The following is a 72,089-nucleotide window of genomic DNA, read 5'->3' as shown; positions in this document are numbered from 1 at the left end:
TCTGAAACTGCCAGTTACCCTGAAGCTTAACCTGAGGTGTTCCATTTGGTTGCACAGGGGGCATCAGGAATGCGGCCTCGCGAGTGCCGTGAAGGCCGCAGCGCGCCCGGACTCGCCCTCTCGGCACGCTCCCACGGGGCCCAGTCACACCCCGATTTTATTGCTTTTTGGTTAAATCCGTGGCGACTTTATGGCACAAATCTGCCACTCAAACCGCCATCATCGCATTCAGACTCAACATTAAATTATAAAGATTCTAAACAATGAGGATATATGTGTTTAAAACAGTTATCTACCCTTGTTTAAAACATTGCACAATTGTAAAAGCAAGTTGTCGCTGTAAGTTAGTTGTATGCAAGTGCAAATAGATTAGTTGTACTGTAGCTATGTAAGGACTTCTTTCGCACCGTATGTAGCCAACCATGCTAATTGGAGGCGTGCGGGACAAACAAGAAACTGAACCCACAAAGCAGTTCTAAAGAAACGAGCTTTACATTTATATTTAAAGGTGCATAGCTTCAGTGGCTTCCGAATATTGGAAAGAAGAGCGAACGGGGATTGATAAAATAAATTAAATCACAACGTTTTCGATTGCAACACAAGCAATCATCATCAGGTGGGAAAACCACAGCAAGAAAATGTTTTTCCCACTTCAGCAAAACAATGTCTGTGGTTTTCCCACCTGATGATTGCTTGTATTGCAATCAAATCGTCGTGATTTAATTTATTTTCTACTTACGTGACTTTACCGAAATAACCAAAGAGTATGGATCCCTGCAGTCACGAAAACTTCAAATCTAGAGGGGATTGATAAGTACACTGGTGATCCTGCTCCATCTCCTTACAATCCCATCACCAGCCCACAATGACCAGCGTGGTGAAGTATGGTCAAGCACAAAAAAAGAGGCAAATTGTGATGACACCGGACCAGTGATTCCCAACTCTCCCCGCTGATCAAGTCAAAACGTTCGTCACAGTCATGGCTGGGAATTGAACTCGGGTTGCCGGGTCCGTCGCGTGGCGCACTCACAAATCAGCCACCGCTCAACCAAAGAAATCAAAAGCATCAGTGCCATGACGTGTTGTAATAAAACTGAAACTGCCTTTACCTAACCTTGTGACCACACGCCGAGAGTCAATGTGTTCTTTCTAAGAGAGGCCTGGCAAGGCGCCCGGCATGTTCACGCCGATTACCAAATGTGGGATGCGCGGTGCGAGCGTGCGTCTCCGATAAGGGTGGCGGCCGGGGCTGCAAGGTGGTGCAGAGGTCTCGGCGCTGGGCCCGCAACGGCTGAGAGCCAGGGTTCGAATCCATATCCTCAAGGTCTCCTGCCGGGTCACAGCCCGAAGCTGCCACTGGACCGTACCCCAAAGCCACATTGGACACTAAATATAAATGTTGCACTGCTGGCGTTCCAATACAGCAGTCGAGCAGTAGAGCACTCGCGAAATGTTCCGCACTCGGATTTTTCCCACAGCTCACGACTTGTTTTTGTTGTACGTATGTTGAACTTCTTTTGCACCGTGCATAGCCAACCGTGCTAATCGGAGGTTTAGGGGAAAGACACCAAATAAAACACAAAAAGCAGTTCTAAAAAAATTAGTTCTCAATCTAGATTGAGAGTGTTCCAGACGGGGCCGCTGAAGCGCATCTGAAACCTCCGCGTGATGCGTTGTCTGTGCTCCATGGTTAGCCAAAATCTGCTGCTGCTGCGAGGATGACCAGAATTTGCGTGATGATGGTTTATGCATCTTGACGAGATCAGCGAGCTATTGTGGTCCATTATTGGCAAGCACTTTGTGTGTAACGAGCACGACCTTATCAAGGTGCCAACGTCGGAATTGATTCCCGAGCGAGGTTGGCTGTCCCTGGAGAGCCGCGCCGACTCAGTTCGCGCCCCTGCGCTGGTGAGGAAACTCCCCGCTCTCCCCGACAGCTTGTGCTCGACCCGGCGCGCCAGCGGTGGTGCATTCACCGTTCACCGCATCCCTTCTCCATTCGCCATTCACTGTTCTCCGTTTACCGTTCACTGTTCGCCGTTCTCTATTCGACATTCACCACAGAGCCTCCCGGCTCGAATCCCGCGGCCGCCCCGTTGAACACTGTGTACCACGGCATTCACCGTACACAATACTACGCTTCACGATGGACGCTGAACATGCCGTGACGCCGTCTGCGTGCCTGCGTCATGGTCCACATTTTGCCAAATTATAAAAAATTGCACACCGCAAATTGCTCAATTGGGATTATGCAGCAGAATTCTCCGCTCCACCCGCTTCCTCAAACGTGGCAGGACCCTCCTGAGCGAGGTATTGTGGTGCATTTGTGGCAAGCACTTTGCAAACCTGTCAACCCCTTATCAGTGCCCTACATCTGTGAATAAGAGATGTATAGCTCAACGGATTCCTCCGGTATAAATAAATATTCTGATTCAGAGTCGTGAGACTAGACGAGGCTTTGTTGGATAAACAAGTCTAAATAGAGAAAAAAATCTAACAAAACTTATAGCCGAATAAATTCCTTGTTAAACTAGTGGAATGATAAACAAAAATGCCACCTGGTCTGCCAATCCAACGCCCATGAAACTCCGCAGGCCCACACATAAACTCCCATTGCAGTTCAATCTTGGAAACATTAACCCACGGCTGTACAGCTAGAGGGTGCACAGAGGTCACGGAAACGCGGCAGGCGGAATGCAGTAGCTGCTGCTCACACAGAGGTCTCCCACACACATTGAACAGAGTGCAGAGGGGCCATATTTTTTTTATTTTACCAAGTAAGGATCCACTGAGTCGATGTAGCTCTTTTCAAAGGCGACCTGGCCACAAATTATAGCTCAACGAAGTGGCTTATCTCGTGGAAATTATAGCAGCCAAATACTCGTTTCTAAATGTGGAAGAAAAAACCGGACAACCCGGAGAAAAATCCACGCGACCACGAGGAGAGACACACAAACTCCAAATATACAGCAGCAGGCGTCAGGGTCGGGATCAAACCCACGACCTCCTGTGTACCAGGTGAAGTTGTTAATATCTCGCCACTGAGAGAGAGACACGCAAACTCCAAATATACAGCAGCAGGCGTCAGGTTCGGGATCAAACTCACGACCTCCTGTGTACCAGGTGAAGTTGTTAATATCTCACAACTGAGAGAGAGAGACACGCAAACTCCAAATATACAGCAGCAGGCGTCAGGGTCGGGATCAAACCCACGACCTCCTGTGTACCAGGTGAAGTTGTTAATATCTCCAAGCCACCGTGGCACCCCACCTGAGTCGTGCCACGGTAACCTATGAGCAATGTTAGTCTATGGGAAATGTTAGTCTATGGGCAATGTTAGTCTATGGGCAATGTTCGTCTATGGGCAATGTTAGTCTATGGGCAGTGTTAGTCTATGGGCAATGTTAGTCTATGGGCAATGTTAGTCTATGGGCAATGTTAGTCTATGAGCAATGTTAGTCTATGAGCAATGTTAGTCTATGAGCAATACTAGTCTATGGGCAATGTTAGTATATGGGCAATGTTAGTCTATGGGCAATGTTAGTCTATGAGCAATGTTAGTCTATGATCAATGTTAGTCTATGGGCAATGTTAGTCTATGGGCAATGTTAGTCTATGAGCAATGTTAGTCTATGGGCAATGTTAGTCTATGGGCAATGTTTGCCTATGAGCAATGTTAGTCTATGGGCAATGTTAGTCTATGAGCAATGTTAGTCTATGATCAATGTTAGTCTATGGGCTATGTTAGTCTATGAGCAATGTTTGTCTATGAGCAATGTTAGTCTATGAGCAATGTTGGTCTATGAGCAATGTTGGTCTATGGGCAATGTTACTCTATGGGCAATGTTAGTCTATGGGCAATGTTAGTCTATGAGCAATGTTAGTCTATGGGCAATGTTAGTCTATGAGCAATGTTAGTCTATGGGCAATGTTAGTCTATGGGCAATGTTAGTCTATGGGCAATGTTAGTCTATGAGCAATGTTAGTCTATGAGCAGTGTTAGTCTATGAGCAATGTTAGTCTATGGGCAATGTTAATCTATGAGCAATGTTGGTCTATGGGCAATGTTAGTCTATGGGCAATGTTAGTCTATGGGCAATGTTAGTCTATGAGCAATGTTCGTCTATGAGCAATGTTAGTCTATGGGCAATGTTAGTCTATGAGCAATGTTAGTCTATGGGCAATGTTAGTCTATGGGCAATGTTAGTCTATGGGTAATGTTAGTCTATGAGCAATGTTAGTCTATGGGCAATGTTAGTCTATGGGCAATGTTAGTCTATGAGCAATGTTAGTCTATGGGCAATGTTAGTCTATGGGCAATGTTAGTCTATGGGCAATGTTCGTCTATGGGTAATGTTAGTCTTTGGGCAATGGTAGTCTATGGGCAATGTTAGTCTATGAGCAATGTTAGTCTATGAGCAATGTTAGTCTATGGGCAATGTTAGTCTATGAGCAATGTTAGTCTATGGGCAATGTTAGTCTATGGGCAATGTTAGTCTATGGGTAATGTTAGTCTATGAGCAATGTTAGTCTATGGGCAATGTTAGTCTATGGGCAATGTTAGTCTATGAGCAATGTTAGTCTATGGGCAATGTTAGTCTATGGGCAATGTTAGTCTATGAGCAATGTTAGTCTATGGGCAATGTTAGTCTATGGGCAATGTTAGTCTATGGGCAATGTTCGTCTATGGGCAATGTTAGTCTTTGGGCAATGGTAGTCTATGGGCAATGTTAGTCTATGAGCAATGTTAGTCTATGAGCAATGTTAATCTATGAGCAATGTTAGTCTATGAGCAATGTAAGTCTATGAGCAATGTTAGTCTATGGACAATGTTAGTCTATGAGCAATGTTAGTCTATGGGTAATGTTAGTCTATGGGCAATGTTAGTCTATGGGCAATGTTAGTCTATGGGCAATGTTAGTCTATGAGCAATGTTAGTCTATGGGCAATGTTAGTCTATGAGCAATGTTAGTCTATGGGCAATGTTAGTCTATGGGAAATGTTAGTCTATGAGCAATGTTAGTCTATGGGCAATGTTAGTCTATGGGCAATGTTAGTCTATGAGCAATGTTAGTCTATGGGCAATGTTAGTCTATGGGCAATGTTAGTCTATGAGCAATGTTAGTCTATGGGCAATGTTAGTCTATGGGCAATGTTCGTCTATGGGCAATGTTAGTCTTTGGGCAATGTTAGTCTATGGGCAATGTTAGTCTATGAGCAATGTTAGTCTATGAGCAATGTTAGTCTATGAGCAATGTTAGTCTATGAGCAATGTTAGTCTATAGGCTATGTTAGTATATGGGCAATGTTAGTCTATGAGCAATGTTAGTCTATGAGCAATGTTAGTCTATGAGCAATGTTAGCCTATGGACAATGTTAGTCTATGAGCAATGTTAGTCTATGGGCAATGTTAGTCTATGGGCAATGTTAGTGTATGGGCAATGTTAGTCTATGGGCAATGTTAGTCTATGAGCAATGTTAGTCTATGGGCAATGTTAGTCTATGGACAATGTTAGTTTATGGGCAATGTTAGTCTATGGGCAATGTTAGTCTATGGGCAATGTTAGTCTATGAGCAATGTTAGTCTATGGGCAATGTTAGTCTATGAGCAATGTTAGTCTATGGGCAATGTTAGTCTATGGGAAATGTTGGTCTATGGGCAATGTTAGTCTATGAGCAATGTCGTTGGCTTATCCTGGCCCAGCCCGGCTTAATAACTCCTATAAAATAATAATACTGGTAGGAACGAAGTTGTAAACTGAGTGTACCAGCCTGCAATAGATAATGTGTCCGTCCGTCCGTCCCCTTTCAAAACTTTAACGAAGTGAAATCTCGTGCTCTTGGGTGTACAATCAGCAATAGACAGCGCAGAGACTTGATATGTCTTATTGCACCCAACATTTGGAAGTCACATTATCTCATTTGCGAACTTCTACCAGCCCACCCTGCAGGGACCTGTTATATCTGTTCATATATTACCCTAATGAACCGTGCAGACAGCGTCTCCTCCACTTATAATTATCTCTCTCTCCATGTAAAATATAAATATGTATATTTCCTACACAACCCTTCAGCCGCACCGCCTTTTGAGAGTGTTACATTGACCCTTTGGTTATTTCGGTGAAGTCATGTAGTTAGAAATAAAATAAAATATTTTACTCTATTTCTGGATTCCTGCAGTCACGAAAGCTTCAAATCAAGAGTGCAAAATTTCATCAGGAATGTTTCAATACAAGCAAATGTCTGGACCAGTTTCGACTTGCAGTGTCTCATCATCAGTGGAGTCGGGCTTGTTTGAATCAGTACTGGTGAGCTGCCAATCTTGCATAAAGGAACCTCGCTTGTACGCAATGGACGTAACGATGTCTGGCGTATCAACAACGTCGCCTTAAATTGGTCGTGGCATTTTTTATTTTCAGTTCATTGTTTTTATTCTTTGATGCACTTCAAGTACAAGCTAAGGTTACTTAAAAGTTATTCAACTGCAGCAGAAGTAGCAGCCACTCGGTGAGGAGACGGCGCCAACAATTGCCCAAGCTCTGCGTTCATCTGTAGTTATATTCAGGTGTTGTCGGCCAATTAATGAGTATTTAGATGTGAGAGGAGACCCGAACGCCCGGAGACAACCCCCCAGGCGACAGGGAAACACTCGATCCCGTACAGACAGAACAAGTGGAGTTCACATGTCTTTACCGCCTTCTCCCGGTGGAGGCAGGGTATGGCTCTTCCTTAACGCCCACGGGAAGTTTCACATTCCTGTGATCCACCAACCCTCGCTGCCTCCAGAGTCCAGATTTGCTGTCCACACGGATAATCCATCAGCGCCCAAGTCTTACAGTCGCCGCGACCTCAAAATCCGTAATGCTCATTGCGTTATCAGCATTCGATGTCAGCCCCTTCAAGAACGTCTCCCGGCACGTGGAGCGAAATGTTGGACACTGTGCCGAACAACACGCGGTACAACTCGAAGACACGTCGGGGAGAACCGATCCAATCCTTTTGGTGATGTTCACTCTTTCGTTTATTCCGGGGTAGGTGAAATGAGTACCACTTTGTGGAGAGCCTGCAGTGATTGTCTTATGAGTAAGACCCACACCCGCCATAGAAATGTGGATTTTCTGCCACCGGCTGAGACATGTGAAGGGGAATCGTGCGGTGTCGGACTGCGGTTTGTGTGTGACAACACACACACACGAGAGACGAGAGTGAAGATTCTCCGTGCGCAGCGAATGTGGGGATTAGGGCCATGAGGGCCCTCAGGCTACTGACATTTACAAGGATATTCTCCGTAGATCTGCCTCTCTATTTGTCTGACCTGTTGTTATTCCCATGAGATAATCGTAAAAATCTGCGATGCGCGTCTGATTGTCTGCTAATAGATTTGTATGTTTTCGTTGACAATTTAATGTAGCTGCTGCCACAAAGTGTGTGGAACCACCTAAGTTTCGCCTCTTGGCATCTCCATTCTGTCATCTCTGTCGTAATTTAAACTGACTCTTTAAAATCACTAAAGTTTAAGTGTGAATGTAAGTTTGCAACATTAATTGCCATGTTTTTGTTACATCTGTAATTGTGGAATGCTTTGATCCTGTCTGCCTGCGAGTCCCCCATTAAAAAAGATCATCTCAGCTCATTGGGCTTAACTCGAGAAATCAACTTCTGATGGTGAAGGCTGATTGGACAGAAGGGCTTAAATATGAATCACATTTTGCAAAAAAATTAAATCAATAAACATTTGTGTATGATTAACGCATTTACTCGACTTCAAGCAAATTAATCGAACATAAATTACTCACTAGACTAATTTCTTCAAGCAACATTTTTCCTCCTTAGCTGTGCCTAAGTTATGAATTCAACCATCGCAATTCAGCTGTTACCTGAACGTGGAACGGAGGGGCTACAGGAGGCCCCCCACTCTGAGGGCCCCAGGCCTGGATATCCCCTGGAACGGAGGGCCTACAAGAGGCCCCCACTCCGTGAGGGCCCCAGGCCTGGATATCCCCTGGAACGGAGGGCCTACAAGAGGCCCCCACTCCGTGAGGGCCCCAGGCCTGTTTATCCTGTGCGGCCCCGCGGTACCGTAAGCTGTGCGTGCCGCATCTCCACGGCGTGGTTACTGCTCGTACTGCCGCAGATAGCAGGGGCATCGTTGATAACATCGGAATATTTAAATGAAACGTGTTGTGCGATAAGTCAAGAACTCTGTTGTCAGTCCGCGTCTCTCCGGCGGCACTGGCTGGGTTGTGATGGGGCTGTTTCCGTACTCAATCCTGGCCCAGCCCGGCTCAACAACTCAACACACAACACGTGCAGGGGCAACGTAAGTCTAAGGGCAATGTTCGAGGCTATGGCAGCGTTCTTCATTGCCCGCCTGGTGGTCTGTCGTGCGGCGCCCGACAATACACAAATGTGAAAGACCCCATCATCATCATCATCGTGCTGCTGTCAAACCCAATGTTTTCAAATGTCTGGCGCTTCCCCAATGTACCGTTTGGAATTGATAAAAGCTACCATACTGCCTCTACTTGACTACTGTGACATCGTGTATAAATCAGCCCCAAGTACTGTACTGAAGAAGCTTGATTCCATCTATCACTCGGCCTTAAGATTTACATTCAACTGCCCATATAGGACTCACCACTGTGATCTCTATATTTGGTCAAACTTAACATCTCTTAATGTTCGATGGCTTGTGCACCAGATCTTATTTATTCACGATGTACTTACAAACAAATCCGCAGACTACCTGCTGGATCTCCTCTCTGTTTCAAAGAACAAATTTGACCTAAGGCCTTCGCTCATTTACCAGCTACACATTCCCTATTGCTGTACAAAAACTGGAGGAAGGGCCTTTGCTATTGATGCCCCCAGGGTCTGGAATGCTATTGCCAATAAACTGCAACTTGAATCACTAACCAAGAGATCTTTTCTCAAAACTGCTCTAGAGGAGTTGTACACCCCTAGCTGCCACTGCTATTCATTGGCGTAAAATAAAATAAAATGTTTCGCTCCGGATGACGCTGCAAAGTATTATCTGTATTTTAATTTAGCGTGCTGATCTTAAAGGTGCATTGAAAAATTTGATACTCCGACTGATGCTTCTGTTGTGGAGTAACTCATGCAGCCAGCTATGGCTCTAGGATTTGGTGTTACATGTTATTTATGTAGTTTATTGTAAAAATTCGGTCACAGTCCCTATGATCACTGTTACGTTGTAATTATGGCTTTATTTTTTGGTGATTTCGAAAAAGTTTTTTGGTTTGGACATGTTTGTTTTGTTGTAGTATGGAGTTAGACTGATGGCCTTAATCTAAGTTGTCTTGTGGTTGTTGTTTGACTTGCATCCCACTGGGATTTTTTGCACACAGCGTTGGTGTACGGTGCTATTTTCAGGACTATTTTGCTGTTTTTTTCCATGGATTTTCTTTCTGCACAGTCACACAGTCACTTTAAGATGTTTCTTGTTCGTGTTTTAGTTTTTTGGTTTGTTGTGGTTGCACCCGATTCAAGAGCCGAATGGCTCACAGGGCTATACCAAAATAAATAAACTGAAAAACTGAAACTTCTCACGCGTGAAAAACACAGATCTATAGCCTATGTCCTTACCTAATCCTGGCCCAGCACGACTCAACAACTCAATAAAATTATACTAAAAATAATATATCTCTGTGTTTATAATACCCTAACGACTGAGGAGCCTTTGCTTTAAAGCTTTCGTGACTGCAGGGATTCACATTCTTGGTTCTTTCGGTAAAGTCACCACGTAGAAGGGAAACAATAAAATAATAAAGATATAAAACAATAAAATTCTCACGACGTTTCGACTGCAACACAAGCAATCATCATCAGGTGTGACTTTACCGAAAGAACCAAGAATATGACTGAGGAGCCGTTAAAGAAGTGAAGGTGTGATGATGGTGCGTAAGGAACCACACGAGGCTCGCCAGAAATCAACTTCTGATGGTGAAGGCTGATTGGAGAGAAGGGCTTAAATATTAATCACATTTTAAAAAAAATGTAAATCTTGAAACATGTAAGATTAACGCATTTACGAGACTTCAAGCAAATTAATCGAACATAAATTACTCACGACTCATTTCTTCAAGCAACAGTTTTTCCCCCCTGCTTAGCTGTGCCGAAGTCATGAATTCAGCCATCGCAATCCAGCTGTTACTTTAACGTGGTATGGAGGGCCTACAGGAGGCCCACACTCCGTGAAGGCCCCAGGCCTGGTTATCCTGTGGAACGGAGGGCCTACAGGAGGCCCACACTCCGTGAGGGCCCCAGGCCTGGTTATCATGTGGAACGGAGGGCCCCAGGCCTGGTTATCCTGTGGAACGGAGGGCCTACAGGAGGCCCACACTCCGTGAAGGCCCCAGGCCTGGTTATCATGTGGAACGGAGGGCCCCAGGCCTGGTTATCCTGTGGAACGGAGGGCCTACAGAAGGCCCACACTACGTGAGGTACCCAGGCCTGGTTATCCCGTGGAACGGAGGGCCTACAGGACAAGCGGTGAGTGCAAGTGCTGCTCATCACAATCGCCAGCTTGCTGGCTTTTGGTCGCCTCTAGCGGCAATAATATTAATAATGTTGTTAATAATGTTAATAATAATGTTAATGTTGTTAATAATAATTTTGTTAATAATAATGTTGCTTAGAGCAGCGGAAGCCGTACGAGGTCACGGAGGCCGTTCGATGGCCACGTGCAGATGCGAAATTCTAAGCGCGAGTGCGGGCGAGTGGCGCGCGCGGTGCTTTGTAAATTGTGTGTGTCCACTCCCTCGCTGAGCATGATGATAGCAGCAGCAGTGCGTTCAGAAGCGAGATGCAACAGTCGAGGTGTGCTGCTCGACACGTTCTGTTGTGACGTCCTCCAGGAATGAGTTCGTGAGGCTTTGTGAGCATAAACTGCAGTGCTTTACTATCTGGTCCATTGTTTGGGTTGCATGGCCACAGTCGCACTGCTGCGGCCTGTCTTTAATGTACGGTATCTCTGTATTTTGTCCGTCTCTATGTTTCTACGAGTATATGTATCTCTAGGTGTATCTGGATTTAATCTAAGTGTCGATATATATGAACCTTATGGCGGGCCCTAGGGTAATTAAGTTATTTATTTTTCGCGACTCCGTCCCACCGCGCACATGAACGCCGCGACCCGCCTGGCGCGTGTCATCCTGCTGTCGTGTCGTGTCCAAGCGCAGCAGCGAGGACGAACGCGCAGGAGAAACACAACTTTGATAAGCGCATCGTGTGGAGCTCGTCGAGAGGAAGAGACCGCCGTGTCGTTCGCCTTCAACAGACATCAAATGACGCCGCCACGCAGTTTATGCGAGAGCCGGGGCCTGCTGGGCCCGGGGTCCCGCCATAAGGGTCATGAAGGAGACGTGGGCATCAGCCTGCTGATGTTCTGATGCAGGTGATGGTTACACCTGCGTCTTCAACGTGTGATATCAACCATTCACTATTTTGTTTTTATTTTATCAGGTAACACCCACTGAGCTACGTGGCTCTTTTTCAGAAGCGACCTGGCCACCAATGATAGCGCAACGAAGTGGCTTATCACGTGGAAACTTATAGCAGCCAGTTACTCTAAACGCACATTTCTAATGTGGAGTGAAAACCTGGAGGACCCGGAGAAAAATCCACACGACCACAGGGAGAACACGCAAACTCCAAATATACAGCAGCAGGCGTCAGGGTTGCGATCGAACCCACGACCGACCGTACACCAGGCGAGGCAGATGACATCTCGACACCGGGACACCCCTCACCTCGTTACACAAGCAACATCAACTTGAAAAATTAAACTGTTGCTCTCCAGCCAAGTTATGGAGAACGCTGGGTCCATGAACTTCAGCTAGCAGCACCCCTCCACTGTCTGTGATCTCCACCGTCGTGTCCCTTCCGTCTGCTGCTGAAGTGTCCCTCTCATTGCTCTCCCTTCGCTCATTGCTTTTGTCAGATTCCTGTATGGCGACGAGGCAATACCATAGCAGTGGGCACTCCCCAAGTCCCTCGTTACTACGGCTACGGATAACGCATGGAAGGTGGGGAAATTCCCCCCATAAATAGCACATGTCCACTTCGCTATCACCTCTGATGATGCCGTGCAGCGGCTCACAACATTAAACACAATTGTAGCCTGCTGCCGATTTTTTTCAAACACCATATTACAGGAGGAGGCTAAGGGTGTGCTTTGACTGTATAGAGCCCACACGTAAATGCGAGTTACGTTGCATCTCATCTCAGCAGACCCAATGTCCTGCTGCAGTCTGGCCTAGGGGGACCCCCAGTGGCAGTTCTCCCTGGGCGGCACAACATTTACGCAGCACCGGCCTGTCAACGGGCACTGTGTGCGTGGTTTTCGTCCTTCCAATTTGCGAGTCACTTTTCAGAATGCCGCAAAATTGGCCGATGACCCTGGCGCACATGGCGACTCCGTGTCAAATAATACCACGGGCTCTCTGAACGAGCGACGTGAAGCAGGATTAACCAGGGCGACCGCTGGGCTCACACTGCGAGCTTCTGCCCCGTGTCATTTATTATTGAACTTGGCGTGTATTGGGAGGCTTCTACGGACATGCATTGTATCTCATTACATTACATGCATTGCACTTCCAGTAACAGCTCGATGCTAGTTGAGCAAGGAGAAACCTGTACTTTGATCGGTCACTCGCAGCTCTTTGTCAGAGGCTGCTTGAAGCCAAAGTTTACTTTCTAGCTGTGCCAGGAAGCATCTCGTGACGCAAGTGATTCAGTACATATCGGTACACGTACAATCACCTACATCACAGGTGGAGAGCGCACGTCCACTGGTTAGCGCGCTGTGCTACGGACCAGTGGACCCGAGTTCGATTCCCGCTTACGGCCAGCACCAGTGACGGATATCTGAACCAGTCTTGGGCCTCCCCTAGGTCGACTCAGCCTCATATGAGTAGCTGATGTGTAAACATCGCCACTCGGGAGACAAAGGCGGCCAGGTGTAGACCTGGCCATCCACCCCCTCGTGTGCCGTGCCGGCCTTCGTAGTTGATCGCCAACAGCACTTGCCCCAGCAGTCTGTTAAAGTCTACGTGGGGGATATTTGTCTTTTGTCAATACACATTACACTTATCATGTCAAAGGAGACAATCCACAACTCTTGAACCCCCCACCCGTCTGGAGTATAAATAATTAAATAAAAATCTAACGACCTCATGCTGGGTAACATTATCTTCTGATGAGTAACGAGTGACGCTGCCCTGTTGTTATGTCATCAGCTTGGAGCCCTGTTACCACAATCCATCTCGCATGGTGGTGATCATCGTCCTCTTGGCTATGGTGGTGTCCCCTCTGACTTTATCCATTCATGCCGTGGTGATCCGTGGTATCCTCTCTGACTTTATCCATTCATGCCATCGTGATCCGTGGTGTCCTCTCTGACTTTATCCATTCATGCCATCGTGATCCGTGGTATCCCCTCTGACTTTATCCATTCATGCCATCGTGATCCGTGGTATCCCCTCTTACTTTATCCATTCATGCCGTCGTGATCCGTGGTATCCCCTCTGACTTTATCCATTCATGCCGTCGTGATCCGTGGTATCCCCTCTTACTTTATCCATTCATGCCGTCGTGATCCGTGGTATCCCCTCTGACTTTATCCATTCATGCCATCGTGATCCGTGGTATCCCCTCTGACTTTATCCATTCATGCCGTCGTGATCCGTGGTGTCCCCTCTGACTTTATCCATTCATGCCGTCGTGATCCGTGGTGTCCCCTCTGACTTTATCCATTCATGCCGTCGTGATCCGTGGTATCCCCTCTTACTTTATCCATTCATGCCGTCGTGATCCGTGGTATCCCCTCTGACTTTATCCATTCATGCCATCGTGATCCGTGGTATCCCCTCTGACTTTATCCATTCATGCCGTCGTGATCCGTGGTGTCCCCTCTGACTTTATCCATTCATGCCGTCGTGATCCGTGGCTTCTTCTGGCGATGCGTCCTGCCCATGCCTCTAAGCCACGCGCTTCCTCTCTCCCGAACATTCCCAGCGCGCGTTTCTCCACGCTTCTTTCATCTTCCGTCCCGTCACCTGTCCACACGTTCACGATCCACATTTTCCAATTAACTTTATCACTCAAAGTACATCATTTGCGTCGTTCTGGAGACTACTGTGAATATATAGCGCAATGAAATAAGGCCGAGACGTCGCCTATTTTTGTTTTGTGTGTATTGTAAGGTGGCAGTGTTGTTGACGGCACGTGTTGAGTATTTAAAAATTAAGTTCGACTCCAGGTGTGGGGGTGGGGGAGCGGCGGGGCTGTGGGGTAGCCTGGGGAGTGAGGGGCGGGGCTGTGGGGTAGTCTGGGGAGTGACGGGCGGAGCTGTGGGGGTCTCCTGGGGGGTGAGGGGCGGGGCTGTGGGGTCGCCTGGGGAGTGAGGGGCGGGGCTGTGGGGTAGCCTGGGGAGTGAGGGGCGGGGCTGTGGGGGTAGACTGGGTAGTGAGGGGCGGGGCTGTGGGGGTAGCCTGGGGAGTGAAGGGCGGGGCTGTGGGGGTCTCCTGGGGAGTGAGGGGCGGGGCTGTGGGGGTCTCCTGGGGAGTGAGGGGCGGGGCTGTGGGGGTCTCCTGGGGAGTGAGGGGCGGGGCTGTGGGGTAGCCTAGGGAATGAGGGGCGGGGCTGTGGTCTTCAGGTTGGATGAGGGGCGGGGCTGTGGGGGAGGAGGGGCGACAAGTCCGGGAAGTGAGGGGCGGGGCTGTGAGGGGCGGGGCTGTGACGTCACGACTAACATGGCGAGCGTGGTGGATGTTTGTGTGGTGGTTTAGGTGGCGTGGTGGTGGTGATGGGGTGATGATGGTGGTGGTGTAGTGATGATGGTGGTGGTGTAGTGATGATGGTGGTGGTGTAGTGATGGTGGTGGTGATGTTCGTGTTCGGGCAGTGCTGTTGTGAAATCGCGATGAGAGGGGCAGAGCTGACGGGATGTGGTCCGACGGTTGACGATCATCGCCAGTAGCAGCAGTGGGGACGAGGTAATGTACAGCACTGTACACAGCACTGTACACAGCACTCACACAATATAACACTATCACACAATATAACACTCACACGATATAACACTATCACACAATATAACACTATCACACAATATAACACTATCACACAATATAACACTATCACACAATATAACACTATCATACAATAACACTATCATACAATATAACACTATCACACAATATAACACTATTACACTAACACTATCACACAATAACACTATTACACTAACACTATCACACAATATAACACTATCATACAATAACACTATCATACAATAACACTATCATACAATAACACACAATAACACTATCACACAATACCACTATCACACAATATAACACTATCATACAATAACACTATCATACAATAATACTATTACACAATAACACTATCACACAATAACACTATCACACAATATAACACTATCATACAATAACACTATTACACTAACACTATCACACAATATAACACTATCATACAATATAACACTATCATACAATAACACTATCATACAATAACACTATTACACTAACTCTATCATACAATAACACTATTACACTAACACTATCATACAATAACACTATTACACAATAACACTATCATACAATAACACTATCATACAATAACACTATCATACAATAACACTATTACACAATAACACTATCACACAATAACACTATCGCACAATATAACACTAGCACACAATATAACACTATCATACAATAACACTATTACACTAACACTATCATACAATAACACTATCATACAATAACACTCATACAATAACACTATCACACAATAACACTATCACACAATAACACTATCATACAATAACACTATCATACAATAACACTATCATACAATAACACTTACACTAACACTATCATACAATAACACTATCACACAATAACACTATCATACAATAACACTATCATACAATAACACTCACACAATAACACTATTACACTAACACTATCACACAATATAACACTATCATACAATAACACTCATACAATAACACTATTACACTAACACTGTCACACATTAACACTATCACACAATAACACTCTTACACTAACACTATCATACAATAACACTATCATACAATAACACTATTACACTAACACTATCACACAATAACACTATCATACAATAACACTATCATACAATAACACTATTGCACTAACACTATCACAATAACACTATCACACAATAACACTATCATACAATAACACTATCACACAATAACACTATCACACAATAACACTATCACACAATAAACTATCACACAATAACACTATCACACAATAACACTATCATACAATAACACTCACACAATATAACACTATCATACAATAACACTATTACACTAACACTATCATACAATAACACTATCACACAATAACACTATCATACAATAACACTATCATACAATAACACTATCATACAATATAACACTATCATACAATATAACACTATCATACAATAACACTATTACACTAACACTATCACACAATAACACTATCATGCAATAACACTATCATACAATAACACTATCATACAATAACACTATTACACTAACACTATCACACAATAACACTATCATACAATAACACTATCATACAATAACACTATTACACTAACACTATCACAATAACACTATCACACAATAACACTATCACACAATAACACTATTACACTAACACTATCACACAATAACACTATCACACAATAACACTATCATACAATAACACTATTACACTAACACTATCACACAATAACACTATTACACTATCATACAATAACACTATCACATAATAACACTATCACAATAACACTCATATAATAACACTATCACACAATAACACTATCACACAATAACACTATCACACAATAACACTATCACACAATAAACTATCACACAATAACACTATCACACAATAACACTATCACTCAATAACACTATCACACAATAGCACTATCACACAATAACACTATTACACTAACACTATCACACAATAACACTATCACACAATAACACTATCACACAATAACACTATCACCCAATAACACTACCACACAATAACACTACCACACAATAACACTATCACACAATAACACTATCACACAATAACACTATCACACAATAAACTATCACACAATAACACTATCACCCAATAACACTATCACACAATAACACTATCACACAATAACACTATCATACACTGACACTATCATACAATATAACACTATAATACAATATAACACTATAATACAATATAACACTATCATACAATAACACTATCATACAATAACACTATCACACAATAACACTATCACACAATAACACTATCATACAATAATACTATTACACGTCAAGTTATAATACAATAGCACTCTCACACCCGTATTAAAACGCGTAACAATACAAGCGATGACGTGTTTACACTTTTGTGTATACAACACTGCTGTTTAACATAACGTAAAGCACCAGCCAGTACACACACCACTACATTACAGTACGTACTGTGCTACACGAACACTATTACACGTGGCAACTGTATTACACGCAACACTTACTATAATGTAGTCACGTCACACAATTCATTAGAGAGTAGTGTAGGTTCGTGATGCACTGTTTACCCTGTATAATGTAATATGGTTTATACACACACACCATACCACTCTAGCGATGTTGTGGTTTGACTCTCCAACACACCGGTTAGTGCTGTACTAGTGCTGTACTAGTATACTACACTATACACTAGTGCTGTACTAGTATACTACACTATACACTAGTGCTGTACTAGTATACTACACTATACACTACACACTAGTGCTGTACTAGTATACTACACTATACACTAGTGCTGTACTAGTATACTACACTATACACTACACACTAGTGCTGTACTAGTATACTACACTATACACTAGTGCTGTACTAGTATACTACACTATACACTAGTGCTGTACTAGTATACTACACTATACAGTAGTGCTGTACTAGTGCTGTACTAGTATACTACACTATACACTAGTGCTGTACTAGTATATTACACTATACACTACACACTAGTGCTGTACTAGTATACTACACTATACACTAGTGCTGTACTAGTATACTACACTATACACTACACACTAGTGCTGTACTAGAATACTACACTATACACTACACACTAGTGCTGTAAAAGTATACTACACTATACACTACACTATACACTAGTGCTGTACTAGTATACTACACTATATACTACACACTAGTGCTGTACTAGTGCTGTACTAGTATACTACACTATACACTACACTATACACTAGTGCTGTACTAGTATACTACACTATACACTAGTGCTGTACTAGTATACTACACTATACACTACACTATACACTAGTGGTGTACTAGTATACTACACTATACACTACACACTAGTGCTGTACTAGTGCTGTAGTAGTGCTGTACTAGTATACTACACACTAGTGCTGTACTAGTATACTACACTATACACTGCACACTAGTGCTGTACTAGTATACTACACTATACACTACACTATACACTAGTGCTGTACTAGTATACTGCACTATATACTACACACTAGTGCTGTACTAGTATACTACACTATACACTACACTATACACTAGTGCTGTACTAGTATACTACACTATACACTATACACTAGTGCTGTACTAGTATACACTAAACACTACACACTAGTGCTGTACTAGTGCTGTACTAGAATACTACACTATACACTACACACTAGTGCTGTACTAGTATACTACACTATACACTACACTATATACTAGTGCTGTACTAGTATACTACTCTATACACTACACACTAGTGCTGTACTAGTGCTGTACTAGTATACTACACTATACACTACACTATACACTAGTGCTGTACTAGTACTGTACTAGTATCCTACACTATACACTACATACTAGTGCTGTACTAGTGCTGTACTAGTATGCTACACTATACACTACACACTAGTGTTGTACTAGTGCTGTACTAGTATACTACACTACACTATACACTAGTGCTGTACTAGTATACTACACTATACACTACACACTAGTGCTGTGCTAGTGACGAATTGCCACGTTCTGTGTACGTGACAACCCTCACTAGTTGTCAGTGTCGGGTGGTGGCGGGTTTTAACGACACAACATTTATATATTTACACGATCTAACCCAAAAAACCTGTTTTATGGATGATATTGGTCACGAAAGCCTACGTGTTAAACTTAGCACTCTAGTGAAATTTAAACTGCAGTTTTTATTTAATAAATGTGTTGTCATATACGGGAAAGGAAGTCGATAGTCGGTCACCTATGAAGGCTGGCACGGCACACGAGGGGGCGGGTGACCAGCAGCACCACGCCCGGCCGCCTTTGTCTCCCTAGTGGCGAAGTTTACACACCACACAAAGTAAATCATTTGAGGTTGAGGCTACCTAAGGGAGGCCCCACGACCGGTTCAGATAATCGATACAGGTGTCGGTGGCTGTGAGAGGGAATCGAACTTTGGCCGCGGAGTTCGTTGCGCAACGCGCCAACCACTGCACTACCGCTCCCTCCCCCTTACACTCTAACACACACCATACACTTAACTGTGAACTGCTGTAGTGCACCATCATCATGGGGTGAATCTGCGTATGTGGCCACCCGTCTCGATGCCTGCGATGTAATGATCCAGCCAGAGTAGTCGATGTCACCACCGCTCCATCTCCCCGGTTGACGTCCCTCTCACGTCGTCGGGTCGCATTCCACTTCACTGCCTGGCTGTTCCCTGCTCCCTTCACTCTTCCCCACTCGGCCTGCATTGCTGCGGGCCACGCTCCCGTGTCCAGCCCAAGCCCTCTCGTGTTGCTTGACAGTTTGAGTGGTCACTTTAACTCGTAGGCTTTCGCGACCAATGTTACAATATTCGTAATAAGGTGCTTTTTTTGGGTCGGATCGCGTGAATGCGTAGTGAGTCCAACTGAGTCGCAGACGTCTCTCTTTAAAGGCAACAATTTTATTGTAACAGCAACACGTTAACACAAAGGGGTAACCGCCCCTTCACCAGATACAGGCTAGGGTGGTGACCACCCAGCTAACTACCCTATACGTATGAGTTACAGCTACGAAGGGTCAGACCCTCACTCGGGTCCCCGACCACGTGTTGATGCCTCGTAGGACGCAGAGCTTCCAGCTTGTAGAATGCAGCGACCACGGTCCCTCTCAGGGACCCACCTTATATCCTCCCAGGTCGGGGCCGTTCCGCCCTTGGCCCCGCCCGCCTTCTCGAACGTTCTAGCTCCCTCTCGATCCCCCTCGAGAGCTCTCCCAGGACATGTGATTACCCCCTTGCCTCCCCACCTGGGACCTTCTCTGTGGACACTCCAGATCACGTGTCTACGGGGTCAATCAGAGTGCCATGGCCCGGGGCAACCTTGCCCCTGGGCTGACACTCCCACTCCCCCTTGTGGGAGCCCGCATTACGCGCTATGCGTGGTGCGTGCGCGCGCTATCCCAGCGCTCACCAAGCTCCGCTAGGGCTGGTACTACACCCGCCTACGGGGTGTACGCGATGACGGTGCATCGCACGCCGTGCTTTGCTAGAGCCGGCCTCACACAGCAACCCACCCGGTGCTGTCCGCGATGTAAGGACATCGCACGCCACGGCCCTCCCGGGCCGGCACCATACAGTGACATCCCCGATGTCACTACATCACCCCCCTCTTCGTAGCATCCAGCCATCCCGGCTGTCAACTCCCCCTCCAATGAACAAATTATTGAAATGGAAGAAAAACATAGTGTGTCTCAACAATAACAGAACAGAAATAAATACCCCAACCCACTTGTACAAAAATTACACTATCCACAAATGTACAAACCAACAGGGAGAAGGGTGTAAACCAACGAACCCATAATAACAACACCACATCAACAAGCAATATATATAAAAAAAAAGCGGAAACCCTCGGGATCCCCCCTACCATCACACCTCCCACATTCACTGTGTAACAATGCTCGTGAGCTCAATGGCGGCCAGGATCAGCTGATAACTGCCACGACTCAGCGAGCACGACAAGCAACTGACAGCGTGGGAGCGTGTGTGCAAGGGGATCACGAAAACGAGTCTTTGAGCGAGTGCGTGTTGCCGGGCCCCCAGGGGAGGTGGGCTCGCTCACCCTGGAGGTTCCGGGGGCAATGTGCAAATGTTCCACCGAACCCAGCTGCTCACGGAGAGCAGTAGGCCGGGTCGATGGATCCTCCGCGCTCGAAGCCAGCATGCGCGGCCGTGCAGGGGACATCAGTCGCGCAGCACCTGGGAGCGGAATAGAATCACCCCGCTGAGGACCAAACTCCGCGGGCACACACCCCGGCTCGGCGGACACACTCGACGCATGACCCCTGCGATGTGGAGATAAAACGAATTCACGCGGCGCGATAAACGGTTTCAGGCGAGAGAGATGCACGAACCAACTCCGCCGACCCTCCGTAGCCCTTAAATCGAGCGGCTTCCTCAAGCCGAGGTGGCCCAACATATGCGCGCTGGGAGGGAATCTCACCGCTCGGCGCGTGAGTGCCTGCATTGTAGCGTTTGCCGTACACAAGTGGGTGAGGGAAGGCAAAAATGCCAACTGACGGCCGGATGGTAATTCCAAACGGCCCCGGTCAATGTGGATTTCCAAAGGCATCCTCCCAAGGAAATCGGTTCCAAGTAAGCATGGAACAGCCAGGGACGTGGAGACAAGAATGTGTCCCGATAATTTAACGTCAGCGACGTGCACCTCGGCCGTTATCCGACCGATGATATCCAATGAGGCGCAGTTAGCAGCGAAATACGGTGTATCAACAGGGTCTCGGACCCGACACTTAGGAGGCAAAATATTGTAAATCAACTCCAAGATGATAGTTGCCGACGCACCCGTGCCAACTAGCATCCTTATCCCCACATCCTCAATGAACCCGAGCACGGCCGATGAACCCGCGGCCGCAGCCACCACTCGATGGGCCAGCTCTGACCACTGATCTGGTCGGAGCTGACGAACTCCCCAATTACGCATAGGACCCCCCTGTACTGACACGCGACCGGGACGCGAACTGAAATGTCTAAATGGGTTAGGCGAGTCCAGGGGTCAAGTGTGGAGTGCGTCGCGACTCACCTCAGGGTGTAGGGAAGCGTAGGATGGCGGTGATGCTGGGAGGTGCCTCATGGTACGCGGCAGCCCGATGACAATTGTAGCAGGTAACACGGTCACCTCCGAAACGAGACAACGACCTTGGCCGCTGCTGCTTGTCCGCCGCGCGCCACCCCCATGCTGGTCACCTCCACCCCGAGTCGACGCACATGCCAAAAGGGGCTCCGTTCCCTTGGGTGGCCTCGGCCTTGTGCGGGACATGGCACACGTCACCTGCTCCCTGTCCCATTGTAGAAGTAGCTGGGCTTGGATGCGCTTAGCGACCTTGAGAGACAAGATGTCATCGTCTTCGGCTGGAAGAATGGTGTGGAGGGATTTTCGCCAAGGCCAGCAATCTCACGAGGACCAACATGTCGATGCCATCGTGCTCCATCTCCGGGAAGGCAGCTTTTGCCAGGGCCAAAAGCACGCTACGCAAGGCGAGGGCCGGCTCGGTCTCCCCCTTCCGTCGCGTGGCGAATTTGTGGCACGCGTTCCCGGAGGGTCGCCTCCGCCGACGGCGAAGCGTTGAGTGCCCGGATGGCACCCTGCTCCACTGGTAGTGTCTCACCCGCATCCTCTGCAGCTGTATGCGGCGCGAGGTCCTTGTCCTCGCTGTCCGACGACCTGGTACGTGGTCTGCGACGTGTAGACATACTCTACTGCTAGCTGTATAGACTAGCGTGTTGGCCACTTTCGACACAAGTTGTTGTGAGTCCAATTGAGTCGCAGACGTCTCTCTTTAGAGGCGGTACTTTTATTGTAACATCAACATATTAACACAAAGGGGTAACTACCCCGTCACTGGATACAGCCTAGGGTGATAACGACCCAATTAACTACACTATACGTAGGAGTTACAGCTATGAAGGGTCAGACCCTCACTCAGGTCCCCGACCACGTGTTGATGCCTCGTAGGACGTAGAGCTTCCAGCTTGTAGAATGCAGCGACCCTGGTCCCTCTCAGGTGACCCACCTTACATCCTCCTGTGTCGGGGCTGCTCCACCCTTGGCCCCGCCCGCCTTCTCGAGCGTTCTAGCTCCCTTTTGACCCCCCTCGAGAGTTCTCCCTGGGCACGTGATCACCTGACACACTCCCACTCCCCCTTGTGGGAGCCCGCACTACACGCTCTGCGTGGTGCCCGCGCTATCCCAGCGCTCGCCAAGCCCCGTTAGGGCTGGTACTACACCCGCCTACGGGGTGTACGCGATGACGGTGCATCGCATGCCATTGTAATTATTTACCTTATTTATTTTTAGTGACTTGCCTCGCTTTTCTATGCTTATCGGTTTTGGTATTGTTTGTTTGTTATAACTTTCTGACCCGCCCCTACTGGACATCTTTGAAAAAGCGATTCTTAGCTCATCGGAGTTTTCCAGTCTAAAGATTCTGAGTAACTAATTGGCATGTTGTGTTCACATGACAAACCTTACTAAGTGTTTGTGTCGGGTGGAAGTGGGTTTACGACACATTTATATTTACGTGATCGAACACAAAAAAACGTTATTTATGAGGTTGAACGGTGTCATGAATCTTGAGTATTTCCTCTCGAGTCCACGTGTTTCTCTTTTGCTGTCTCAGTGTAGTTCATAGCATACATCTCTCCAGCCTTCTCAGGTTGTGTTACTTATGTTTTGTTAATGACCACGGTGGGCAATACCTAGAGCATCTGGCACTAGGAAGGGAGCCACGGTGAGATATGGTGTCCTTATTGGCTGCGATGACCTGATGGTCTCGGGACGCTACGTACACATAGATAAAGATGTAAGTATGACACATGCAAACATTCATTGCTATTGTGGGGTTGTGTACATATCCTGTATTAGCACATCATACCGGAAGAAATATACTGGTACAATCACCTGTTGCTGAAATGACCTATACATCCAGCATGGCACGTGGACACGAGAGTAAATGTCTAGTGTCCATGTCGGTCAGGTCGCGGTTTGCAGATGATAACGATTCCCATCGTGCAATACAAGGCAGTTCAGATTCATAGAGCACGCCAATGCAACCGCATTGCCAGACACGACAGAAACATTGGCCGTGTGTATTTTATTTCTGGAGAGAGAGAAGGAGATCTTGAACCTGTATTTAAAACAGAGGAGGGGAGTTGACAGCACGGATGGCTGGGGGAGGGTAGTTACAGACTGGGGGCAGCAGAGGGGAACGAGCACCCTGACACTTCCTCTAGCCTATGGCAAGTACAGCATGGTGTCGCTTACAAATTACACGTCCAGGTTGTAGTTTGCGATAGCGTCTGGAGTCGAGCGACTACTGGTCAGCCCACCGGAGTAGCGGCGGTTGGTGGAGCCACGACTACCGTAGGTTTATTGGCAGAGCAGAGTCGCGTGGAGCTGCGGTGGGGCCCTCAAGGAAACTTTGAGGCACCTCGGTAACAGAACTCCCCGGCGTTCGCCCGCGGTCTTCAGTTGACCTCTTGTGTGTACGTATGTTGAACTTCTTTCGCACCGTACATAGCCAACCGTGTTAATTAGAGGTTGCTTCATCCAGTCGTATCATGCGGTGATCCCACGTCGGTTACCGGAGTGTCAGTCGTGCCCGTAGAGGGTCGATCGGGTCTCGGTGTTCACGGGAGGTCTACGATACCTCGGATATTGCCCAGTCGGTTTGATGTGGCGGCCTCTCGACGGAAGTTTGCTCGCGTGACGTTGGCCATAATGGGGAGCCGCTCGGTAGGAGGTTGACCGGGGGCTCCCACAGAGAGCCTCGGCCACTGGAGCGGGGAGAGCGTCTGGAGGGGGGGGCGTAGAGTGAGATGAGCAGGGAGAGCGGTAGGAGCAGAGTGGGGATGAGTGAGGAGAAGTAGGCAGAGGGGAGGGGAGTCAATGGATGATTTTGGAAGACTGCGAGTGACCAGGAATCAACTGGGTTAGCCGGGATCACAGACCAGCACACTGAACACTGTGCTACACACTGAACACTGTGCTACACACTGAACACTGTGCTACCGCTATCCGTGCGCTGTGTACACACCTGTGTGCACCAAACGCAAAATAAAGGCCATCGTTCAGCCGTGGACTTTGAGAACAAGTTTTATATATCTAAGATATAATCTGTTCGGGACGTGCAGACCCGGTCTAATGCACTGGCTGTGTCGTTTCATCCGCACTGGATTCAACCACCCCCACCCTGCTGTTCACAACAACTCACCCACTCACCACCCTGCAGGTCACAACTCACTCACTCACCCTCACTGCTGGTCACAAAAATACACTCAATTCACCCACACACTCACCACCACACTGCTGGTCACAACTCACTCACTCACCCTCACTGCAGGTCACAACAATACACTCAATTCACCCACACACTCACTACCCTGCAGGTCACAACTCATTCACTCACCCTCACTGCAGGTCACAACAATACACTCAATTCACCCACACACTCACCACCACACTGCTGGTCACAACTCACTCACTCACCCTCACTGCAGGTCACAACAATACACTCAATTCACCCACACACTCACCACTCTGCAGGTCACAACTCACTCACTCACCCTCACTGCAGGTCACAACAATACACTCAATTCACCCGCACACTCACCACCCTGCAGGTCACAACTCACTCACCCTCACTGCAGGTCACAACAATACTCTCAATTCACCCACACACTCACCACCCTGCAGGTCACAACTCATTCATTCATCCTCACTGCAGGTCACAACAATACACTCTATTCACCCACACACTCACCACCCTGCTGGTCACAACTCACTCACTCACTCTCACTGCAGGTCACAACAATACACTCTATTCACCCACACACTCACCACCACACTGCAGGTCACAACTCACTCACTCATCCTCACTGCAGGTCACAACAATACACTCAATTCACCCACACACTCACCACCCTGCAGGTCACAACTCACTCACTCACCCTCACTGCAGGTCACAACAATACACTCAATTCACCCACACACTCACCACCACTATGCTGGTCAAAACACTTTTTGCTTCTTTCCTCGCACTCTTGCAGTTTGGAATTCCCTCACGTCGTTCTTTTTCCCCAAGTTATTAAAACCTTGCTCAGTTCAAGAAAAGTGCGTTCACGCCTATCGATGACACCTGCGATCGTGCTGTTTGTTGCTGGCCGTTTGGCATCTTGGGCCTTTGTCCCTCTGTGCTCAGCAACCGCGATGAAAAAACGCCTTGCATCAGGGCGGCAGCACCATCACTCGAGGGTACAGCAAAGACAAATATCCCCCGTATAGCCTTAACCGGCTCTTTGGGGCAAGTGCTGTTAGCGAGTAGCACCTGTGAAGGCCAACACGACACCCGCATGCTGCGCTTGCACACGTGGGGGACACTGCGCACAGGAGGTGTACCAAAAGCGATGTTCGCGAGCGCACTGTGTGCGTGTGCACGCGGATACTTGGGTTCACGAGACAAGGACAAATGTCCCCCGTATAGCCTTAACAGACTGTTGGGACAAGTGCTGTTAGCGAGCACCTATGAAGGCTTGCACGGCCCACAATGGGGTGCGTGGCCAACACCACGCCCTTCGTCTCCTTCGTGACGATGTTTACACATCGCACCAGGTTCTCGTTTTGAGGCTGAGTCAACCTAGGGGATGCCCAGGACCGGTTCCGATAATCGTCACTGGTGTTGGCCGTGAGCGGGAATTCGCAGCGCGGTGCGCTAACCGCTAGCCTACCGCTCCCCAATTGAGTTCTCACAAAGATCAAAGACAAAGATCCCCCGTATAGCCTGTGTGTGTGTGTGAGTTCTCATACACACACATATGCATGCACACACTTACAGTAGAGGTGAATGTGCAATCGTGTGCACACGTAAGAGATTCTATATATAAACACGGTCCCAACAGTAGGCCTGGCACCCGAATCGCTCGGCCTGTGCGCTCGTGTCTTTGCCCGGTCTGGTGTGTCTCCTTCTTCAAGTGCTGTCTGCGTCTGTTTCCCATATCTTCTGTGTGTCTGTGTGTCCTTCAGGTCTCTGTGTCACTGGGGAGACAAAGGTTGCCGGGCGTGGTGTTGGCCACCCACCCCCTCGTGTGCCATACCGGCCTTCATAGGTACTCTCTAACAGCACTTGTCCCAGCAGTCTGTCAAGGCTATACGGGGGATCTTTTTATTTGTTTTGTGTCTTTAAGGTACGTTCTTTTTGTCTCCTGTGTGTTCTTCACGCGTGTGGTTTAAGGTGTATTTAAAGATATGTTCTGTATGTCTGTGCAGTGTGTTCTGCATGTGGCCTTCCTGTGTGTGGACTTTGTTCTGTCTTGTGACTTTAAGGTTTATTCTGTGCATTCTTCACGTGTTTGTGACCTTCACACTCGTGTCTCCTTTACATGCGTTGTGTGTGTCCTTCAGGTGTGTGTATTTTATCGAGTTGTGTGCGATGTGTCTTTACAAGTGCATTCTTTTCATGCATTTTGGTGGTGCGTGCATGTGTGCGTCTCTTTCACGTGTGCGTGCGTGTGTGTGTCATTTCAGGTGTATGATGCGTTTCTTTTATGTGCCTTGCGTGTGTGTGTATGTCGTGAGCTGTGCGTGTGTCTCTATGTGATGTGTTCTCTTTGTGTGTCTCTCAGGTGTTTATCTCCCGCATGAGTTTATCTGTGTGCCCTATCCATTCCCTCTGTTGCCTTCAATTGTGTTTCCCAGGTTGTGTTCCGTGTGTGTGTGCGCGCGCTATTCAGGTGTGTTCCGTGTGTGTGTGTGCGCGCTATTCAGGTGTGTTGCGTCTTTATCGGTTGCTGTGCTCTCTTTTCTATACCCCCCCCACCCCGTTTAATAAGCGTGTTTGTCCATCTTCCATATATATTTATATTCTCTGCGAGCCTTTAATACTATGCCCTTGAGGTGCCTGCTGTGCGTGTCTGTGAGGCGTTTGTACATGTCCTGCGTGTGTACATCCTAGGGTCGCCAGCTGTGGTGTCCCATCACACACGTGCTATACCTCGCCACCCCTAATAGGTGCTCGCTAATTGCATGATCGCCGACAGTTTGTCTTCGCGGTGAATGGTCGCCTGGACGTCTGAGTGTCTGAGCGTGTGTGGTGTGATCCTTGTGGCCTGGCTGTGCGTGGATGCACAGTTCAGGAAATCCCCTCGTGCACTCTTCTGTTTTTATCTTATTTGTCTTTTACCGAAGTTTCCTCTTCATTGTGTTATCGGCATCTTGTCATGCGATGAATAATGCATTCGGATCTCCCAGTGCAATGCTCTGTGTTAGAGAATGGTCCACAGAAGCAGATACAACAGAGGGTAGCTCAGAGATCCCTTCAAGTAACCTCTGTTCCACATACTGTAGTGTCAGCACATGCCCACCCACTCTGCCACTGAAATAGCATCGTAATAATTGAGAACATTCGGTATTCGCACCATTGCTATAGCACGAGGCTCCCACCAAGGAAGGCTGCAGTAGCCTCACAGTAGGGAGCGATGCTGTTGTGGGTCATCCTTATTGAGTAATTTCCAACATGACTTCTGAATTTAGCAAATTTGGACAGTGACGCCCGCACACAATATCCTGCTCATTTCAAATTACGGCACAGGATCATTAATATCAACTGCGAATCAGATGATACGTATATTATGATTAATACACCCACAGTAATAACCAGGACGGCCTGCCGTATCGAAACGGCACCCTCTGCAAAGTGGCGAACACGGCAAAGTCCCGGGTGTGCCGTGTTATTTTTGGCAATTGTAGGAAACCAAAGAACCTCACTGTTCCCAAGCGAGGGCAGACGAACTCTGTGCCGTTCAGTGGCCGATCCACCCCTCACACCTCTCGCCCCTCCCCTCTCCGTCGGTCGCCCTGGCACAGTGCGGTAGCAGACGGCCGTCAGCCCTCATCCCCGGCCCTCTCAAGTCCCTTGCTCATGCATGCACAGTTGGGAATTTTTTTTAGTTGGGTGAACTGCGAAGTGTTTACCGCAAAGTGGGTTCCGAGGATTGAAAAATTTCGTGAGAAACACTGCCCTAAGCCCACCGTGCAGTGCTTTGATTTTGCGTGCGTGCGCATTGTCTCTGTGCTTATTTCGGTGTTTCCACCATGGGCAGTTGGAGACGGTCGCCCTCCAACAACAACTGAGGGCAGAGGAGTGACACAACAACGAGTGGAGCGGCGGGCGGCTAAAATGCAGCAAGTTAGCACAGTAGGGGGTACAGCTATTGGATCTCCCAGTCATCTCAGTCAGCCAACCCATGCCAGCTGGGTTTGTCCCGAGACCTCCTGCCAGTGAGCCTTCGACACTTCATGTGGCCTCAAAGTGTACCTGGCCTGGCACAGGCACCGTGGTGACGTCACCGACGCTTATTGGCAAACGGCGGGAGTAGTGGCACCACGGTGGCTAGGAGACGTTAACTACTTCGCCTGGTATACAGTCGGTCGTGGGTTCGATCCCAACCCTGACGCCTGTATATTTGGAGTCCGCGTGGTCTCCCCGTGGCGCTTGGATTTTTCTCGGGAGTCCTCTGGTTTTTCCTTCCACATTTAAAATCAACATCACCCGTTTAGAGTATTTGGCTGCTATAAATTTCCACTTGAACATAAGCCGCTTCGTTGAGCTATCATTTGTGGCCAGGTCGCTTTCGAAAAAGAGCTATACAGCTCAGTGGGCCTTAGCTGGTAAAATAATAAGTCGTAGTTTAGTGAGTTGTTGTTATAGCTGTCTCTGTGTACTCCGGTTTCCTCTAAAATGCGCAACACTCACGAAAGAGGAATTGGCCAAACATCTCAATGGAGGATCCTCCTGAGATAGTCTTGAGATGCAATCGGTTTTTCTAAACTATAAATGATAATGGGTTTCCATTAAGAATTGGAGGAAATATCTTAACCTCGTACAAAGCAATATTTGCAATATTTTAATTTGTGTAGGACTGTAGGTTAGAGCAACCTCCTGTTGCTAAAATCAATTAATTTCTCCTCTCAGCAGCCCTGTGTTGTGGTACGCTGTGATGTTTGTGTATTGTTCTCACAGTCGCTTCCTGATGAGCTGTCTGTGATAGTAAGGATTTACAGTCCATCGAAGATCATCGATTATAATTATCCGGTGGCTTCGTCGGGGGGAGAGGGCGCCGGATTTTCAAAAACGCCAGATGATCACTAAATCATGATTTAAAATAGCTTATTTTTGCACATTCTTGTAGTATATTATGCTGTTCGGTCTTATGTTTTTTAATGTTTAAAATATGTTAACTATGTGAAATTGACATAAATAGGCATACAAATAGACACGAATAAATTTCCTACTTTAAAAAGTTAATGTATTGACTCTATCGTACTTTCCACGCCAATATCGACGACATCATCATGGGGTGATGTATATACATGCAGTATTTTCATTGTTGAAGTTGCATGTAGTGTATAATGTACTGTATGTCATACTTGACACTGAATTAAAGCATTGCTAATTTTGTTTTCACGCGCACGGTGCCCTTTGCCGGATTGGGTTACAGCCTTTGGAGCGGTTTTGCCCGTTTAGACCGCCAGATAATGTTGGAAGCCGGATAATAATCGCGCAGTGCCGGATAATCGATGATCAACTGTAGTCGCACATTGCGTGATCTTCGCAATGCAATAATCTCACGCACCGATCTCCGATTGTTAGGAATTCATTGCGCCTCCGCGCATTTCGTCCTCGCCCACCGCCTGAGTGTTTAACTGAAGAAAAAACAATAACAAGGAAGAAATTTAATTCCCGTGCGTGGATCCCGAAGTACTTTGCAGCGCACGGCTGTCTTTGGAAGTGGCTGTATGGCTACGCGGGATGCTCTTAACGCTCGTAGCGACAGTGCATACATACAACGCCCACGATGACAAGTTGGTGCACGGCTGCTTATTACAGCAGGCATATTGCAGCTACAGCCAGGGATATTACTACAGTCATCAGCCTGAAATTTCCCCACTCGCCACCGGCTTAAGTAGGAATGGAAACTTATGTAGGCACAGATTGGAGGGTGGGAGGGGGCAGATGGACAATTGTGTAAACCGTTCAGTTTCCAATCCAACAAGACTACTTTCCATCGCATTCCAGACCCTGTCTGTAGACGCCTGTGTGCGTGTAAATTTGCATTTGCAAAGTTTAGGTGGGTGGCGGGGGAGGGCGAGGAGGGGTTGTGAATTGAGGTACTTGAGTCAGTTGTTAATCAAGCTGTTAATGGCGCAGAGGACAGGATATGCGCATTGTAATCTGAGTTGTTTAGAAGCTATAATGCTATGTTGAGCCGGGCACGATGGGCTCTCTCTGGCTTCTGCGGTTTCCTCCCACACAACACAAAACAACAACAAGTGGAATTGGCCAAGCGGAGTAGTGCAGAACTCTCCTGAAAACAAGTCTCGTGTGTGAGCGAGACTCTCCGATAATGTCGATGAGGTATAAACATCTCACCCCGAGTAACGATGCCTTGAATTGTTTATTTTCGGGGTGTTGTGGTAAGATATAAGGATTGGAAATTGTTGCCTCGTTTGTGCCATATTTTTATTGTTTATTGATTTTGTTAATGTATATTTAATGTTCAGTGTTTTCTCGCAGTTTGCCTAAATATTACATGAGCATATAATGAGTTTATAATTTGCATGCACGTTGATTTATTTCTCGTGTAATTTCACGGACATATCATGAGCGAAAGAAATCCGTTTTACTTGATGAATAGATGACGTTCTGCGCCTAGATATTGCGTTCACACATTGGCTGTGAATGTAAAAACCAAGCGCCAAAATGTGGGCTACCAAAACAAGCGTCGCTCCTCGCTTGGAGGCGGCGCGTTCGTTTTTTGCTCTCAAGTGCCTTTTTTGCCCATTTCCTTCACGATGCTAGTCAGAGAGTTGCCAGACGTTGGCAGCGGTCCCCACTCCGAAAGAGAGAGAGAGAGAGATGGAGGAGACGGAGAGAGAGTCTGAAAAGAAAAGGGGCCATTGACTGCCTCCTTTCTTGCATCCAGCACCGCCACGCGACGGTCGAGACGAAGGCGGCGGCGGCGGCGGCGGCAGCTGGGCCAGAAGGGGGCCGCTCTTGGCAGCACCGCAGGGAAGGTGCTGGACCACTCGCCACGTTGACCCAGGTCATCGTGGCGTGCCAGAGCGAGCGTGGACGTGCCCCCACGGCGCACTCGGTGGGAGGTTGGCGTCACAAGGCGAGTCGCCTCTCGTTCGCCTCGCGGTAAAGACGGCTGCGATTTCTGTGCGGTCGGGCTGCAAAAGTATTTGTTTCTCCGCAAAAATGTTTTAGTGAAGCTGCGGCACCCTGGCGATACCACTGCGACACCCTGGCGCAGTGTAATTCAGTGCTGGTTTACGGTGCTAAGCCACATAGGAAACAACCCACAAATCACGCAGTAGTATCCTTTGGCATGCATCTTAAGATCCACTGTAAGGCTACTGCTATAAGTAGCAGAGTTTTGCATCGTCGAGTGTTGCGATGATGCCGCTGTGGTGCAGTGGTCAGCACGCTTGACTTGGAATCCAGAGGTCGCCAGTACGATTCGATCTCCTGGCGCGGCAGTTGAGACGATGGGGCGAGTCTCCAAAATATCGCCCCTGCCTCTGCCCACCCAGCAGCAGCATACAGTAAGTGGGTTCACAACAGTCGATTGACAGGTCACGTGCTGTGGGGTAAGGTGTGGTTTATATGCCAGCCCCTTCCAAGACGTCTGGCCAGCATGGAAGAGTAGGCCAAACACCCTCTCAAGGGGCTTTCCAGAGCTTGCTACAGTGGAGGCCCTTCCACCAGCAGTGACGTGAACAAGTAATTGCGGGGCTGCGCCTGCACCTTGTTAATATGATGAAGTGCTGCAGTGTGCCTGATATCTGTGAATGGAAAAAAAATACAGCTCGTGTTTCCATTTAAAAACTGTTCATATGCCAACTTAAAAGGGTTGATTTCACCACACCTGTATAGTGCGTTCTCCATCTGTGAGTCACTATCCCTTTGGCCCCTCTCTCTACTCTAAAGAACCATTCTACAATACGACGTTTGCTTGTGAAGCAGCATTACGAATGACATGCTGAATCTGTGTAACTTATGCCTTTCATTTTGTTGTATACATGGAGATGTACAGCCTTGGGGGATAGTGGGAGGCGGTGGTACGTGACTACCTCACCAGCCTCGCCAGTGCGAGTTGGTGAACGCGTGGAGCATAGATGTGGCAACATGGAAGTACAGTACAACAATGGATTTTGTTACACTGCCTTCTCACTAAGTAACAAAGACGACCATTTGGCCACAAAGTGGAAGTGACGTCACCACACACTTTGGCCGGGCTTGGTGTTCTACCTTGAGGCCACATGAAGTGTCAAAGGCTCACTGGCAGGAGGCCACGACAGACCCTGGTGCCATGGGTTGACTGACCGAGATGACTATCACCAGCTGTGCTCCCTCTGTGCCTACTTGCTGCGTTTTATCTGTGTCCCACTCAGTTCATTCTTGTGAGCGTCGCTCTTCCTCCCACTGTCCTTGTTCGAAGGTGGTGACTCCAACTGCCCAGTCGCGTCCTTCACGAGCCTCCTCCACAGAGGCCGATCTTGAGAACCACATCCATCTCTCCCACATCAATCCATCTCTTCATCACAGACAGTGAATTTGACACGCAGGATTTTGCTGCTGATGAACATTTAAGTCATAAATACCCTCCACCACCAAACACAGTCAAACCAATTAAGTGATCATATGCACTGTTTAACCCGCCAATTATCATTAGCTCGGCTCACTGGTAAGTTGAAGAACAATTCTCACGAACAAATTGAGCAGCGATTTAGATGAACGACATTTAGTTTGAAGCCAGAATAACGATCTTGACTTTGTCTATTTTTATTCTGACTTCCTGGATCTTGTCCTGATGGTGTTTGATGTCTGGCATACGTCTGTTGGACTCTGCGTAAGCGTTTGTGGGCCTCTCTGCGAGTTGACGGGTCTCGATGGTAGCCCTTGGGTCCCTTGGTGCGCTTGTGGGTCTCTGTGTGAAGTCGAGAGGCAGTTTCACACCGCCCCGCCCACATCCGCTTGGCGACTCTGGATACCCAGAGCTGTCCAGGGCAGATTTTGGCAATCCTACTTTCGATGCTGCCTCCTTCAGGCATGGCTATATTTGCCTCAATTCCCCCATAGGCAATGGCACCATCTCCGTTTCTTCCACCCTGCCCCATGCGCTCCCCCCGATCGCCGCCGGAGGAGGAGCGAGGGTCCCCGTGGTGGTCCACACACCCCACGCCGCTCGTCCGATGCCAGTGTCGGTTTATTTTTCAAAGCGACCTTCCAAGACTCGGTTGCCAATGCTGCCCAGAAATGTGTTGACGGTTTTAAAATTGAAACACATTTTGCATGTTTTCCTTTGCCCCTGATGGATTCCATGAGGGTTTTTTTGAATCACGATAACGTTGGCCGTTCTTGTAAAAATCCGGTTGGGCAGTGCAGTGGTCATCTTTCAGTCGTAGCGTTACACTGCAGATAACGCAATTAATATTCATATTTATGACAGGAACGCTTCTCTGACACTCGAGCCTCGTTCATTAGGGTCCTGCTGTGTTGGGTTACTATTTTGACAATTCCTCCACTCGCTTGTTTTTACGCAGGAAGGTAATGGTGCAGCCCTGTAATCGCCTTCTCACACCACTAGGGGAGAGCTCTCCACGTGACTTTACCGAAAGAAACAAAGAGTAATTCCTGCAGTCACGAAAGCTTCGAGTCTAGTTTGAACCACCTCTACGGGGAGGGTTTACTCACAACTCACACTTTACTTCTAATTTAGCAATCTTTGGGAGAACGTTAATCAACCAGGCTATGCCTTAACTGTGTGGTAACCGACCCTCTGTGCTGCATTGCATTACACTTCTTAATTTGACAAAATTTGTTTTCTCAAACTTTAGATTTTCTTGCTCTAAGCCATTCTCTCCTCCGGCCACTGTGGTCCGGAATTCCACACTGCTCCCTCCTTGTCCCCTCGTTTGTCAGCTGGTCCCACCTCCCCAGTCCTCTCTCTGCCCCGGCCTCTCCCCTGTCTCTATTTAAGGTCTCGGCACAGAGTTGTTGTCCTTCTGTTTGTCTTGGTGTGTGTCTCCCTCGGCGTGTATTTGTGTCTCTCTACATGTGTGTGTGCCTATGCTGTTCCCGTGTCTGTGTTTTATCATTCATTCTTACCTGATGATGTTTGCTTGTGTTGCAATCGAAATGTCGCATTTTATTATTATTTGAGTTTATTTTCTACGTGACTTTACCGAATGAACCAAAGAGCTCTCGAGGGTATTTGGTCGACTTTTCCACACCCGAGCAGGCGTGTTGGTAGAGGCGGGGTACCCGCCGCACGCGACCTGCCGACTGAGACTTCACCACGGCAGTGAGCACCCATTTACTCTGCCCCAGTGGACAAGGCCCACGGCGGGGCGGAGGGGGAGCAAATCAAGAAACTCGCTCCCCCATTTGTTGCAAGTGCCGCCGAGCGGTTGACCGTCTATCCCTGTCGTCCGTTTCCCCAGCAGAGATCGCAGCGGGCGCCGGCGAAAGCGTCCACCTGGACCGGTTGGGGGGGCCGCTCCCCCCCCAGCCCCCCCCCCGTCTCCCCCCCACCGCGGCTCAGCATGAGCTGGCTCAGCCGCTTCAACGCTCGCGGGGGGCCGGGGGGCCGCAAGGCCGAGCGGGAAGTGGCCGCCGGTGCCACGGGCGTCGCCGCGGGCGCCCCTGCAGCGGGCCCCGTGGCCGCCGCCGTGGCCGCCGCCCAGCCGGAGCCCCCCAGCTCCCCCGGCGCGGACCCCGAGACGTGCCTCATGGTCTACAGGAACCACTGGATGCAGGTGGGTGGCTTCCTCGCGCCGCTCTTCGCTCTCTCCGTGCCCCATCGTAGTCGTGTTGGTGGGGGTTCGGGGAGCGGTGGCGCAGCCGTTGGCTCGCCGCCGCTTATGAACTCGTTCCCCCAGGACGGGAATCAAAATGTTTATTGATCCTGGAGAAATCCGGTGAGCTATGAAGCTCGTTTGCATGGATGTCCAGTGGTGGTGGGTCAGAACGTTACAACGACAAACAATACAAAAACACGATAGGAAAGCAAAGTATAGGAAACGTAAGCGAATCACTACATTAAATAAAGTATATACGATCAAATTGCATTAGTTCAAATCCCAATCTTTGGCAAGGCAGCAAAACGACTGCAAGAACGGTCCTAGACCACACCGAGACAACCACACTACAGCCTGCTCCCCCCCCCCACATTCCGCTCCACCCCCCCAGTCCGCTCCCCCCCCCTCCAAAGTCTGCTCCCTCCCCCAGAGTCCGCTCCCCCCCCCCCCCCCCCAGAATCCGCTCCCCCCCCCCCCCCCGAGTCCTCTCCCCCCCGAAAAACAGTCCGCTCACCCCCCCCCCCCCCCCCCCACAGACCAGCAACGCGCTCCACTTGAGAACCCCGTTTCATCACGTGCAGATGGAATCCTGGATTTGAACCCGGGATCGCCAGTGATCTGACATTATAAGCCTCCCGGGCACTCTCTGAGTTTCCTTTCACACTGATCTCTTCCACAGGGTGAAATCACGACTGCTGTCTGTTGCTTTTCGCGTGCAGTATTTATGGTCATTAAAGCGGTGTTCTTAATCTCTGTGAGCATGAGCCCTCTCGGCAGCATTCTTACTGCGGGGCTGTTCTTTGAAGAGGCCCTTTCGGGCGATCGCTGCTTTTAAGTTGAGGTCGCTTTGAATTGGTCACATCAGAGCTATCTATGCATTTGCTTGCTCTTTAGTGAATGAATGAAACACCTCAACTCCGTAGCTGGAACGTTTTCTAAAGGCCTCGGTTATGACCCCACTGCATCCCTCAGCCTGGTCAGTCAGGGTCGTTGTTTGCGGTGTAGTGGGGGGCGGGGGGGGGCAGAGTTCCAGCAGACACTCGCTGCCGACATTCGCCTGCGTCCACCGCGCCCACCAACACGCGGTGCACCCCGTGAGCAAGCGCCACTGTGGCGAGATGTTAACTACCTCGCCTGGTATACAGGAGGTCGTCGGTTCAATCCCGACCACCCTGCTGTATATTTGGAGTTTGCATGTTCTGCCTTTGGTATCGTGGATTTTTATCCGGGTCTTCCGTTTTTCCCTCCACATTTAGAATCAACGTCACGCGTATTGGCTGCTATAAATCTCGACACGATTAGGCCACTTGGTTGAGCTATCATTTGTGGCCAGGTTGCTTCTGAAAAATAAGTTAATACCTTACCTGGTAAAATAAAAAAATAGTTAACAGTTTTGAGCACCGTCCGATGCCCCACCGGCTCCCCGACCGCCACAGGTGCTTAAGGTGATCGAGAGGAATGCGGGTGGGGGGCGCGACGGGGTCGCATCATCGACGGCCCCTGCCGACGAGAAGAACTTGGTGCGGAACAACGTGGACCAGATGCTGTACCTGCTGGCGGAAGAGCTGCCTCCGAGGACGGGCGGCATGGGCCCCATCCTGGAGTTCACCGTCTCCGACGAGGTCCTGGGCCGCGTGGTGTCGTGGGGCCTGCGCATGCGCACCGCCCACGGGGGCGTCAGAGGCCAGGTGAGGGCTCCGGCGCCGGCTCCTAAAATCTGTACGCGGACAAAATAAAAGCGTTGATTTTCCGAATGACCTCCCGTGGGCCCCGCTCGGTGTGGCGGTTGGGGGGTGGGGGGGTCATCGCGGCGACGACGATGCCGTTACGTCGTCTGCCGGGGGTGGGGCCGTTGCTCACTGGCGTTTTGATTGGAATCTGTGGTAGCGAATCATCACCCCCCTCCCCCCCTTTCCTGCGAAAAACAAACTTGCCCGAGTCCTTCCGAAGAAGAGTCGTGAGACCCGGTGAGGCTCTGCTGGGTGAACAGGGGTAGTAGTAATAATAATTAGAATGGCACGAGTACCAACGTGTAGCCACCTGCAGGGACGGATGGCGGGAGGCGAGGGGTGAGTGGGGTTGGGTGGGGGGGGCTCAGCGGTGTTTGTCTCTCGCTTGGCTTGCAAGTGCCACTCCCTAAATAATGCAGCGTCTCAGCGAGGCGAGACATTGTCCGCGCACCACGGTGTGAGCTCCGCTCGTCAGCTCCATGGCTCGGGAGCGCAATTTCGTTCGCGCTCCGGGCACGCTGCCACGCGCACGCGCACCAACGGGGCGGTTGCTAGGCGTGTAAGAATGGCCACGCGCGCACGTATACGCTACACCCCGCTCCCTTCCCGTGGTACTCGGTGAATCGTCACCATTCGGTATTGCGATTCTGTGCAACTCTTGCTGACTCATTGGGTCTTTATCATCTGTTGTCTCGTTTTTGCCGAGTTTTGTCCGTGTTTGTCTTGTCTGTGCAGTCTGCCTTGTTCTACCCATCAGGTCTGCCAGTTCTGTACTGTCTACGTTTTCTTCGGTGTGTCACATTTGCGTTTGCGCAGTCATCACAGCGGTCACGTGCTTTTGCTTATACTGAGATATCGCAATGACCACAATCGCCCGGAAAGCACCCGATCATCGCAAGGCGTGTGAGTGGTCCCCGTCTGTCTGCTATGAAGAAGGGACTTTGCCCAAATGTCACCTACTGTACACATTCTCCTTTGAAGGGCCACAGTGGTGTTAATGAATGTGTCGATTTAACACGTAGGCTGGATTAATGTGTCGAGTTTATTGTTGTTATCTATCATTTGCCATTTAAAGAAATTATTTGTTTTTAAAAAGTGCCAACGGTGATGAGGCACTGACGCTCGCATGGCAATGTAACCCGGGCACATTCCGCCAAAGTCTGGCTCATGCCTCCCCCAGTCTCTCAAACCGCCACCCCCCCCCCCACCGCTCTCTCACCATCCCCTTGAATTTGACTCAGCTTTGCAAGGGCTATGTCCCGAAGCGGCGTCATTCCACGCTAGCGAACTTGCCGTCGACACAAAGCAAAGTGAACGCGCTGTACGCGTGTGCGTGTGTGCGCACGTGTGTGTGTTGTGTGTTTTATGGCTGCTTGTGTTGTGTAAGCTCTGCGTTTAAAGCTGCGGGCCTCACGACATTTGGCTGCGTCTGGAAGAGCGTTCTTGCTGCGCTGGGCAGTAGACGTGCGACAGCTCTTGCCTGATTGTGGGAATTACCACGATTCTGGGTTGTTATTTGATCCAAGAATTGAGGTTTTAAAATATTTGTTATTTACGTCGTGGTGCTTGAAGCGCCTGTTAAATGGATGCGTCACGCGAACCAATTGCCATGTTTACGATTCAAACTCGAGTGATTCGTGCACGCGGGATTCGATGTTAATATTAACTGGAAAAAGAGTTCCCGGACACCGTGAGGCTTTCATGGGTCATCGGGGTTATTTGACCATACCTCACCAAGCGGGTCAGTGTGCGGGTTAGTGTAGACTGAGAGCTTAGACATCGGAGCGTATTACGGCACAACAATGGATTTTGCGGCACTACCCACTGCTGCCCACAATGTAACCCAGCAGCAGCCACCTGTCAACACCTCCTGTGCCGATGCACGGCGGTTGCACATCCCAGCACAAGGCCCGAGCCTGCAAGGGAGAGCCGTGTGTGAGAACGTATTATTTGTAATTCATGGAAATCATGTACAATCGTATGCTAATGCAAACAAGAAGGCACGAAAGAGACAAATAAATAATTGTTTCTTGACTCAGATTGTGACCGTGAGTTGTGACCTGTGATATTGCAACATCCACCTTCGGGGTGCTTCCATGTGGCATGGTTATAAGGTGGTCAGACGGCTTGATTTGTCTCTTTGCATGATCTCTCTCTTCCACTGCACACCGGAGCCATGCCAAGGCCGTGCAGGAGGCGCCAGATCATTTCTCCACCGCAGAAGCTGATCCGTGCCACTGGCGCCACGCTCGGTGAACGAGTCGAGACACACGTATATGGGCGCGGTGACGCTGCGCTTTAGAACTGCTTATAGTTTGTTGTCCCTTCCACAGCACCTCCGATTAGCACAGTTGGTTACGTACGGTACGAAAAAAAGTTTAACACACATACTGCAATGATCGTTCTCCCCGCGTCTGGCCCCGTTTGTCCCCGTTTGTCCCCGTTTGGCCCAGAGCCAGATTCAGACGTATTGTGAATCCAGCGTAGTGCCCTTTAGTTCTGGCTCAGCACGGCAAACGCCCAGTCGAGGACCATGCGTACCGTGAGTTTACCCTTCGCTGGCCTCGGCTGAAATGCCCCAGTGGAGCACGGGGGAGCTCAAGTGGGAATCTCCGTGAACCTCGTGCTGCGCAGGATGCTGTTGACGAGGAGGACGAGGAGGTGAGAGCGGAGCAGCTCAAGATGTACGAGGTGCTGGTGTCGCAGTCCCACCAGCCCCTACTGCATCACAAACCCATCCTTCACCCGCTGCTGGGGCTGATGGCCGCATGCGCCAACTCTCGCTCTCCCAAGGTGAGGCCGATCCCTCCCGTCCACCCCACCCCTGTGGCGCTGCGGATGGCGGGAGCTGGAACTGAACGGGAACGCTTTGCGTCTCCTTCGCCTTGTTCTCGTCTTGTACGGCGGGTTGCTGCTCGGTGACGTTTCCGTGTTCGTGTCGAGATTGGCGAGTGGGCGAGTGGGCGAGTGGACGGCCTCAGGAGCAGCCTCACGCTGGTTATCTGGATGATCGAAGCACGTAGCGGCGTACTGTGAGGTCCCTTGTTTTAGATGTAGATTCACTCGGACACCTGGGTGAGATTCCAGCAGCGTGGTCCCTGTCGCCTGCAGGTGGAGACCAACCTGGTGCTGCTGCTGAGCCAGCTGTGCTCGGTGCTCGTCAAGGACCCGGCCACTCTGGAGCTCGTCTTCAACGACCGCCCATCCCCGCTCGCCCCATCTGGCGGCGCCGGTGCCGCGGGTTTCGCGCCACGTAACGACGCGCTGGTGTTCGCGCTACTCGTGGGCTACGTGCACCGCGAGGGCTCGCTGGGGCAGCAGGCGCGCGACGCACTGCTGCTCATCATGTCACTGACGGCAGAGAACCGCTCGCTCGGGGAGTACATCGCCGACCGCTCTGATTTCTGCCCGGTGAGAGCCCGGCGTTGCCGGCGTTGCCGATTTGGCGGCGCGAGGTCCGCGATGACAGAATCCGTAATTGGTGTTCGGGTCGGGCCCATCGATGATATTTTGTTGAGCGTGAAGGCAGCAGCCGGAGGGCAATGTCGAGGTGTGCCTATGGCCACAACGAGAGGGCTTCACGAGATGGCGTCCTTTTGCTATTCCTCCTATTAAGGAGCGTAGACTACAGTGTCCACGCCCACCCAAGGCCACCTAACTGAACATATGTGTCGTGAAATCCTCCACCACCAACCCGACATGGCCAAACATTAAATTAGCACTTTGTCAGGCATTTTAATGGGCCAGTTATTGTATCAGCTCACCGGAACATTGGAGGGGAATTCTCATGTTTATGAAGGCACGATGTTTGATTTGGATATCTGTCAAATGTCTGGGAAGAAAATAATTTCAAATGTAATGTAGAGGCGTGGTCAAATTTTCGCTTAAAAAAACCCTTCGTACACCGCGTGGCAATTTAATTTGTTTGGCTGTGTCGGGTGGTTTTATGACACATTTGGTCAGATCATTACGCGTAAAGATAATTCTATCGTCTTGTTTTGGAAAATATTGTTTGATTGTCGCTCTTAATTTTTAAAACGTTCTCATTTCGAACAAAATATGTCTGACATCACGAATAGTAATTTAAAAAAATAGCTTTCTGATGTATTTGGGTTTTTTTGCCGTGCGTTGTTTGGCACGATGCCCGACGTTTCGCTCGTGCTGGGAGCATTCTCAGGCAGCGAACTAATATAGTGAGTTCTGCTCTAACGCCGCTCGTTTTCATTACGCGAATTCGATATAACACAATTAATGTATAAGCTGACACATTTTTTATAACGCGATCGAGTGAACAGAACTACGTCGCGCGGGTAGGAATAAGCGGTTGTACGGCTGCCTCGGTGTAACATTGCACAAAGCGGGATGCTGCTGGATGCTTCGAGATCAGTGGTTCATAAACTGGGTGCACGCACCCCCTGGTGGTGCGAGATGCCCTATCTGGGGGTGCGAGACATGGCCATATTATTTTAGAAGGTAAATCATCGAAACACAAATTTAGCACGGGCACGTAAGTACAACTACTTTGTGTCATCAAACCCCTACGTATTTATTAACACTATACATTATTTTATTTACGATTGAGAACCAAAGGAGTGCAGGCTTCCTAACAGTTTAGCACCACTGTTCTAGATGCCTACCCACGTGCCTCAGTCTTGGTTCAGCCTGCGTACGCTTCTCATTTTATCGCGGACTGTGATTTCCCCTATATTTTTTATTTTACCGCGATTTTTCCATAGCGCGGTGTTCTTCAGCAACGTAATTACTCCCACCGCGTTATAGGAGAACAGACTGTATGACTTAATATAAATGGTGGAAAGACAGCTGCAGTGTGGAGGGAGGGGGAATTTTTCCGCAGCTGCACACAAACTTAGCCTCATCCCGGAACCTTCCAGGTGCATAATGTCGCGGCATTGTCAGGAGGTCGTTGTGGCCACTATCGCATCGTTTTTCTCGGCGATGAGATCCTGTCGTTGTCGTAAGGTCAACACCAGACCTTGTGAGGGTCGCTCTCCCAGCTTCTGGCTTTTGGTCATCCCGTAGAACCCCGCTGGCCTCTGGGCGCCGCGTCAGTGCACAATGTTCCGTGTGCTCTTCACACACTTTTTTTTGTGGATTTGTTTGACATCGCAGGACCCTGCAAACTTTACCCATTGTAAAATCCTTAATGGGTAACTGACGTCAGAAATGCAGGAAGGGCGAGTGGTTCATTGAGAATGTGTGTCAATGTGCACCTTGCACCCGTTGCCTGTTATCCGCAATATCGTCGCAAAGGCCAGGCGCATTTCTGATAGGTGTTTATGACGCTCCATAAATTCCACGTTGTCGCTACCGCGCCCCCAAAGCCTGCCATACAGTGAGGGAAAAAAGTATTTGATCCCCTACGTTTGCCCACTGTCAAAGAAATGATCAGTCTATAATTTGAATGGTAGATTTATTTGAACAGTGAGAGACAGAGTAACAAAAAAATCCAGAAAAACTTATTTCCCTCATTAAAAATGCAAATCAATTTATAAAAATTTTGGCATGCGTTTTTCTGGATTTTTTTTGTTATTCTGTCTCTCACTGTTCAAATAAACCTACCATTAAAATTATTATCACCAGGGGATCAAATTCTTTTTTCCCTCATTGTAGGTGTGCACACGCTTTTATCACATTTTTTTCCCATTTTAGGATTGTGTTATTTTAATTTCCTTCCCCATTACATTCCATCTGCATAAATCTTATTTTGACTCTGCCGTGGTGTAATGGGATACATGCTGGAGTTGCATTCTTGAGGTTGCCAGTTCGCTCTCCCCGGACGCAGCAGCTGTCGCTGAACAGGATGCGATGGGCCAGACTTGGTGATTTCATCGGCATCACCGGCCATGTCGCGCTGGGCCTGTCTTGTACGGGGTTTCCCACCTTCGGGAGGCAGCCGTCATTTTAAATAAGGGCACGAGTAAACAATATTGACAAAAAAACCGCAACTAACGTTCCCGGCTGTCGTTTTAATGGAGGAGTCGATGTTTTCTTCCACCGCTCCAATGCCCACTGCCTAGGCTAGGGTTCACCCAAACAAGGCGGTAAATTGAGAAATACAATTATGGAAAACTGAAATGGTGTTAGTTGTCATTAAGCGAGAATTAATAATGTGCGGTGAAATGTTACATCGCCCGGCCGCACGACGGATTCCTGGCGGGCAGCCCCCCCCCCCCCCCCCCGCATGCCGAGAGCGACGCTGCAGCGTGACGGGGGGGGGGGACGCACGACGCTCGCGCCGGTCCGGTCCACGGCGTCGTTCACGCGGCTGCCGGCACTGACCCCGCCTGCTGGTGCGACGCTTGTTGCAGGTGCTGGCGACGGGGCTGAGCGGGCTGTACTCGTCGCTGCCGCGGAAGATTGAAGTGAATTCCGACGAGTGGCACTCGCTGCGCCGGGAGGACTGGTTGGGCGTGCCGGCCCTCGTCAGGTTCATGAACTCGCTGGAGTTCTGCAACGCCGTGGTGCAGGTGAGCGCCGGCGCGTGTGGGTCACCGCGGGTGAGTGTGCTTGGCGAGCGTGGCTCGTGAGCGCTCGTGAGCGTGGGTGAGTGCGCCCTCCACAATGCGGCCGGCTGCTGGACTCGGACCGATTCGCTGCGCCCTCACGCACCGATCCAGTGAACTGTTACGATTCAGGATAGCGATTTGAGAATCCATTCTAAATGCTTTTTGACAGTTTTTAAAGTGGTCTGTCTGTCCGTCTCTGGATTGGGAATTGGTGGGTGGGGGCAGTTGCGACTACTTCCGTATACCTGGTCCAATTGTTAAACTTTCATTGCTATTGCAGATTGATCCTAAAGAAAACCGGCCAAATCATTAAATGGGTTGCCCATATTAGAATTCTCATGCGTGGTTGCGCAAGGGTGTCATCATCGTTGATCACGTGATACGTCTGCCATCTCGTGGCCAAAACATGTATATGTAAAAAACAATATTCTGCCTTCGTACCGGTTGTGCCCTATTCAGTGTGCAATCCTTAATGAAATTACTTTGACGTATGTTACGGAACGATTGCTTTATTGAAATGTTTGTAATTGAGACGTCATGCTCTTGCGATTGAACTGTAAGATTTCCGCTGTCTGTTTTTGAATATCCTTCACCGGGCTCCCCTCCCTGCAGGTTGCTCACGAGGTGGTGAGGAATCAGCTGATCAAGTACATCTACCACGGGTTTCTCATCCCAGTCATGGGCCCAGCACTGGACAAGGTGAGATAGACCGCGCGTACACACGTTCAACCCTACCGCTGTTTCAGCCGGAGCTTCTGTCTTTGACCAGGATGAGGAGCTGTTCTGGGCACAGATGAAAACTTTGAAAGACCAAAAGTGGACCCAAGTGCATTGCACTGCAAAAGGCTCATATAGACAAGTGGCACGTCAACTGTTGTACAGAACGTTTGTTTCCCACCTTCACCGCAATAATGTCGCTCTGTGATGAAGTTGTTCGTGACCGCGAGCCTTTCAGTGTAAACTATCTCAAATGAGTACCTGGAGCGCTGTGTTAACATTGCCATTTGGGAGACAAAGGCGGCCGGGCGTGGTCCTGCTACGGCACCCCGTTGTGTGCCGTGCCAGCCTTCATAGGTGCTGCTCACTAACAGCGCTTGCCATGACGGGGGATCTTTGTATTTGCGTGCGTGCGTTTCGGTACTCAGACGCTGGTGGAGGAGCAGATCGCCAGCACAGCTTACCTGGACCTCTTCCTGCGAATGGTTACGGAGCCGTCGCTGCTGCGCACCTTCCTGCACTTTGTGCTGCTACACTCCGAGGATGACAAGCGCGTCCTGGACATGCTCGTGGCACGCATCAGCAGCAGCTCGCGGGTACGGCACCTGGCACCTCACAGCCCCCGGCAACCCACGGCCCCCGTCACTCCGTGGCCCCTGACACCCCACGGCCCACTCTCTCCCTCCACTCACCACGGCGCCTCGCGGTCACCCAGGCCTACGAGCCTAGTCATCTGGTAAATAACCAAGGATAAAAGCATTTACGTGTTTACGCATCCATCCATCAGTCCCTCTGTCCGTCTCTCCATTTGTCCCTCCGTCCGTCCCTTTGTCCGTCCGTCCGTCATCCCTCTGTCCCTAACACCATCCCTCCATGCGCCTGTCTGTCCCTTCGTCCATTCCTCCATCCATTTTCATCCAATATGAACTAAAGTTTTGTGTAAAGTTCCATGTTGCTGTTTCGTTCGTGCCAACGCTACAACAGTTTAACTGGGTGTTTGAGATGACATGATTACGCGTGACGACATCGTCTCGTCGAGCGGCCTGGAGCGTCGATGTGATCATCGCCAGTTTAAAAACCCTCCCAATGGCCAAACGTGTGTAGGCACGCGAGAATGCATGCGTGCACGCCATTGTTCGTTCCCCTGTTTATATTTTGCTTGTGTGTTGAGCCCCCCACCACGCTCGCGTGACGCGACGGCTCCGTTTCTGTGTCACACAGCTGTGCATGGTGTCGCTAGCGCTTTTCCGGACGCTGCTCAGCCTCAACTGTGAGGACGTAATGCTGCAGCTGGTGCTCAGGTGAGGCGCGGCCTTGCTCACCGCGACGCTCGCACCGCCATCTGGCGCCTGTCTGGAACGCAAGGGTCGGGGTTCGGGGACTCTTCAAGAGCACACTTTCTAGGTCCGGGCGTCTGCTGCTGTACGGTTGCAGGAGCTGGCAAAAGGAAGGAAGCGATGGCGAGTCTCGGTGTTAGGAGGGGCTGAATTGTCATAGGCCTAGGAAAAAATTATCACGGACAAAACAGTGACCCCAGATTGAATCTGTGCATCGAATTGTAGAGGCAGTTAATCGTAAAATGTCTTGGATGATCCAGAAAATTAGAATGAATTGACTTGTACAAAGGGCGGGTCGCTATATATATGTATGTCGAACTTCTTTCCCACCGTACGTAGCTAATCGGAGGTGCGATATATAAACCTTGAGATAAATCAATAAACTAACCGCACGTTGGGTCACGACCTCGACTCGTGACAATTCACCGCTGGTCGCCGTTAACGAACCTCCGTGCCCACCCCTCCCCCCAACAACGCCCGCCCCTCCTCCGCCAGGTTCCTCATCCCGTGCAACCACGTGATGCTGAGCCAGCGCCGCGCCGTCAAGGAGGTGGACCTGTACGGGCGCACGGCCGACCGTCTGCTGTCGCTGTCGCCCGAGTGCTGCCGCCTGGAGCAGCTGCTGCTCGCCGAGCGGGAGGACGAGCACGTGCTCTGGTCCAAAGGTGCGCGCTCTGCGCCCTGCACGTTGCACCCGACACACACCGCGTGCTGCCCTGTCGCGCTGCAGCATCGGTCTCGGCGTACAGCGGGGTCGAGCGATGTAACATTTCACCGCGCATTATTAATTCTAGCTTAATGACGATTAACACCACGTCGGTTTCCCCTAATTGTATGTCACACTTTCACCGTCTTGTTTTGGTGCTCTGATTTACCTTAATAGTTTTTCATCTAGCCTACCATTTGTTAAAGGAGGATGACGTCACCCCCACGCCGCACGATTACTCTGCACTGAGCTTTTGCACGGGACTGATTTAATGGTCATTAGGTTATTTTTTGTAACTTTATTATTGTGAACGTTAATAATAATAATTATTATTTTATGTAGGCTTCACAACCAATATGATTTATAGTTGGTTCATTTTGGGTGAGATCATGGTGTAGATATAATGCCAGTTTTCAGTGATACCCTCCACCACGGCATAGCCAATCAAATAAAGTTGTCATGAATACTTGATTTATAATTACTGGCGAAACGTCATACTCGAATTGTAAATGTTGTGGGTTTACTCTCCAGCACACAACCGGTGTGCTTAACTATTAACTAATTGGCTCGTTTTTTGTACGTCACAAACCTTACTCATTGGCTGTGTCGGGTGGTGGCGGGTTTAACAACACATTTATATTTACACTAACCCAAAAAAACCTCTATAGATACTTACATTTAAGTTTTTATGACAACTTCATTTAGTAAAAAACTTGATATATCTACATTTTCTAACCAAAAATTCACTAATTATGAATCATGAACTTTCATTATTGTTATTTAAATAAATGTTTTTGTCAGGAATTAAAATATAACAACAATTAGACCAACAGACAGCCATTATACTGACGCTACTTTGCCGAATGGACGACATGATTCTCGTGGACCCTATACCCTGGGATGTACAATGTAGCATCGCCGTGTCCTGGTGACTCGTATTCAGAAAGAGTGATGCCCTAAACTTGCAATTGACCTGTTCCCCATCTTTCAACTAAACTATATTTTATTTAACCAGGTAAGGCCCACTTAGCTACGTAGCTCTCTTTCAGAAGCTACCTGGCCACAAACGATAGCCCAACGAAGTGGCTTATTTATAGCAGCCAAATACTCGAAAGGCATGTTTCTAAATGTGGCGAGCACTGTTTTTGGCTGTCACCGCGAAAAGAAGCGGAACAATTTTCGAGTCGAATTATTACTCCGCAATAGGGAAGCTGTCAGCGGAACTTCGCTGGAACGGAAATCAAATTACCTCCTGTTTATCTAAACAATCTAAATGGGGCCGATATGGCAAATCGGCACGGGGCATGATCACCTCGTTTGATGAACTAGCTCTGCCCAGTTTGTAAATCGCAAGGAACGGTTTTATCGTTTCAAGATTAAAATATTACTGCCATGGTAGATCCGATATTGAGTTGCGCACTAAGGAATTCGTTTTGCAATTTACACGACCTATTTGCTGATGTCGCCGTACAAACGAGACTGAAAGCGTGAGAATGAATGCAAGCGGCACGGGACGAAAGGGATCCGATCCTGGAATCAGATTGCAACCCGCTCAGCGTGAAGATTTCACCGAATCGAGGAGCCTTCTTTTGTAGTCCATTTTCGCATATCTGGCTCGCTCGAGACTGAGGCATAGACGGTTACGCAATCGTGACGGCTACACGGTCGTGGGTAATGCATTCGACTGTGCTTTCTAAGTGAGGGAATTGTACGCGGAACCAAGAATGTGCCCCTGCGCGTGTGAAAAGATCGGATGTGTGAACATCTGTAACAAATGGCGGTTACACAGCTGTGCGCAGATGTAGGCGTTTAGTTGGTCGGGGCGGATTCGTGAGGGCCGGATGCGCGACGTTGCGCTGCGCACACCTGAATCGACTCCCGGCCTCGACGTGACATCCTTCCCCTTGTGTTTCGCACCGCCCAGGCCTGGTGTGCGGCGTCTCGGAGGGCCAGCCCTCGGCGTCCCCGACACCCAAACCCACCACTCCGGCCCGCATGGGGTTCTTCTCGCGGCAAAAGACGGAAATCTTCGAACGGCAGCAGCGCTCGCCCGCTGTTCACGAACAGCCGGCGCGTCCACAGTCCCCCGCGTCGACAGCGCTCGCGTCGCCGCCGCAGCAGCAGCAGCAGCAGCAGCAGCCGCCGCTGCGGCCGGGCGGCGGCAATTTCGACGAGCGGACGGAAGCGGAGCCCGGCTACCTGCAGTACCTGCGTGACGCGCGCCGCGGCGTGCGGCGCTGCGCGCTGGCGTGCCGCGCGTGGTCGGCTCCCTACGACGGGGAGACGCCGGCGCCGGGCAGCGTGGTGATCGCGCCGAGCGAGGCGCTCGCCTCGCTGCCGCTCGACGCTGAGCACTTCGCTCTGGAGCGCAAGCTCGAGCCGCCGGCGGAGAGCCCCGAGTGGGACATCCGCCTCGACCAGTACCGCATCGCCGTGTTCCCGCACTCCAAGAAGCGCAGCGTGCAGCGGCGGAGGAGGCAGGGCGCTCAGAACGACGCTGCCGTGCCGTGCCCCCCGAAGCCGGCGGGCGACCAAAACGGCCTGGCGCCGACGTCGGCGATCCTGGAGGGCGACTCGCGGTCGGAGGCGCCGTCCGGTCTGAACGGCGCCGACTCGGCGAGGAGCGGGGAGGGTGGCGTCGTGCAGGCCCCGGAAGCTTCTGACGACGATCCCATGGCCAAGAAGCAGAGGAGGGAGAAGCGACGAGAATCGCACGACGACGGCGAAGTCGGCGGCGCGAGCGTGGCCAATGGGAGCGCCGCGCCCATCGAGCCGGTGATCGCCCCGCCCCGCGGCCAGCCGCGGCCGTCGGCGGAGAGCGCCGCCTGGGAGGAGACGGAGTCGGACGCGCCGGCTTCCGCTCCCGCCGGCTCCTGCGGTCGCTACGAGGGTGCAGCGGGGATGACGGTGGGCGACGCGCCAGCGGAGGCATCCTCCGCTCTCGACGAGTCGGTCGACAGTCTCATCCAGACGTTCCTGGAGGGCTCTTCGGATGACGCCAGCGGCCTCGTTGCCGACCTGCACAAGCAATCGCTGGTCGCCGTCGCGGCCGGTGTCACTGACGCCGAGGAATCCTCCGGGGACGCGGTTATCGGAGGGGATGAGACCGCCGCCGCCATCGCACCCGACTGCGTCGCCGCCGACTTCTCGGCACTTTCGGAGCAGGTGGAGCCGCGGGGCATGGAGACGCCGACGCAGGCGCAGGCACACGTGGTGACCCTGCCTGCCCTGCTCGCACAGCATCCGAGTCAAGCCATCGGCACGCCGTTCACCGGTGAGGACCGGCGTGGGTTGCGGGGTCGCGCCGTGCTGGCGAATGTCTCCGTCTCGGCTGTGCTGCCTCCCTCCTCCGTGCTGTTTGGCTCGTCGCTGCGGCCTCGTGCCGGGTATTTCGGTCGCGTCTCTTGTGCCGCCTCCCTCATCTGTACCGGGAGCGTCGTCTATCCACTCTGTACTGGCACGTAAGGTTGTTATTGGAAAGTAAAAATTAGCTGCGTCCGTGTCAAGCCACGTGCTCCTTGTGAGCCGGCGTTTGGCCACCCCTACTGTAGACTGTAGGTAAAGGTGTATCCCTGCAATCCCCTGCTCACGCCACTGCTCGCGGAAGGAACTCCACTCGTGGCTAAACGTCCCCTTTCGAGGGTATTTTGGGCGATTCTTCCATGCTGGTCAGACATCTGAGTAGAGGTGAAATATTCACACTTTACTCCACCATACGTGACCTGCCGATCGTCTCACACTTGGTGTACCTGTTGGGGTGATAGAGACAGGGGGATTTAAGAAACTTGAAGAAAGTTTGTACCTTTCGCGCTGGGAGATCGAATCGACCCGGCGACCTCTCCAGCGTGCTGACCGTTACCACCACGGCAGCATTCTGCAGGCCGTAGTCTCGCGTTAAAACGCCCTCGTCGTCACGGCCGTCGTTGACACTTGGGTGTCCATCGTCGTCCTCCCTTGCTCTCGTTGTCCAAGGGCCCTTTGTGGGCGCGCTGTTTGCCAAGCTGGAGAACATGATGCAGAATTCGCTGTACGTCAACCTGTTGCTGACGGGCGTCGTGACGCAGCTGGCCTGCTACCCGCAGCCACTGGTGCGCTCCTTCCTGCTCAACACCAACATGGTCTTCCAGCCGAGCGTCAAGTCCCTGGTGCAGGTGAGCGAGGGCACCGACAGCAGTGAGTCTCTGAGCGAGTCTCTGAGCGAGTCCCTGAGCGAGTCTTGAATGAGTCTGTGGTTCCCTGTCGGAAGCTCCCCACTGCTATGCAATGGCCTCTCCCATTCTCCCCCACCCCACCCCCTCCGCTCCTCTTCCCTTCTCTCGGTCTCCACCGCCACAGCGTTCGTTCCATCTCTCGCCGGATGTTCCCTTGACACGCGCTGCCTATTCTGCTTGTTTTATTTTCCTTTAACAGCAGCATCGGTGATCCCAGGTCTTTTAATTATTTCTCAAATCCTTTACCTCTCTCTGCAACTTGCTGTCTGGAGAGAGTTGTAAGAGTTAGGTTAACCTGCTTACGTTTGTAGCACGATCATGAATGCCCTAAGAGAATACGGACCGTAAGCCAGAGTGAGATCGTAGCCATTTGTGGGGAACCTGTCAACCCCACCGGCGCACCGGCCTGGGCCTGCCAGGAACACATGGACAAAGATGTAGGGCAGCAGCCGCACGCCGCTGTCGCACCTCCGATTAGCGCGGTTAGCTATGTACGGTGGTGCGAAAGAAGTTCTACGTATATATATGAAAAATGAGAATAGGTGTTTCGCCTTTCTGGCAATAAAACAGGTGTTAAGATGTTCCAACACCAACAATATAGCTTTCACAAGGAATCAAGTCTGCATGAACCACACCCAGTACTTGTGGTGAGCACGCAAACAAACTCTGATATATGCATTGTCTTTGAAACTGATTGGCCGACACCAAGGACAGTCTTCTTTTTGGCCTAGTCTCACCACCAGTGTCAGGCCGGAGAATGCCAAGAGATGAACAGTACAAAGACAATGCACTACGAGAGCATTTATAGCTCGGGGAGAGCGGCTATATCATGGGACCTTTTTGTCAGTATCAAAGGGTTAAACCAATTATTTGTCATACTTTTGTAATGTAGCACTCAAAAACGCTGTCTGCTTAAGTTTTATATATATTATTTATTATACAATACAGTCCATCCGACTCGATGGCAGGTTATCAGATGGACGCAGGTTGACTAAATTACAACTGGGTGACTTCTATATAACTGCTACACGACGCTCACTACACTGCTGACTGACTGTATAGGAGCCATCGACGAAGTTGCTACGGCGTAAATATATAACTCCCTTCGCTAGTCTTCCAAGACGATGAGGGCGATCCACAGCGATGACGGGCCGGACTCCGACTCCCCCACGGCAGCCTCGAGCCCCGCTCCGCGCTGCCTTTTATCTCACCTCGGCTCTGCCACGCCCCTTTTCCCAAACTCTCTCCTGTCGGAGATTTCCTTTGCATCACTAACTCCTTGTGGGTTCCACCCCTCCCCCCGCGGTGACTCCTCACCCAGTTACCTCACTTGACCCTGCCTGTCCTCATCGCTGCAATCATTATTTGCGGCCACCTACTAGGCCCCGTACTGTCCTTTTTGATACTGGCAAAAGGTCCGATGGTATATATATATACACATGCGCGCTGTCGCCGGGGCTGGGCGCGTGCAGGTGCTGGGCACGGTGAAGAACCGGATCGAAGCGTTTGCGGCGGGCTACGACGACTTCCCGCCGATGGTGGTGCGAGCGTGGCAGTACCTGATCACGCGCGGCCAGAGCGGCGCCGTCGACTCCCCGCTCTTCGTCCCGGCCCTCAGCCGCGCCGAACAACTCGGTGAGGCTGCTGCTGCTGCTGCTGTGAGCGCCGCCGCCTGTCGGGCGGGGAGGAGGTGGCTCGGTGGAGCGATACTCATCTTACTTTATGTTTGTCGAGCGTCTTAGCTGAAGGCGCTCTATAACAGAGTTTAAAAGCGGTTACAAAAATGGAGCGATTGAGATGGCAAGGGCACAGTGCGCAAGGTCCGAGGAATGAGCGTCCGTAACAGAGGGCACGTGGGGATCACGGAAGGGCTGCAGGGGAGGGACGGGACGGAGTGGAGGGGTGAGGGGAGGGAAGATGAAGGGAATGGTTGATGGAGAGGAGGTGGTGAGGCTTTAAGAGGCGAAACGGAGGAGGTAGAGGAGGGGCACTGCTGGGGATGTGCAGGGAGAGTTGATTCCAGTGGCCGGGTGCAAGGGGGGAGACGGATCGGCAACGAGGTTGGGCGCAGAGACGCCGCAGCCACCACGGCGGAGCGCTGAGCCCACGTCGGAGTTACTCGGCTCGGTCGGCTTAAAGTCATCGCTCGCGTCGTCGCGGAGACAAACAAAACACAGGTCAGCTGACATTACTTTGTACAATAATGAATAATAATATCAGCTTGTTACGCTGCGCGTGGAGGAGCTGCAGCTGCAGCAGCAGTGGCGGCCGTGGGGTGAGGAGCCGGTGCCAGCAATTGCCCAAGCTCCAGCGGTGTCATTGGACAATTAATGAGTGTTTACATGTGGGCGGAAACCGGAGCGCTTGGAGAAAACCCACGCATTTGTGGGGGCAACGCTCGATCCCATACAGACGGAACAGCAGGAGTCAACATTTGCTGTACTGCCTTCTGGCAATCCAGGGTATGGCCTTCCCTCGACACCCCCGGGAATATGCGTGTGATACACGGTAGTCCCTTGCTAACCGCAAGTGTTACGATCCAGAAAACCCTCATGGTTGGTAAATTCGCGGCTGGTAAACTTTGGACCTTTTGGGGATGATAGGGTGAGGGGGAGACCGAGGTCGTGACTGAACCGATAAAAATCCCATGTAAATATTTCTTACGTTCACAATTTTTTTTACCAACAAACACGCTCGAGATTGTCCGCAACATTCAAGACATGTTTAATTATGAAAGATACGGTGAATTAAATTACATTTAACTTTGATGATGATGATAGTGAGGCACTTTTATCACTACACTAAGGGGCCGTACTTAACATTTTAATGAATTTATTAAAAATTAAAAAAATTACCACGTTTAGTGGCACGCGAGTACAGTATGTCATATTTAAGCAAAACACGGTAATACACAAATCACGAAATTAAATATACAATTATTTTGTGAGCGTGAATGTGACCGCTGGCAGAGGTAGCAACGTGGAAAGAGAGAGAGGAGTGGGTAGCTACAGAGCCAGTGGTGTCTCCTTATTGAGAGAGAGGAGTGGGTAGCTACAGAGCCAGTGGTGTCTCCTTATTGAGAGAGAGGAGTGGGTAGCTACAGAGCCAGTGGTGTCTCCTTATTAAGAGAGAGGAGTGGGTAGCTACAGAGCCAGTGGTGTCTCCTTATTGAGAGAGAGAGGAGTGGGTAGTTACAGAGCCAGTGGTGTCTCCTTATTGAGAGAGAGAGGAGTGGGTAGCTACAGAGCCAGTGGTGTCTCCTTATTGAGAGAGAGAGAGGAGTGGGTAGCTACAGAGCCAGTGGTGTCTCCTTATTGAGAGAGAGAGAGGAGTAGGTAGCTACAGAGCCAGTGGTGTCTCCTTATTGAGAGAGAGGAGTGGGTAGCTACAGAGCCAGTGGTGTCTCCTTATTGAGAGAGAGAGGAGTGGGTAGCTACAGAGCCAGTGGTGCCTCCTTATTAAGAGAGAGGAGTGGGTAGCTACAGAGCCAGTGGTGTCTCCTTATTGAGAGAGAGAGGAGTGGGTAGCTACAGAGCCAGTGGTGTCTCCTTATTGAGAGAGAGAGAGGAGTGGGTAGCTACAGAGCCAGTGGTGTCTCCTTATTGAGAGAGAGAGAGGAGTGGGTAGCTACAGAGCCAGTGGTGTCTCCTTATTGAGAGAGAGGAGTGGGTAGCTACAGAGCCAGTGGTGTCTCCTTATTAAGAGAGAGGAGTGGGTAGCTACAGAGCCAGTGGTGTCTCCTTATTGAGAGAGAGAGGAGTGGGTAGCTACAGAGCCAGTGGTGTCTCCTTATTGAGAGAGAGAGGAGTGGGTAGCTACAGAGCCAGTGGTGTCTCCTTATTAAGAGAGAGGAGTGGGTAGCTACAGAGCCAGTGGTGTCTCCTTATTGAGAGAGAGAGGAGTGGGTAGCTACAGAGCCAGTGGTGTCTCCTTATTGAGAGAGAGAGGAGTGGGTAGCTACAGAGCCAGTGGTGTCTCCTTATTGAGAGAGCGGAGTGGGTAGCTACAGAGCCAGTGGTGTCTCCTTATTAAGAGAGAGGAGTGGGTAGCTACAGAGCCAGTGGTGTCTCCTTATTAAGAGAGAGGAGTGGGTAGCTACAGAGCCAGTGGTGTCTCCTTATTGAGAGAGAGAGGAGTGGGTAGCTACAGAGCCAGTGGTGTCTCCTTATTAAGAGAGAGGAGTGGGTAGCTACAGAGCCAGTGGTGTCTCCTTATTGAGAGAGAGGAGTGGGTAGCTACAGAGCCAGGCGACAGCCAGATATGTGGAGAAATCCTCCTTAACTGTAAGCAGACAAAAACAGATACTGCGATTTCTGTGCACACACAGTAAGATTTACAAGACCAAATGTACATACATTTCTCCACAAATCTGGCTGTCACCTGATCATACTACTTGTAATTACTGGCGAAACGTCGTACCTGAATTGTGGATTTATTCTCTAACACACCGGTGTGCTATACGAGTCACGAAATCTGTTTACATGACAAATTGGCTCTGTCGGGTGGACACCTTCATATTCACGCGATCTAACCCAAAAACCTCTTATGGATATTTGTCGTGAAAGCCTACGTGTTAAACAGGCATACAGAAGTACATGCATGTATACTCAAATCTCGTGGTTGGTAAATTCGTGGTTGGCAAGGATAACTCTATCTGCGCATAAATTATGAAAGTATTCTTGTTGGATACGTCTTAATTTTCCTGTTCACCTGCCACAGGAATGAGTTACACAGACCTGGATCGAGTTACCGGCTCGCGTTCGGCATCCATCCCTGAGGTTGAGCCAGTTTTGCAAGAGACTTAAAACAGTGTTGTTTCCAAGAGCTTTACTACGCATGATTAGTGCGCAATTCCTAACGGACTGGACTCGTGAGAGTGCACGATAAGAAACGCTCAGACCCTCCCCTCCCCTCCCCCCGTGCAGCAAAGAGCCGGAAGCCCTCTCTGGGCGAGCTGCTGCTGCGGCACGCCAACAGCCCGAGTCGCGCGCGACAGGCGGCGCAGCACGCGCTGCAGCACGTGCGGCTGGGACAGCGGGCGGCGGCGCCGCTCTCCTCCTCGTCGCCGTTCCGCAACATCGCCGAGCAGCAGAGCGAGGCGCTGCGCGTCAAGAACGCCGTTTACTGCGCCGTCGTCTACGCCGAGTTCCTCAAAGAGCTGGCGGCCGTGGCGCAGGAGCACGCCGTGTCATCGCAGCTCTCCCTCGACGAGGAGTAACAGTGCAGCCTGTCGCCGACGGAAGCACCTGGCCGAGCCGGGAAGAGCGCCGGCCTCGTCTAGCTGCCGCGAAGCCGCCGCCGCCGCCGCCGCCGCCGGAGTGGTACCGCTGCTGCTGCCGAACCACCGAAGTTGTAGCAGCGGTAGCCGCCGTACCGGCCTGGAGAAGTCGGGGAGAGCGCCGGGCCGAGCGGCGGTTGTGCCGCGGCCCTAAGCTGCCGCTGTGAACCTCCCGCTCCTGCTCTTGACCGGAGTTCCCTATTAGCCCAACCGGGCGCTCGCTGCGGGGCACGCGTCCGCAGGCGCCACCACCAGCAAAGGGAATTTTGCGTGCTCCGAGCACGGCTCGACTTGTTCCGGCACGGTGAACGCGACGTGCGGGAAATGTTCCACTTGCCTACGGGCGGCGCTTCTCTCTTGTCGGTATCCGCCCGAGAGATGCGGGACCGCAGAACTGCACCCTACGGATGGACATGCATGGTATATATCCAGAGCGCTATGCGGCACCGCCGGCAGTGATTTATAAAACACGGTGAGTGACGAGAATGGAACATTTAGAGCAAACATAAACGAATCGGAGCATTCGACACACGTCAAGGGTACCCACCCCTCCTTCCTGCCCCTCTCTCTTGCACACTACAGGGGGTAGCGGTGTAAGCTTCCACAAATCTGGTTTTATTTTTCTCGTGCCGTCAGAAAATTGTTTTTCCTTTGCGGTCAAGAATCGTGCCAAAGGATCCCTCATCGCCTCTCTGCGTGGGAGAAGGCCGTTGACATTGCCGTATAGTTGAACCACCGCCACCTTTCGACGTGCCCTGCGGGCGACAATGGGCGCGCGACGACGCTGGTTGCCGCTTTGAGCATTGCAGCTTTGGCACAAAGTCGTAAACGCGCGCCGACCAACGTCCACGTCGTCCGGAAGGCGTCGGCTCGGCAGCGTTCAAGGGAAGTTCGCCCACGCCGGTGTTGGCGTTTGTTGATTTGTAAGAAACACAAATGTTCGGTTTACAATGCATTTCCGTGCACATTTGTTCTGACACTACAATTTTTTTCTGAAATGATACCAATGTTTTTTTTCAGCTCATTTTATGACGTGATATATTTCTCGATTTAAAGCTTTCGTGACTGCAGGGATTCACCTTCTGGGTTCTTTCGGTAAAGAAAGAACCCAGAAGGTGATATATTTCATTTTTATATATTGTGGCTTGAGTTGTGTCTTTGATTCTCGGTGCAGTGTTCTACACTGACGCTAAACCTTTCTGAGTTCACTTTGTTTTTTTTTTTACAAATTAGAATTTTTTACGAATAATTTTAATGAAAATAATTGAAATGTCAGCTGCTTGATTTAATCGACAAAAGAAATGAGGTGTTAATTGAATGTGGGGCGCGTTGTTTCTGTTATATATTTTAGGCAACTGTATAGTTTAGTGCACGTAATTTTTTTTAAACTGTAAAGAAAACCTAAATATTGTTTATATTAATATATGAAAGACATGGCGGGGGGGGGGGGGGTTTGTATTCTACTTGAAAACTGCAGTAACCCTGACGGTGGGGGTGGGGGGCATGTGTGACCTTGACAGCCGTGCCAAGTGCGTCACGATTGTCCCGAGCTAACCGCATGCCCGGGCACTCTCGGGCAGGCCGCAGCGTCGCAGTAACTAACCCGCTTCGTTATTTATCACTGCCGCCGCCGCCGCCACCGCCATTGTTGCCCTCTCCAGCGTCTCGGCGTCACCGGTTGGCGTGTGCAACGCCGCCTTGAGGATCTTTACGACGTATGCACATTTTGCTCAAATTATTATACGAATGTATGCTTCATTGTGAAGGGACGGGCATGTCCCAAAGTACGTCCACGGGGTGGGGGGGGGGGAGATGTAGCGGCGAAGTCCACTCGCGTCACGGAGTGCTAGGTGGGCTGTTTATTCGCGAAACCGTAAGGATATGGCGGAGACTTTTGGGTGGTGGGGACGGGCCTTCATCCAGCTATGGGTTGAGCCTGGCCAACGGCGGTGTGGTGGTGGTGATGATTTACTAGCATACGAACAAGACAAACTCCTTGGTTCTTTCGGTAAAGTCACATAGGTAAAAAATTTAATAAAAATAAGAGATAAAAAAATATAGAAAAATAAATAAAAGTAAATTAAATCGCGACGTTTCGATTGCAACACAAGCAATCATCATCAGGTGTGAAAATCACAGCTAGAAAATTTTACTAAAGTGGTTTTCACACCTGATGATGATTGCTTGTGTTGCAATCGAAACGTCGCGATTTAATTAACTTTTGTTTATTTATTTTCATTTCTATTTTTATCTCTTATTTTTATTTTATTTTTCTACCTACGTGACTTTACCGAAAGAACCAAAGAGTATGGATCCTTGCAGTCACGAAAACTTCAAATCTCGAATGATCAAGACAAAGCCTACGAGACGGACAATACAAACAAGGTGAAAACAAAATATCGAGTATTTTTTTGCGTCTCGCGAATCGTGACGGCAAATGGTCAATATGCGTCGTACCATCGGGAGGGTGTAGCGTCCGGGTGTCTGGTAATATTTTACAGCGTGACAATTACGGGCACGGAGCATGCTCGCGGCAACGAGCGCACGCGTTGGGTTTAAAGGTTTGGAAATCGCGCACCTCCAATAATTTTTATTCCCCCATGTTTATGCAGCGATATTCAAATAATTTGTCGAGTGCTCTTAACACACCCTAAATATCATCGACTTGCACGTAGATACGAGGTCAGGTCAATAAGGCCACCTGATCGGTTTATTACATCCACTGTAATTTTAGCGTTGGTGAATGCCGGTTAGCTCAACTGGGATCTCAAGCACAGTGAGTTGATGATGGTGGCAGCCCGCTCACCAGCGACCGCACACAAACAAAGCCTGGCCACATTTCGTCCTGCGCTCGAATTGGGCCGGATTCCAGCTCTGAGAATTAAAATATCAGTTTGATTGTCTTGCGACGGGGGTGGGGGGGGCGCCATTCTCATAGCGTATGGACCGGAGGTCGCTTGAAGGAAGCTCCGAGGTAGTTCTCTGACATCCGCTTCCGTGGGCCATTTTCTCACAAAAGAGGTCGCGCTGCTCCTTGAGAGGTCCGAGTGGTTTCTTCATCTCAGGACGCGCCACTCTGTTTGCATACTACCTGGGGGAAATTATAAAACAATTGGCTGTGGGGTTAATTTTAACACAGTTTTAACACAAAGCGCAGCAGCAAGAGCCTGGGTTCGATTGCCGACTCGGGCTCCTGCCTGTGTGGAGCTTGTATGTCCTCCCCTCTTCTGCATGGGCTTCCTCCGGGTTCTCTGGTTTCCTCCCATGGCTATAGCACCCAACATTAATTGTAACGGCTGTTGGTCCAAACATCCCAAAGTGACAAAATGTCCTGCAAATTACTCATCAGGGATCACACAGCAGCAGCATCGCCCCCTACTGTGAAAACCTGGCAGGGACCCTCCTGGAAAAGAGACCTGAGACTTACTGAGGCTCTCCTGGGTATACAAGCGTAAATAAATGATAAACCATAATTCCATGAGCTCTTTGACTGGACCTCGTGTTAGACAAAGTGGGCTGTGTAGTCTTTATCATCATCACGATGGCTTAACGAGCCCATCTACATATATGTTAAGGTTCAATTCCCTCCACTGCTTGGGTTTTTTTAACATGCCCACTGGTGCGAACATCTGCGATGTAATAATTCACTTAATCACTTTTGTGTCAAAACTGGAGTTTGAAAGAGCGAAACCCACGCGTGGCAAAAGAAGTTGGTTCCCGTATCGGCGTGCATGTCGCTCTGTGCGCCAGGACCAGGAGACTTGCGCCGATCCCTACTGGGCACCGGGAGGCAATCGTAGGCGTGGTGGTAATGGTGGTGGTAGCTGTGTGGGTTGATAGGTGTGAGTCCGCGTTATTTCTGAAGACATTCTGCCACACGTATTGTAACATCTCGTTGCTCTAGAAGCGTTAATGTTAGCTACAAAATGAAAAAAAAACCCGTTAATAATACTTTATTTCAGCTCATGCCTTCATCTTACTGACAAACCATAGTCTTATTTTATTCCCATTTTGTTGGTGGCGTTTGTCACGCCACGTATGTGCACTTAGACCGCGTACGGTTACGCAGGACACGAGCCTCTACGTCCTTTGTTGATGCCTTCCAGCCCCGAGATGTGGTTCTTGTTCTCTAAAGTCAGTGTGTTGTCTCGGCTCTCTTAGGCTTTCGGGCCCCACAGACGTCACCGTATTCAACGCGCACGGTTTTCCTGGTTGCACCGCACTGCTCTCCGATGTGTCCGCGACCTTTCGCTCCACGTGCCGAGAGCTCCTTCGGCAACCGACGGTTAGGCCCGAACTCGTGCCGGGCAGCGTGCCTGGCCCGCAGTGCTGTGGAAGCTCGTTTCAGAGCCGTCTTCGGGAGGTGCTTTAACTCCCGGCTCCATCCGCGAGCCGCGACATGCCTTGGTATTCTGCCAGGGGCCTTGCGGCCGTGCGTGCATGCGAAGTTAACTCGCTACGCGAATTGTAGCGACGCACTCCTTCCTTCCTGCGTGGTGGGAAAGATTTCACTCCCGGTGTCGCGGTTGTGGAGATGACTAATGCAAAGTTTGGAAAGGGAAAATGCCTGAGCAGGAGCACAAGATGGTAACACGAACTGAAATTATACATCAGGACCCTCGCCGACTATAAACATTGATTGGCGGGTTGCGTGCGGTGGGGTAAAGTGTGGGTGCTGCACACTTTAGTCCACACTGGTCGGCGTGGCAGAGTCTGCCAAGTTCTTCCTCCGGCGGAGGCGTTTCCGCCAACAGTGGTGCGAGCGAGCAACCGCAGACCTGCACCTTTTCCTTTTCTTACGAGTCGGAGAACACACTGAGCATCTGAGGCAGTGGCGCAGTGCGGCTGGCAAGGGTTCTCACACAGGGAACGAAATGAGCACCCGCCCCGCCCGAATCCAATCTCCTGTGCAGTTGCACCGCCTGCTCACCACCCAACAGCTGTGCCGCTGATCCGAGCATTTGTACTCGCGCCCCAGGATGTTTATCGGCGAGTACACGAGTCTGCTTTACAATGTCGGGTTTTTTGTTTGTATGCTTTGAGTCCGTGTCGGGTCACATCTCCCTGTAAGCCACGATGCAGGGCATCGGTTTCCGCGGCCGTGTTCGTGGTGGTGCTCGATCTTCAGTTGCGAAGTCACTAAAAAGGGATGAATTTTAAATGCAGGGAAAACTGAAATAAACACTAGCCAAGCAGTAACACATGGTGATCCATTTATATATACCTCATTGATTTTCAATGGCTCTCTTCTCAACAGCCAATTGAATATTGTGAGAGCGAAGACACAGTATCTCACAGAGGAGAGTGTTAAGAGATTTAACGAGTTGCCTTAAAATTGGTGCAAGATGTGTGAAGGATTGGAAGTGAAATGCTGCGTTCTCTAATTTCTCCCTATTTTAAGTGGGGTAGCTATGAATGGTTCGCCCTGTACATTGCGAGGTGGAATGTACATCTGTAACTATTAAGTTATACAATGCATTAGTATTTATCTAGCGTCAAAATATAGTTGCATCTCAAGATGCTATTGTATCGGTTCTACCTTTGCAGGGAAAATTGTATTGGCTTCGGAAAAGTTCAAAGGCATGTTGTTTAACCCACGCGAGCGACGACTCGAGAGACCGGGACGAGTCTCATTCGCAAGACTGACCCGGGGCGTTGGTCTGCCGCCGTGAGTGGCGATGGTCGCCACTGTGGGTGTCCGAGTCCCGGTGGAGTGACCTGCGGGGGTCATTTTCGAATTCGGAAAAATTTCGGAGGCGCACGATGGCCTCCTCTTGCGAATGACGCCACGGAGATAACGTCCGCCGTGAAGCGGCCGGCACGTGGCGGCGGCTGCGGCGGAGTGATATAACCAGCACGGCTACTGGATTCATCAGCGTTTGCAGCAGCAGGGGATCGCTCTCACGCTGGGCAGCGCCCAGAGGCAGATCGTGTGGCGTGGACTCATCCACAGCGTCGTTGTGGGGAACGCGGAGAGTCGGATAAACAGGCAGGGAGTAAGAGAAACAGGCAGGGAGTAAGAGAAACAGGCAGGGAGTAAGAGAAACAGGCAGGGCGTCTCCCTCGCCACGTGTCTGCCGCTCCACGTAAAGGGTACAAAGTGTTTGCGACACGGGGCACACCAGAGGTCCCGAGTCCAGCCCATGTCCACCACCGCACACGCATATATTTGATCAAATCAATGCTGATAACATTGTCAAATCGATAAAATAGTGAACTGCGACTGATAATTATGTATCCGACTCCCAAACCATGATGGAAATGCAAACCTTTATATCGTTCTGAATAAACGCATTTAAGATGCAGTGAATGTGAAGGGATTATGAATAAGCCTCGTGTGACCTCTTCCATCCATTGACGGACAGCTCTGATGAGGATGCTCCCGCGACAAATGCGTGAATCGCGGCCACGTATAGTTTCAACCGATCGCAAAACGGACGACTGCGGTGAGAAGAGGGAAGCGGCGGTGGAGATAACGGAGTGAGCCACAGTCAATCAGCAGTTCGTGTGTGGTGGGATAGAGTGTGGGTAACTCTCATCAAGACGCCTGGGAAGGCTCTCTAGACCCCCTCTCCCACTGCTGGTTAAAGGGCCTCCACTTGGGGGGGGGGGGGGTCTCTAAGACGTTCCTGAAGTGGAGGCCCCGCCGCCAGTAGGTGGTGTGAGTAACGGTCGCGTTACCCGACTGGAGGTGTTCCTGCACGCCGTGAAGACCCTGGTGGCCCCGCATCCCACGTGGCCCCGCATCCTCACGTGGGCCGCACCACCACCCCCTCGCTCGGCTCACAAGCGGCGTGGCGTCGGGATGGGATGGGACTGGGGATGCTGTCACCTTAGCATCATCCAAACTGGAGAGCCATTCAATAAAACAATCTAATTGTATAATTTTGCACTGCGATGCCAAAGGCATTGCCACCCTTCGATGTCCTGTCACGGTCTCCACTGCCGACGGTCCTGGGTTGTAGCCGTCTTCGTGCACGAGCTGCATGGCTTATTTGGGGCCTTACCGGGTGAAATAAAGCCCGAATCGCCGTTACAATAATTCAGTGCGTTATGCGTACGAGCGGAGTTACGAATTGTGTGGCATTGTCATGTGCACACTGATGCGTCTTTCAGAGCAGGGAATCCTGAACGTGAATCTGCTTGCTCAGTTTCATGAGACTTGTTTTAAAAGCATCTGCTCTCCATAGGGCCCAGCTTGTTTCATGACTGATCGTCGGCGAGTCCAGACCAGACATCTAAATTCAGGTTACCGCCCGAGGCGGCATAACTGCAGTGGTTGCATTTCACTTAACTGTGGCCACTGAGAGTGAATGATGGGATACACTTTTGAAATGAGTGGGCGATTGTAATTAACTGGTATTCGCCGTAGGTGCTGCTCCAAATGTGATGCTTCCCTTGGTGGGACCAATTTTCCGCTCTGGCCGATGGGCCGATGGTGTTAAAATGGGCTCTGTGGTAAGCGCCACAGAGCACATGTTGGGATGAAAGCGCGACGTGGGAATGGACGCCTCCTTGCCCTCTCTGCGTCTTGTACAGAACGAGGTGTGGGGCTAGGCCATAAAGAAGGCCGTTTCTGGTGGAGGCCAACCAACAATGGATTTATTATTATCAGAGCATGTTTTGTTTGCATGTTCACAACAGTTACTGTGCGTGGTTAATGCAGACTCGATCTATTTGGTGTTTGAACATCTTAACACCTGCTGTTTTATTGCCATGATCTTTTTAATTAGTTAAACACTTTTGTATTTTAAAATCCACGGATGACGGCGTACTGGAACGGTCGAGAGCGTGCACGACACTTTGACACTCGAGGAGTTTATCCTCGTGAATCCTCAACAGTCGGACGAGAAACTGCCACGTCCACAATGTTGCTCCTGAAGTCGACCCCACATTGTGTAGGCCACACTCCTACAGCAGCGGTGTGCTGCTATCCTACATCAGCGGTGTGGTGTGCTGCTATCCTACATCAGCGGTGTGCTGGTATCCTACAACACAGTGGTGTGCTGCTATCCTACAACACAGCGGTGTGCTGCTATCCTACAACACAGCGGTGTGCTGCTATCCTACAACAGCGGTGTGCTGCTATCCTACAACACAGCGGTGTGCTGCTATCCTACAACACAGCGGTGTGCTGCTATCCTACAACACAGCGGTGTGCTGCTATCCTACAACAGCGGTGTGCTGCTATCCTACAACAGTGGTGTGCTTGCTATCTTACAACAGCGGTGTGCTGCTATCCTACAACACAGTGGTGTGCTGCTATCCTACATCACAGCGGTGTGCTGCTATCCTACAACACAGCGGTGTGCAGCTATCCTACAGCACAGCGGTGTGCTGCTATCCTACAACACAGCGGTGTGCTTGCTATCCTACAACAGCGGTGTGCTGCTATCCAACACAACGGTGTGCTGCTATCCTACATCACAGCGGTGTGCTGCTATCCTACATCACAGCGGTGTGCTGCTATCCTACAACAGCGGTGTGCTGCTATCCTACAACACAGCGGTGTGCTGCTATCCTACAACACAGCGGTGTGCTGCTATCCTACAACACAGCGGTGTGCTGCTATCCTACAACACAGCGGTGTGCTGCTATCCTACAACACAGCGGTGTGCTTGCTATCCTACAACAGCGGTGTGCTGCTATCCTACAACAGCGGTGTGCTGCTATCCTACAACACAGTGGTGTGCTGCTATCCTACAACACAGCGGTGTGCTGCTATCCTACAACACAGCGGTGTGCTGCTATCCTACATCACAGCGGTGTGCTGCTATCCTACATCACAGCGGTGTGCTGCTATCCTACAACACAGCGGTGTGCTGCTATCCTACAACACAGCGGTGTGCTGCTACCCTACAACACAGCGGTGTGCTGCTATCCTACAACACAGCGGTGTGCTGCTATCCTACAACACAGCGGTGTGCTGCTATCCTACAACACAGCGGTGTGCTTGCTATCCTACAACAGCGGTGTGCTGCTATCCTACAACACAGCGGTGTGCTGCTATCCTACAACACAGCGGTGTGCTGCTATCCTACATCACAGCGGTGTGCTGCTATCCTACAACACAGCGCTCATACCCTACAACAGCGGAGTACTGTTACCTTACAACAGCGGTGTGCCGCTATCCTACAACAGCGGTGTGTTGTTACCTTACAATACAGCGGTGTGCTGTTACCCTACAATACAGCGGTGTGCTGTTACCCTACAATACAGCGGCGTGCTGCACTCCAACGCACCCAGCGGAGTGCTGAAGCAGTATTACATTGGCCACGTGTTGTTGCTCATCGTGTGACAACTTCATTAAGTGGCCGTGTCGGTGGAGCAGGGTTTTACGACGCACGATTGTGACCCAATGATGAAGAGTGAATGGTCACACGACACTGTTCGCGAAGGGCGGCTACTCGGCTGTTGAACGCAACAGAGCTATGCTCGCGGAGCTGCGCCCACCCAGGTTCGTGTGCGAGGTCACGGCTGGGGCTGGAGGAGACGACGTTGGGCCCTCTCTCCTGCACGCTGCAAGACGTTGCGACTCCGACGTAGATGGAGCATTCGCGTAGGGGAACGCACTCACTCGTCAATAACGGCACATGAAGCAGGACCACTGCCCGAAACGTCGGCCATTGTGTTTTGTTTTTCTTGCTGTTCAGGCCGCATAGTTATTGACACGGGACTTGTTCTGTTGACTGTGCACCACTGCCAACGCAGCAGCAGCAGCGCCGCCGAATAATTTGATGAATTAAAATCACTTTATTTTCCCACAATGATATCACAATTGGGCAATTGGCGTGGCGTGATGAGGCGAGGCATTCCAATCTCTCGCAGAGCAGCTGCGCGACCTTCGCATCGTAGAGAACGGCCCACGGAAGTGAATATCACAGAACTACCCCTGAGATCCCTTCAAGCGACCTCAGATCCACACGGTAGGGGGCAGCACTTTCTCAACTGTCCAGTTCTTACAATCTTCTCACAGTTGGAAAAAGATATATTTAGAAAAAAATCTGAACCAAATTTTACTCCGGTGTTACTTTGGTGACCGGACTGATACCATCACCTCGCACAGCCGGTGATTTCATTTCAGCAGCGTTACCAGACATTAGATGGGATGCCACGGTGGATAGGAGATGTTAACTACCTCGCTTGGAATACAGGAGGTCGTGAGTTCGATCCCGACCTTGACGCCTGCTGCTGTATATTTGGAGTTTGCGTCTCTCTCAGTGGCGAGATATTAACAACTTCACCTGGTACAGGAGGTCGTGGGTTTGATCCCGACCTTGACGCCTGCTGCTGTATATTTGGAGTGTGCGTGTCTCTCTCCGTGGTCACGTGGATGCTTCTCCAGGTTGTCCGATGTTTCCCTCCACATATAGAATGGACACGCATTGAGACTCTTTGGCTGCTGTAAATGTCCACAATGATAAGCCGCTTCGTTGAGCTATCATTTGTGGCCAGGTCGCTTATGAAAAAAAGCTACGGAGCTCAGTGGGCATCACTCTTTGGTTCTTGCGGTGAAGTCACTTAGAAAATAAAATCAAATAATAGAATACGACGTTTCGGTTGCAACATAAGCAACCATCATCAGGTAAGAATGAATGATAAAACACAGACACGGAAACAACATAGGCAGACACAAATGTAGAGAGAGACACAGAGAGAGACACAGAGAGAGACACAGAGACACAGACACACGTGTAGAGAGAGACACAGAGACAGAGAGAGACACACAGAGACACACAGACACCGAGCGAGACACACACAGAGACACAGAGAGAGACACACACAGAGACACACAGACACACATGTAGAGAGAGACACAGAGAGACAGAGACACAGAGAGAGACACACAGACACACACAGACACACCGAGCGAGACACAGAGACAGAGAGAGACACAGAGACACAGAGAGAGACAGAGAGCGACACACAGACACATGTAGAGAGAGACACACACAGAGACACACAGAGACACACAAAGACACCGAGCGAGACACAGACACACAGAGACACGAGACACAGAGAGAGACACAAAGACAGAGACACACAGAGACAGAGAGACACAGAGACACAGAGAGAGACACACAGACAGAGAGACACAGACACGGAGAGACACAGAGAGAGACACAGAGACACACACAGAGACAGAGACACACAGAGACACAGAGAGACACAGACACAGAGAGACACACCGAGCGAGACGCACACAGAGACACCGAGCGAGACACACAGAGACACAGACACACATGTAGAGAGATACACACAGAGACAGAGAGACAGAGAGAGACACACTGAGAGAGACACACACAGAGACAGAGACACACAGAGACACACAGAGAGAGACACAGAGACACACAGACAGAGAGACACACACAGAGACACAGAGAGAGACACAGAGAGACACAGACACCGAGCGAGACACACAGAGACACAGAGACACACACACAGACACACAGAGACACACAGACACACATGTAGAGAGAGACACACAGAGACACAGAGACAGAGAGACACACACACACACAGACACATAGAGACACACACAGAGACACAGAGAGACAGAGACACAGAGAAAGACACAAAGACACACCGAGCGAGACACACACACAGACACACACACAGAGACACTGACACACAGAGACACACAGACACAGAGAGACACACACAGAGACACAGAGACAGAGAGAGACAACAACCGCCATTCGCCACTAAGCGGCGGTGACGTCACCACGACGCTTGTGCCAGGCCATGTGCACCTTGAGGCCACGTGAAGTGTCGAACGCCCGCGGGCAGGAGGTCACGGGGCAGACCCAGGTGCCACGGGTCGACTGACTGAGATGACTGGCTGGTGCACCACCTGTGCCCCCTACTGTGCCAACCTGCTGTGCTTTAGCCACCCGGAGCGTCGCTCCTCCGCCCTCCGTTGTTGTTGGAGGGCGACTGCCTCCAACTGCCCAGTAGCGTCCTTCACGAGCCTCCTCCACAGAGGCCGATCTTGACACCGCTGGTACCAGTCATCGGCAAGTCCACTCAGCTACACGTCCTCCTGTACCACATCACTCCATCTCTTCTCTAGCCCGTGCCGCGCCCGTTTAGCCCCCTCGATCTGGCCGAACAAAAGCTGTTTCGGCATGCGGTGGACTGGGCATGCGGGCTACATGACCCAGCCAACGCAGCCTTGCCTGCCGGAGGAGCTCACCGATGGGACCTTGCCCAGATCTTTCAAGGATTTGTGAGCTCCTCACACAATCCAGCCTGGTTAAACCCAGGATGGATCGTAGGCAGGCCAGCATAAATGTTTCCAACCGGCGAAGATACTCCATTAAAGGGGTCCACGTTTCGCAAGCGTAGAGAAGGGAGGGAATGACCGTGGCCGAGAAGACCTGAAGCTTAGTGCGGAGCGACAGACCAGGTAGCTTCCACACAGCGTTACGCAACCGATGAAAATATATTGCCGCTCGACTGATTCGGAGTGAGACCTCTGCTGTTAAACTGGAGCCAGTCATAAGCACACTGCCCAGGTATGGGAAACTCTCCACTCTCTCCACAAATGCCCCATCACCAATTGGGAGTTGTGGGGGTGGAGTGTCCGATGGTACAAAATACCCAGGCAGGTGCTTAGTTTTGGTGGGGCTGATGGTAAGGCCCCATCTCTTAGTGGCACGCTCCAGTCTCAGCAGCAGCGTCTCCAACTCCTCCTCTGAATGAGCAGCTATTACCAAATCATTGGCATACATAATGTGGTTGAGCAATCGGGAGCCATCCCTTGACCGCACCCGGGCATCGATCAGCCTCCCATTATATCTGTACCAAATGGAGATTCCCCCGGTACAGCTATTGAAGGCTTCACGAACTACGTGGTCAAGATAGATGTTAAATAATGTGGGAGCCAGAGGACATCCCTGTCGCACCCCAAGGTGTACAGGGAATGGCTCTGACTCCCGGCCACGTAGTTTTATCCAGGCCCGTTCACCATCATGAAGGTCCTTAATGATTGTGAGCAGAGGGTCAGGGACTCCAAAAGCACGAAGAACAACCCAGAGCCCAGGCCTGCTGATGGTATCATAGGCCTTGACCAGGTCAATAAAGCAGAGATGTAGGTCTTGTTGGAATTCCCTACACCTTTGCTGCAGCAAACGGACAGAAAATATGGCATCTGTGCAGGACAGCCCTTTCCTGAAACCACATTGGGGCTCCGCAACCTTCTCCTCAGCGTGCCTGGCGAGGCAATGTTGAATAATCCTTGCCAGGACCTTTCCCGGCACACTGAGGAGTGAGATGCCCCTGTAGTTGTTACAGTCTGTGCGGCCCCCCTTCTTAAAGAGGGGGACCACCAGGGCATCCTTCCAATCCTGCGGAACCCGTCCAGTGGTCCAGACTGTTGTTATGATGTCATATAGGGCAGTCTGTGCTCAAACGCCACCCTCCCTCAGCATTTCGCTTGGGAGATCATCTCTGCCCGCTGCTTTTCCTGGTCTCAGACTCCGGATCGCCTTAAGTACTTCCTCAAAGGATGGTACTTCAGCCAGCCACTCACAGGGGGTGACTTCTTCCAATATTTGAGGCACCGCAGCCTCAGCAGGATCATCCTCACTTTGTGCCACGGTGTTTTCCTGGCTGAGGGATTTTCCCTCCCCCAGGACCTCAGAAATGCTCAGCAAATCTGCAAACCTGTTCCTGGGGGTCGGAGATTGGATCACCGTTTTTTCCCCTAATGATTGTAATAGGTGTGGCGCTGCAGGTTACTTTTTTGATGGAGTTAAATAGAGATTTGTGATCGCGGGCCACTGAGGCAGACTCCATCTCCTCAGCAACCCGCGACCACCATCCATCCTTGCAGCTCCTCACGGCTCTCCTAACCTCCGAGCGAAGGCTGCGGTAAGCCTCCTCATTCTCTGACGTGGGATTCTGTAGCCGATGACAGTGGGCCTGTCGTTTTTTCTCAACCATCCTGAACACCTCTGTCAGCCAGGGTCTCTGGGGAGGTCTGGACCGCGTACCCAAAGCAGCCATTGCAGCTGCATGAGTCACAGTCCTAAACCTCGCCCATTTACCCTCGACATCAGGAGTGGGGGACGATGCCAATCCCAGCCGCAAACTGAGACCAGGCCACTTTAGGTTGGAATGGGGTCCTGGGTGTACACCCACCACCGGAGTGGAAGAATGGCAGGCGCATCTTACAGATGACTAGTCGATGGTCAGAGGGCAGATCAGCTCCACGGTAGGTCCTGGTGTCAAGGACATGGGCTCGCATCCGCTGGTCCGTCACTATGTAGTCCAGCAGATGTTCTTGCTTGGACCCGGAATGCATCCATGATGTTGTGTGGATACGCCGATGCCGGAACAGCGTGTTGGTAATTAAAAGCCCATGGGCTGCACAAAAATCAAGCAGCCTCCTACCGTTGTTATTGAGCAGAGAGAGACACACAGAGACACACAGACACACATGTAGAGAGAGACACACACAGAGACACACAGAGAGACACACAGAGAGACACAGAGACACACAGAGACACACAGAGACACAGAGACACAGAGAGAGACACACAAAGACACACCGAGCGAGACACACACAGAGACACACACAGAGACACAGAGACACAAAGACACAGAGACACACACAGACACAGAGAGAGACACAGAGACAGAGAGAGACACAGAGAGAGACACACAAAGACACACCGAGCGAGACACACACAGAGACACACACAGAGACACTGACACACACAGAGACACAGAGAGAGACACAGAGACACAGAGAGAGACACACAGAGACACAGAGAGAGACACAGACAGAGCCACAGAGAGACACACAGAGACACACACAGAGACACACAGAGAGAGAGACATACACAGAGACACACAGAGAGAGACACAGAGCGAGACACACACAGACACAGAGAGAGACACACAGAGACACACAGAGCGAGACACAAAGAGAGACACACAGAGAGAGACACACAGACACACAGAGAGAGACACACAGAGACACACAGAGAGAGACACACAGAGCGAGACAGAGAGGGACACAGAGAGAAACACACAGAGACACAGAGAGAGACACACCAAGATAACACACACGGCGTGTGTGTATGCCTGTGTTGTTGCCGTGTCTGTGTTTCCTGGGTGTGTGTCTCGCTCGGTGTGTCTTTGTGTGTGTCTCTACAATTCTCTGCCTGTGTTGTTTCCGTGCGTGTGTTTTATCATTAATTCTTACCTGATGATGGTTGCTTTTGTTTTTGACCCAAAGAGTAATTCCTGCAGTCACGAAAGCTTCGAATATCGTTGTATATCTCAGTGGGCTTTACCTGTTGAGATAAAAAAAAGAGTTCATGGTTTTTATTTCTACATGTTCGGGCCAACCATGAGGCTAGGAACACGGGGGAGCTTTAATACAGCGGCGACGAGCCACGTGCCGCTGGACCCCGTGATTTCCCGGCTCACTCTCTCTCTAACACTCTCCTCTGTCAGGTACAGAGACGTCGATTTTCATAATATCCAGTCAGCTGTCAAGAGGGGGCATTGATTGGTACTCGGTGGGGTAT

At 50.2% G+C, this 72,089-nt stretch overlaps 1 protein-coding gene across 7 annotated transcripts; it reads left to right on the top strand.

Annotated features, from left to right (window-relative positions):
* Positions 1–14,745: 14,745 nt before the first annotated feature.
* Positions 14,746–62,863, top strand: FHIP1B (FHF complex subunit HOOK interacting protein 1B). Of its 7 annotated transcripts, none has more exons than XM_076053563.1 (16): positions 14,746–15,016; positions 27,201–27,283; positions 32,159–32,350; positions 35,688–35,999; positions 37,478–37,729; positions 40,406–40,564; positions 40,883–41,182; positions 44,101–44,259; positions 44,911–44,997; positions 45,444–45,611; positions 46,237–46,316; positions 46,848–47,017; positions 48,983–50,332; positions 51,031–51,209; positions 52,742–52,904; positions 56,195–62,863. In XM_076053563.1, the coding sequence occupies exons 4-16, from the start codon at positions 35,787–35,789 to the stop codon at positions 56,485–56,487; spliced, it is 3,573 nt and encodes a 1,190-aa protein (XP_075909678.1). In that variant the 5' UTR covers positions 14,746–15,016; positions 27,201–27,283; positions 32,159–32,350; positions 35,688–35,786; the 3' UTR covers positions 56,488–62,863. The 7 variants fall into 7 exon arrangements, with proteins under 7 accessions (XP_075909678.1, XP_075909681.1, XP_075909680.1 ...); XM_076053566.1 differs by having other exon boundaries at positions 32,159–32,376; XM_076053565.1 differs by having other exon boundaries at positions 27,201–27,361.
* The last annotated feature ends 9,226 nt before the right edge of the window (positions 62,864–72,089 follow it).

The sequence above is a fragment of the Petromyzon marinus genome, chromosome 61, assembly GCF_048934315.1.
Source record: "Petromyzon marinus isolate PM22_M1 ecotype Great Lakes invasive population chromosome 61, UKy_Petmar_22M1.pri1.0, whole genome shotgun sequence".
Lineage (NCBI taxonomy): Eukaryota > Metazoa > Chordata > Hyperoartia > Petromyzontiformes > Petromyzontidae > Petromyzon > Petromyzon marinus.
Note: the sequence above shows the minus strand (reverse complement) of the source record. Positions and strands in the feature narration are given on the sequence as shown.

Coding starts and splice junctions, on each gene's coding strand:
- FHIP1B (XM_076053570.1), top strand. CDS start 35,787: ATGAGCTGGCTCAGCCGCTTCAACGCTCGCGGGGGGCCGGGGGGCCGC. Junction 47,018..48,982: donor GCACGTGCTCTGGTCCAAAG/GTGCGCGCTCTG, acceptor CGCACCGCCCAG/GCCTGGTGTGCGGCGTCTCG. Junction 51,210..52,741: donor GCGTCAAGTCCCTGGTGCAG/GTGAGCGAGGGC, acceptor GGGCGCGTGCAG/GTGCTGGGCACGGTGAAGAA.